At 38.7% G+C, this 66,382-nt stretch overlaps 3 protein-coding genes across 3 annotated transcripts; all 3 read left to right on the forward strand.

Annotated features, from left to right (window-relative positions):
- The first annotated feature begins 1,653 nt into the window (after window positions 1-1,653).
- NAE1 (NEDD8 activating enzyme E1 subunit 1) lies at window positions 1,654-19,143 on the forward strand. The gene is made up of 20 exons (XM_058155224.1): window positions 1,654-1,752; window positions 4,679-4,782; window positions 4,866-4,926; window positions 6,096-6,126; window positions 7,090-7,161; window positions 7,711-7,790; window positions 8,508-8,617; window positions 9,218-9,327; window positions 10,702-10,764; window positions 13,158-13,221; window positions 13,455-13,546; window positions 13,651-13,710; window positions 13,824-13,957; window positions 14,956-15,031; window positions 15,359-15,398; window positions 15,841-15,927; window positions 17,416-17,508; window positions 17,823-17,937; window positions 18,019-18,068; window positions 18,867-19,143. The coding sequence occupies exons 1-20, from the start codon at window positions 1,688-1,690 to the stop codon at window positions 18,974-18,976; spliced, it is 1,617 nt and encodes a 538-aa protein (XP_058011207.1). The 5' UTR covers window positions 1,654-1,687; the 3' UTR covers window positions 18,977-19,143.
- Window positions 19,144-19,280: 137 nt separating this feature from the next.
- On the forward strand, window positions 19,281-37,254 carry TERB1 (telomere repeat binding bouquet formation protein 1). Its single transcript, XM_058155225.1, has 19 exons — window positions 19,281-19,762; window positions 22,433-22,495; window positions 23,244-23,354; window positions 23,481-23,609; window positions 24,703-24,834; window positions 25,082-25,142; window positions 25,234-25,346; window positions 25,621-25,743; window positions 26,538-26,690; window positions 28,190-28,321; window positions 29,644-29,769; window positions 32,241-32,401; window positions 33,034-33,407; window positions 34,293-34,357; window positions 34,822-34,905; window positions 35,396-35,623; window positions 35,725-35,825; window positions 35,953-36,177; window positions 36,943-37,254. The coding sequence occupies exons 2-19, from the start codon at window positions 22,462-22,464 to the stop codon at window positions 36,976-36,978; spliced, it is 2,388 nt and encodes a 795-aa protein (XP_058011208.1). The 5' UTR covers window positions 19,281-19,762; window positions 22,433-22,461; the 3' UTR covers window positions 36,979-37,254.
- Window positions 37,255-37,857: 603 nt separating this feature from the next.
- DYNC1LI2 (dynein cytoplasmic 1 light intermediate chain 2) lies at window positions 37,858-57,774 on the forward strand. The gene is made up of 13 exons (XM_058155630.1): window positions 37,858-38,009; window positions 40,059-40,132; window positions 40,597-40,713; window positions 41,977-42,207; window positions 46,096-46,259; window positions 47,126-47,219; window positions 49,132-49,267; window positions 50,307-50,418; window positions 51,518-51,577; window positions 52,599-52,640; window positions 52,913-53,030; window positions 55,096-55,215; window positions 55,928-57,774. The coding sequence occupies exons 1-13, from the start codon at window positions 37,879-37,881 to the stop codon at window positions 56,032-56,034; spliced, it is 1,506 nt and encodes a 501-aa protein (XP_058011613.1). The 5' UTR covers window positions 37,858-37,878; the 3' UTR covers window positions 56,035-57,774.
- The last annotated feature ends 8,608 nt before the right edge of the window (window positions 57,775-66,382 follow it).

Consider the following 66,382-nt stretch of genomic DNA (forward strand, 5'->3'; position numbering starts at 1 on the left):
AAAAAAAAAATGTCCACCTGAAATTTAATGTTTATTCTGGTAACATCAAAATGCACTTCATTTTTTTCAAACAATGACCTGTTAGGTCACAGGATGATCTAGTATATATTCATTTTGTCCCAACTGTCTTCAATGCCTTTTTGTTATCTCAGGTTCCAACCTCAAAATACAGTTTGTAACTGGGTGCAGGGTTTGGGGTGAAGAAAACGTTGCAGAATCAGTTATGAGTTTGGAGGCAAAGTCACAGTAGTTTCATCACTGCCTTGTTTGCAACCATATTTTTTATCAGAAGCTTTTATTTATTTATTTATTTATTTATTTTATTTATTTATTTTGACCTTCATTTGCGGTGTTCCGTTTTGCGTTTTTCATTGTGAATACATTGGTACGCCATTGTTTCTCAACCTTGGCCATTTTTAAGACGCATTGACGGACTTTTGACTCCAAGAATTCCTCAGCCAGCCATGTCTGCAAGGATACGTTTGTAGGAATTTAGCACCCACCCCCCTCCTAGAAGAATGAAATATTTTAGAAAATATTTAAAAAGGCAGAATATATTTCCCTGGATGAGAAATGGAGAAACATGTTTTAAAGACAAAGCAGCTCCCTGCAACTTCCTGCCACCCCCCACCTTTGTCAATGGGCCATCATCTGCATCATAATATTCCATCTAGCAACTGAAACTCACCATATGGCACCTGGGAAGATTACATCAGCCAGCAAGGCTAGCTAAGACCCCCCCACCCCCTGGGAGTCTGACAGCCAATCAGGGTACTCTTCTTGTGCTCCAGAAAGTTCAAAGCTCAGAAAAAGCATAAAGCCAGGGAGCGCACAGGATCTCAGCCCTTTTCTGTTCAGGATCTCAAGCCATGTGATCCTGACCACCATTAAACTATCTTTCCAAGCAGCCTCCATGTTTCCAGGGTCTTTGTCCCCACTTGGAACTGAACCCAGATGGATATTTCTTCCAACACGTTTTAGATGCCTAAATACTCTGGTTCAGGGGTTTCCAACCTTAGTAACTTTAAGACTTATTTTATTTATTTATTTATTTATTTATTTAATTTATTTTGTCAAACACAACAGTATATATAAGCATAAGCATGAAATAACCATACGAATTGGATACAATCAAAAGGAACATTAGAACAGGAACGGTAGGCATCATTTTCTTAAATCATAACCCCAAACTATTTGAAGTTAATTATGTGCATCTCACTTCAATACTGTACCAGGTGCCTTATCCCATTCCCCTGGAGTGGGGTGGGAATGGGGATTTTGCAGTATCCTTTCCCTGGGGTGGGATGGGAATGGGGATTTTGCAGTATCCTTTCCCTGGGGTGGGGTGGGAATGGAGATTTTACAATACCCTTCCCCCAGGAGTAGGGAGGGAGTGGGGATTTTGCAGTCTCCTTCCCCTGCCACGCCCACCAGGCCACACCACGCCCACCAGGCCACGCCCACAGAATCGGCTGTAAAAAAAATTGGATTTCCGCCACTGCCCTGACCCATCTTTTGCCATTGTAAAGCGCATCTCTCCGCAGAGAGCCCATCCCCGTCGCCTTACGCACCCATAGGGAATCCCAAGCAGCGTGCGGAATTCCGCGCAGGCGCAGAAAAACCGCGTTCTCGGGCGCCCTCTCCGGCGGCGCGTGGAAGCGCGGAGGAGGCCCAGCGGAGCGGAGTCATGGCGTCGGAGCGAACGGCGGCCCGGCTCAGCCTGAAGGAGCAGCGCTACGACCGGCAGCTGAGGCGAGGAAGAGCCGGCGGGGTCGGGGCTGCGAACCACGGGGGAGGAGGGCTTCTCTAAGCCGCGGGTCGGAGGGCGGAGGGTCAGCGTGTCCTTTGGGGCGCCCGGGGTTTGCAGCCTTCCCCGCAGCTGCTTTTGGCCCCCGCTTCTCTCCTGCAAAATCCCTTCGCCTCTTCTTCTTCTTCCTCCTCCTCTTCCTCCTCTTCTTCTCCTCTTTCTCCTCCTCCTCCTCCTCTTCTCCTCCTCCTCTTCTTCCTCCTCTTCTTCTCTTCCTCTTCCTCGTCCTCCACTTCCTCCTCTTCTTCTTTTCCTCTTTCTCCTTCTCTTCCTCTTCGTCTTCCTCCTCCCCTTCTTCTCTTCCTCTTCCTCCTCCTCTTCCTCCTCCCCTTCTTCTCTTCCTCTTCCTCCTCCTCCTCCTCCTCCCTTCTTCTCTTCCTCTTCCTCCTCTCCTCCTCTTCTTCTTCTTCTCCTCTTCTTCCTCCTCCTCCTTTTCCTCCTCTTCCTCCTCCTCTTCCTTTTCTTCCCCTCCTCTTCTTCCTCTTCCTCCTCCTCTTCTTCCTCTTCTTCTTCTTCCTCCTCTTCTCTTCTTCCTCTTCTTCCTCTTCCTCCACTTCCTCTTCTTCTTTCCTCTTCTCCTCCTCCTCTCCTCCTCTTCTCTTCCTCTTCCTCCTCCTCTTCCTCCTCCCTTCTTCTCTTCCTCCTCCTCCTCCTCCTCCTCTTCTCTTCCTCCTCCTCTTCCTCCTCCTTTTCTTCTTCTTCTCTTCTTCCTCCTCCTCCTCCTTTTCCTCCTCTTCCTCCTCCTCTTCCTTTTCTTCCCCTCCTCTTCTTCCTCTTCCTCCTCCTTCTTCCTCTTCTTCTCTTCTTCTTCCTCCTCTTCTCTTCCTCTTCTTCCTCTTCCTCCACTTCCTCTTCTTCTTCTTTCTCCCTCCTCCTCTTCCTCTTCCTCCTCTTCTTCTTCCTCCTCTTCTCCCTCCTCCTCTTCCTCCTCCTCCTCCTCTTCCTCCTCCTCAACTCCTTCAGGAGGCTCCAGGCCAGGGGGGGCTAGAGCTCAGCTGCGGTTCCTCAGGTTCGCAGCTGCCCGGATCCATGGAGTGGATGGAGGATGGCCATTCATTTATCTTGCCTCTCTCTCTTGGTTTCTTATTTCCAGAATCTTTTGTTTATTTATTTCTTTATCTTTCAGTTTCCAGAGATAAGAATTTAGTATGCATCTTTTACATGTGCATATCAGCCTGTGTGTGCGTATTTTAACCGTGCCCACCTGTGCACATGTTACATAGGCACACGTCTTATAAGTATGTGCATGTCTACAGGTGTCTGTCTGGCATATAAAATATCGCTGTATGTTACTTATGTAGTACTTATGTAGTACTTAGTATTACAGTACTTATGTAGTATAATGTAGTTCATTATACTACGTATGTGGGTATATGTAGAGTATTATACATACACACGCACTCAACTGTGTGGTGTATAATAAATAGATTTCCATTTCAGTTATATTTTTGTTTGATTATTTCATTGCAGACACACAATCTATGTGTGTCTTGTCTGTCTATACATCTATCTATAAATATAATATGTGAATAATGCAGTGTGTTGTATACACAAACACACAATGAGTTGAGTTGAGTTTACTTTATTGATTAGCCCTTGGACCATGTCAAAGTGCAGAATTCCAGCCACAAATATCACAAAAGGGCCGTGGTAGCTCAGGCTGTAAGAAGCCTGTTATTAGAACACAACAGCCTGCAATTACTGCAGGTTCAAGCCCGGCCCAAGGTTGACTCAGCCTTCCATCCTTTATAAGGTAGGTAAAATGAGGACCCAGATTGTTAGGGGGGCAATAAGTTGACTTTGTAAATATACAAATAGAATGAGACTATTGCCTTATACACTGTAAGCCGCCCTGAGTCTTCGGAGAAGGGCGGGATATAAATGTAAATTTTAAAAAAAAATTATTACTAAAATCTGATAAAAACAGTTTAAAGTAGAATTGGGAAAAATACAATTTAAAAAGAAATTGGAATAAAATACGATTTAAAATGAAATTGGAATAAAATATGATTTAAAATGAAATTGGAATAAAATACAGTTTAAAATGATAGCTTTGATTAGCCTACAGGCCATATCAAAGCACAAGGTGCAAACACATATCGCCAATAAAATCTTATACAAACAATTTAAAATTAGGGTAAAATACAGTAGATAAGATACAATATAATTTAATACATAAATATATAAAATAGAATAAAATGACATAAAATTATATTTCGGTGTCATCCTTATGATCTACTCCAATCAGTCTCACGTATGCAGATCTCATTTTGTTTAACACAAACACACAATGAAATCCTCATTTCAGGAAACCTATGAGAGGACAGCAATAGATATTTTGAGCAACTGATTATGTCTGTTTTGCTTTTGGTTCATTTGTTTTATGTTTCTGTTTTACTGCCTACATACTGCCTATCAATCCATTTTTTTCTCTTACGTTTTAAAGTCAGAAATATTTTAAATTTTAAAGCAGCCATTGGTAATATATGTCTATGGAGATTCTCAGTCATTCAGGTCATGGTTGCCCCAAAGGTTGTTTTTTTCAAGCGGCAACTGGACTTTCTGGGTTTTTTTGGTTTTTTTTGAAGACGTTTCACTTCTCATGCAAGAAGCTTCCGAGCTGAAGAAGCTTCTTGGATGAGAAGTGAAATATCTTCAGAGAAAAACCAGAAAGTCCTGTTGCCTCTTGAAAAAAAACAACAACACCCTTGGGACATTGGTAATGTATCACTTTCCTATAGCTCAGGGGTCTCCAACCTTGGCAACTTTAAGACTTGTGGACTTAGTCTTAAAGTTGCCAAGGTTGGAGACCTCTGCTATAGCTTTCTCTCTAGTTGTTGGTCTTGAAAGCCATATTTCTTGATGTTGCAGGTTATGGGGTGATCATGGACAAGAGGCTTTAGAATCTGCTCACGTTTGTGTAATAACTGCAACAGCCACCGGAACAGAAATACTTAAAAACCTAGTTCTACCAGGTATAAATGACTTTTAAAAGCTGTAATTGGTCCCCAGTGAAGCTGTAGTTTAATCTGATCACTGGTTTGGTTTGTCCTTTAAGGTATTGGATCTTTTACAATCATAGATGGGAATCCAGTCACTGGGGAAGATGTTGGAAACAGGTAATGCGTTTTCTGCAAATGTTTGGTAATATTCTGGTGAATATTCCTCTTACGGTATAAACCAGGGGTCACCAACTTTTTGGATCTCGGGGACCACTAAATTCATAATTTTAAATCCCGTGGACCACTAATATGAATTTTTTAAAAAGATAAATAGTATTTAGTGCTATATAAAAAAATGCAAATAATTTTTCTGTGGACCACCAAAATTTTCTTGTGGACCACCAGTGGTCCATGGACCACCGGTTAGTGACCACTTGTATAAACAATGGCATCATACTAAAACATAATGATTTGTTTCAGTAAATAAAATGCTTAGGAACATAAAGCTCCATTTTAACGTATGATTAAAAACTACTAATGTTGAACTTTTACCAATTAATTCACTACATTCCAATGAATATTTGTGTAAAATCAACAGTACATTTGTTTTTGTTTTGAGATTAGCCAGTTGTGCCACGATATTTATGGCAAGAATTTCGTTTATTTTTTTAATAATATCCAATGGGATTTTTTTTAGTCCCATTTGCAATGGTAGATGGAAGATTTTTAAAAATCCTCGTTACTGCATGAATTACAGTTAGATTGAGTGCCATTTTTAATATTTCCATATTGTTTAACAGGAGGGAACACTGATAGACTCATAGTCTCTATGTCTCAATGTTTTACGGTTGGTAATAGCATAATTTCAGGTCAATTTTTGGTGGGAAAATGGAACAAAAATATGGAAATACTTTATTGCTGCTATAAATATAGTTTACATAGATAGGTAACCCTTGGTGCTCACTGATTTTGATCATTTCATTATATACTCGTGTTGAACCTTAGTCAATATTCACATGCCATTGTTCAATCTTATTCCTGGTGACCATTTTTATAGCATGGTAAAATCAACTGAGATATTAAGTTGTAAATCTTTCAATAAAAGAGATCTGTGTAGACTAACCCTGAAATGCCCTGATTGGAATTACTGGTTTTATTTATGTGAATTTACAAATTCACGCACAGTACTCAGATGTATTGATTTCAAGCAAATCTTTAAAATGTTGCAAGATTTTAGAGAGAAAAAATGTATTAGAGTTTTCTACGGAGTACACTGTTTACATTGTTTTATTTTAGAAATTGTGATTATGATAAAATTCTAAAGGAATATTTTTTTTCTTTTTTAGCTTCTTCCTGCAAAGAAGCAATATTGGTCAAGTAAGGAAATATTAAATGTGTTTATTTATGTGAGTGATTATGTAATGGATAGGGTCCATTCAATTAACTTTTTTTTCCCTTTCACAATAGACATACACTATTAATCTTATGTGATTAACAAGGCAATTGTATACATATCTATAGAGAAGTAGTCTCCTTATGAGAATTTATTCCTAAATAAATATATGTTGCAGCCTAAATTTATATCCTTGGGTGACCCACTTTCAATACAAATAAGTAGATTTCTTAGGTAGACGCGCATGTAATCCTTTTCAAATGATTAGTTAATTCGCTTTGAAGATCTAACCATGAGTGCTTGCAAACAAAGTGTTATTCTGAACAAAACTTAAAGCAGTTTTTTGTTCCCTTGTGTAAGTTTGTATCAGGGGTGAAATTCAGCAGGTTCTGGCTGGTTCTGGAGAATCGGTAGTGGAAATTTTGAGTAGTTCAGAGAACTGGCAAATACCACCTCTGGGTGCCCCCAAAGTGGGGTGGGAATGGAGTTTTTGCAGTATCCTTCCCCTGCCATGCCCACCAAGCCACACCACTCCCACCAAGCCACGCCCACAGAACCGGTAGTAAAAAAAGTTGGATTTCACCACTGGTTTGTATGCCCTTCTGTATCCATTGCTGGACATTTTCTGGTAGGCCCTAAATCATACACGTCTATGTTTTCATAACGAATCGCCTCAGGATTTCCCCTAACATTTTTCCATTTAATATTTATTAAAGCATCCATATTCATATCTCTCTTGAATGTTGTAATCTGTCTACAATTACATCTACCCCAAAATCCTTATTTTGGAAATTGGAACATGCAGTACAATTTTGTACCTATTTATTGAAAGGTAGGGGTAGGGTTTTTTGGGGGGGATATTTATATTCTCACTTTCAGGATACAATTTTAAATCTGTTTATGGCAGTCACAGCAATGTAACACATCTGTTTATTATTTTTAAACAGAATCGAGCACAATGTGCCACAGAACTGCTGCAAGAGTTGAATAATGACGTCTGTGGAAATTTTGTGGAAGAGGTTTGCATTAAAACATTTTTACACACGTTATACACATGTGGTGACAAGTCACAAAAGTATGTCAGTTATTACTACCATAATATAAGATCTTGCTCTTGTGTAGGCTCGTATCAAAATAGTATTCTTTTTCTCACTTTCAGGCAATAAATCCTTTTTAAGATGCATATGATTTCATACCCTAAGCAACATGAATTTATTCCTGCAACAGTCTTTTTGCAGTGATTACTATGTTGATCCAGATCCATATTAATTCTAATGTGAATTTAATAATAGCCAAGCTAGAATAGTCTTGATTGAGGAGACTTTTATCTGACCAATGTAAGTGAGGTATGCCAACAACTATGATGGACAGAACTGAATTGTCTATTGACGTACCATTCCAAAGGGGAAAATATATATACTAATATTAGATTATTGTACCGATTAAAAATAGGCTTGCAGTTGATGAAGAATTGCACTGAGCTAGAAAAGGAAGTTTTAATTCTGAATCTTTTTATATATATTGCTTTATGCTGCAATACAGATGGGTGTTTTTTATGTTTTCTCAAGAACCCAGATAAACTTCTAGACAACGATCCTTCTTTTTTCTGTCGGTTTAACGTAGTGATTGCAACTCAACTCCCAGAAAGGTAAGCTGGAATGAAATTGATATTATTGTTTTTATATACATGATATTATTGTCTTTATATACATAAAACAAATTTAGTGTTTGTTTTGTAAAAATGGAAATTGTATGTTTTTATTTTCAGGATATAATCTCCATAGCTGGTTATTTTTCTTTATCCTTTGCTTGATACAGCTCTGCCTCAGTTCCAACATGGTTTATTAATTAAGCCACAGTGTCTAAGTTCACATATTTATACTACGTCAAAACCAAACAAATAATATTTGATTTAATGTGATGTGTGGTCTCATTGTCCAGCCATCTCTTGTCATTCCCATGTACCGTTGCTTTAAAATTGTGCGAGTGTGGATCAGACAAGCTTCTTTTTGATCTTCGTGATACACAAAGGTCAAAAATCAAAGCTGTCAGATGTTCTATCAAAAAAGGCTGAATGGGAATTTTGCATGTGTTTGCTTGAACACAAGTGCAGATGTAGCATTCCTTTCAAAGAATTGCTATTTTATATGCAATATAAAATTGTAAATTGTTTTTAAAAATACCACAAGGTTGCAAGCTAAAGGATCTCAGTTACAAGATTATTGTTGCTTGCTCAAGATCTTGAAGTATGAGAGCTATCTATAGGTGCTCTGTGTACGGAATAAATATTTGTGGGTAGATTCTAGGGGCTGTGTATTTTCTGCTTATTGTTCACTGTTCATTTGCCTTATATCTTCTGTTTCAGTACGTTGCTCAGGCTAGCTGATGTCCTCTGGAATTACAACATCCCTCTGTTAATTTGTAGGACTTACGGACTAATAGGCTATATGAGAATTGTTATTAAAGAACATCCTGGTAAGATATTTAATGATTTTTTTAAAAAAAAGTTCCATTGTTAAGGAACATCCAAATAAAATAATTCGTGATTAAAAATTACCCTGTAACCATTTATTAAAATAGTAAGTGGCAAAGTTTCTATGTTTTTCCCCCCTGTATTTTTAATCTCGGATGGCTCATTTTTAGGAATTAACATCTATAATGAAAAGATGTATACCGAAATAGATTATTCTGATAAAAAATAGATTAGGTAATTCTTTAAGTCACCTTTGTAACTTGTAAGGCAGGAAATATAATCAGTTCCAAATTATAGTTTTATCATTTGAAATCTGACTTGAAATACTCCTTAGATTTTACATTGTATGTTATCACCTTTGAATGCATTATAAATAGCCAGGAAAGATCACATCATTTACAAATGTGTGCATAATCATTGAATTGTGTTTATTTAAAATATTTTAAGACCAACTTTTTAAGCAGAAGCCCTTCAAGGGCAGCTTACATAGTAACATCTCTTACAATAATGGGAGCAAAATTGTCAGAAATCCACAAACTTTAGCAATCATGTTACCTTCAGCTATGGCTTTAGAACTGAAATGTTGTTTAATCTTTCAATAGTTATAGAATCTCACCCTGATAACGCCTTGGATGATTTGAGACTGGACAATCCGTTTCCAGAGCTGAGACAACATATTCAGTCTTACGATTTAGAGCATATGGAAAAGAAGGTTGGTACAAGGCTTGGCCAACTCATCAGTATGTGCATACAAGCATTAGAGATGTTCCAAAGGTGTTTCTTTAAGAGGCAACTGAACTTTTTGATTTTTCTCTGAAGACGTTTTGTTTCTCATCCAAGAAACCTCTTTAGTTCTGAGAGCTGAAGAAGCTTCTTGGATGAGAGGTGAAATGCCTTCAAAGAAAAAACCAGAAAGTCCAGTTGCCTCTTGAAAAAGCATATTTGGGACAACCATGACCTGGATCAGTGGTTCCCAACCTTTTCTTGTTTGAGGCACAACCTTTTCTTGTTTGAGGCACCCTTGGAAAGCCTTTCAAAAGTTCCCGGCACCCTTATAAGGAAATAGATATTTAAAATCTCCGTAGCTCAAAAGTTCCCGGCACCCTCAAAAGATCTCACGGCACCCCTTAGTGCCGCGGCACACTGGTTGGGAACCACTGACCTGGATGATTGAGAATCTCCATAGACAAGCATTGGAGATGTTTCTTGAATTTATTCAGGAAACTGCATTATATGCTACCTTTATTACGTATAAAGGGCATTTATGGAGAGTCTCAATCATCCAGGTCATGATTGTCCCAAAGGTGTTTCTTTCCAAATGGCAACTGGACTTTCTGGGGTTTTTTTGCTTGAAAACGTTTTGATTCTCATCCAAGAGGCTTCTTCAGATCAGAACTGAAGAAGCTTCTTGGATGAGAAGCGAAATGTTTTCAAGCAAAAAAACAACAAGAAAATCCAATTGCCTGTCAGAAAAGCACCTTTGGGACATACAAAGGACATTCTTTTCAGAGATGAAAATGGGGCTTGATTTAGATCGGTGGATTCACCTGTTCTATGTCAAATCTGATCTTTGTTATGGTGACTGGCTCACTGAAGTTACGTAGAAATTTGTTCAGTCTGTTCGTTCTAGGAGAAAAACAAATCCAAGCATGCTTTTTGAACAAGCTCCATTATTACAGACTTGCCTTCTCTACGTGCTTTCTGTATAATTTCAAGGTGCAGCAGCCAGCCAATAAGCTTATATAATTCAAAGGTATCTAAATGCTTTGAATTTCTTTAAAGTGCGTGGCTCCATTTGGCTTGTTGAGATTTCTTACATAGGATTGTGAATATCTATTTTTAGCTGTGGGGTTTTCAGCTACATTCTATCGATCTATCGCACAAAGTGAAAAGGGTTATTCCACAATTATTTTGTGGCAACCCTTACTGAAGGCAGTTCTGTTGATTTGGCTATTTTTGTTTCATTCTGAATTGAGTTTGTACCAGCAGCCCTACTTCCCAACAACCCTGCTTTCCAACTTTAGAAGTGCACTATTTTCGTTGGTTTCTTTATTTTGCTATACTTGCTTTAATTTTGCATTTGCAGGAACACAGCCACATTCCATGGATTGTGATTGTATCCCAGTATCTAGAAAAATGGTGTAATGAGGTATGTAGATACCTTGGCGGTAGTAGTCTAACTTACTCATGCTTTCTGGCTGCAGATCCAGGGGGGGAATAATGCCTTCATCCAGAGAGGCGTATGTGCTTTTATATGCTGCAGTCTTGATCATAGGCTGTCTGCATGCTGCTGAAATCACAGGGGTGAATCAGGCAATTATGTGTGAGATTGAATTGTAGCTAGCCATTAAACTGATTGAATGCCATTCAGAGGTATTTTTGGAAGCCCTTAACTTGGGCCGGTTGCGGTTAAGTGAAGCCCCACAGACTTCAATAAATGCTTCTTGTTCCCCAATCTCTTCTTCCCATCTAACTGGCACACAGAAAACTATTTGCAGGCTGTGCATGGCAGCACTGTAGAGAAAGGGAGGTTTCGTTGTGACCCAGGCCCAAGTAGGTAGTAGGAAACTCAGTCCGTGAAAAAACAAACAAACTTTATTCGAACAGCTGAGAATTACTTCATTCCAAGCGTCGTTCAACTCAAAACAAATTCCTCCCAACACAAATTCCTCAGTCCTATCGCAAACTTTGGTCCAATTAGGCAAACTGCCAAAGGCCTTTCTTGGCAAACGTTCAGAAGTCACAAAAATAAATGCAAGACGTAGACGAAGCAGAAGACGAAGCTACCAACGTTGTTTTCTGGCAAAGCCCAAACACTGGTCTGTTTTAAGCCTTATGGGAGGGGCCAATCATCTCTTAGCCCTACTCCTGAGTTGTCCTTTTTGCTTAAACTGATTTTTCCTTTCCATTGCTGACACCATTATCTTTTTGCACATTGTTCTGGAGGTTTTCACAATGTTAGAACAGCTTTTGGAGATACTTTGCTGCAGTGGAATGGAACTGAAAAAAAACACTGCCCAGTTTTTCAGCTGAAGAGGTTGTAGAAAAAATGCTTTAAAAAAAAAAAAAAAAAAAAGTTGGCTGCGCCCACCCAGTCAAATAACCCCATCACCACCAAGCCACGTCCACATCCACAGAACTAGTAGTAACAAATTTTACATTTCACCACTGCCCTATTCTCTGCATCATGTAAGTGTTCATCCATGTGCTTAGGTTGTGTGGGTGGATTGTGCCCATGTGTACATCATGTTTAACTGTATTTATTTATTAAATTTGTAGTCTATCCATCTCACCATCAAGTGACTCTAGGCAGCTTGCAGTATTATCAAAGCAGCATAGACAATGTTAGAAATGTTAAAACATTGAGCCTTAACATCAAAAGATTTAACAATAAATTATGTAAAGGATCCATGGATAAGTGGGTTGGAGGTGGGATCCTAGGTAATCTACCAGCCATCTCCAGAATGGGACACTCCCATTTCAGCCCCAGGCTGAAATTTTTAGACCCTTACAGAAGGCCAAAGGGAGAGCAAGGGGCAAATCACATTTCTAGGAGCATGATCTTCCAAAGATTGCCTAGGTTTTAATGTAAATCCTGTTGCTAAGCTTGTTATTAGTTTTAGCGCTTTGTTTAAACTAGCCACATCGTGTATGAGAGATAATATATCCGTTCATATCTATATTATGTATGAAAGTGGAAACTTTAAAAAACACTGAGTCATGTTTGGCATAGAACGGGCCTTAGCTTATTCCACTGATAATAGATATTTACACTATAATTGATTGAATTCGGCTGTAACTCACTGGAGTAGCCCGGCTTAAACATTTGGACTTAAATATGTACAAGTAACAATTTGAAGTCCTCCACTTTATATATTCATGCTTGAACCCATCTTCCAGCAGGTGCAGCTACCTATGATTTGGTTAGCATTATTACTGTATTTTTCAGAGTATAAGACGCACCTTAGTTTTTGGGAAGGAAAATAAGAAAAAAGCTGATTGGCAGGTGGATTGGCCTCCCAGAATACCCCCAATCAGCTGTTCCCAGAGGTGAATTTTAGCAACAGGTTCCTTGGTTGTGAGCTCTGTGCCTTGCTTTTTTTTGCTTTTTTTTTTTCTGCCTCTGAAACTCCATTTCAGAAAAAACTTTTATATGTCTCTGAAAGCCTCCGAAACAAAGCTTCAGAAAAAAAGCCTCTGAAGCTCCGTTTGGGGCTTTTTTTCTGAAGCTCCATTTCTGATGCTTTTTTCAGCCTCTGAAATCTCCATTTGAGAAGCTGGGTGGGGCTATATTTGGAGTATAAGACGCACCCAGATTTTCACCCTTCTTTTGGGGGGGAAAAGATGCGTCTTATACTCCAAAAAATATGGTAGATGTAAAATGAGAATTCTGACTTGTTTCCTAATAGAGTAGAATTTTAAGACTCATTTGTTCTTAGGAAAAAAATGAGCCAGATACACTTATAGTTTGATGTTGAACTAACTGTTATTTGCCTTAATACACAGTTTAATAAAATTCAAACCTGTGATGTTTCTGTTTAGAATAATGGTCAGATACCTAAGAACTACAGAGAAAAGGAGGCCTTCCGGGAGATGATTAAACAAGGTGAGAATTTTTGGTAAATCTCTGTCTGTCTATTGTAGCATTGTTTTGGTGGGCCTTATTTAAAGACACATGTCAATAAGTCTATATCCGTGGCATGCAGTATATATCAGAAGCTCATTAGCTAAAGAATTCCCATATATTAATATGAATTCCAAAAGATAAAGGATGTCTGTTTTATCACCTATTTGCTAATTAATAAAATCTTAATTAGCCAGCTCTTCATTTCTTTCTAGGAATTTTAAAGAATGAAAATGGAATCCTGGAAGATGAGGAAAACTTTGAAGAAGCCATTAAAAATGTAAACACCGCTGTAATTGCTACAAAGGTAAAGGAAGGTTGCCAGAATTGTAAATTGCATCGTGACTGCATTCCCAATGGAAAAAATAATAATAATGTGGAAATAAATGTTTTCTTGAATTTGGCTTTTAGGTACCAGGTTGTATTGAAGACATTTTCAGTGATGATCATTGTATCAATCTCTCACAGCAGGTAGTAAATACAAAATCACTTGAATATTATAATCCAATATTCTGACTCTCTGAATAAAAGAACTTGATCAATCAATTTTGGTTTCGACTTGTTTGGTTCTTCTTTGTTCTTAGACTCCATCTTTTTGGATTCTGGCTCGAGCCGTAAAAGAATTTGTGAGCAAAGAAGGTCAAGGAAATTTACCCGTCAGGGGTACAATTCCAGATATGATTGCAGATTCGAGCAAATTTATCAGCTTGCAAAATATGTAAGTATTTTTCCACAGTTGTTTAGTTTTATATTTGTACTGAGTCCCCCTTCAAAACCAATGTTTTCTGCAAAGATTTTCATTGTGACTTTATAAGCTCCCTATTTTGGGGTGGCTGCGGCTTTAACTTTGGTATAAGGGTGCTCTCAAACTGATGGCAAAGTTTTGCAGTTGCTAGCTGTAAAAATATCACAGACTGCTTTTAATTCGTAGTAAAAATAATAAGTCATAATCACAATGGGAAAAGCTTCCTGCTCCTCTTCGTGTAGGTGTAAAAAATGCATTTAGGCAGAGGCAATATATATAGAAGTGATAATTTGTAGTTTGTTGGTTCCAGATTTCAGAGTATTCAGCAAAGGATCAGGACCATACCATAAGTTGTTCAAGCCTATACATGAGAATCCAGTCAGCTAAAGTTTAGTACTAAAGATAAGAGTCAACATAACTCAAGAGGGATTGGACTTAGTTTGTGGCAACGTAATGACTCTAAGCTGATGACATGTTTAACTCTGCCCCTCAAGCTCTACCTCCTCTTCTCCTACAGTAGCGTTCCACTCCTACAGGAAAAAGAAGTCAAAGATATGGTGTTTTTAATTCCTCTACATAACTGCCATGACTCTTAGAGATTTGGTGGTCCTTCCAGAACATCAAGGAAAAACATACTGCAGATTTGATGTGACTAAAAAGAAACGAATTTCCTCAGTTCCTTTTTTGTAACTCCATTTTACTCATTTGGGGAAAGGACAAGACATATTTTATCCGGTTCCAATTTCTTGTTCAAAGAATTAATATTCTTGGTCAGAGAATTCCAACTTAAATGTAAAATATTGAAAATTCTTACTGCTTTGCATACTCCAGTATAAATAACCCTTCATAAAGCCAATACAGTTGGTTTTGCATTCATTTCTTTCTACTAAATAAAGTATGGTTATTCTGAAGCCTGTTGATTTTGGGATTAGATTTGCTGAAGTTCATTTTTAGAACTTTATTTTTTTAAGATACCGTGATAAAGCCAAGAAAGATGCCGAAGCTGTGTCTAATTATGCTGCAAAGCTGTTGCAGTCAGTTGGCAAAGTGAGTAGTAGAAAATGCACTTTTCATTCTCTTAAAGACACTCTTAAAAAGTGAAGTAAAATGTATTTATTTATGTATGTTTTTTAAATTTATAGAACTGCCCACCGCACAAAAAAAATGAGAGGGGGATTGGTGAGGGAGCCTGAAATATTTCTTGTCATGATTGATTCCCTAAACATGGAATTGTAGAAGATAGATAAAACATTGTAATTGTGTATGTGCCCCCAGCTAAGGACCTATGATTAAATCAAATTCTATAACAGGAATCTAGAAGGCAATTGTTAGGCATTCTAATTTCATTAAAACAAATTTGCATTTTGTTCACAGGCACCAGAATCCATTTCTCAAAAAGAATTAAAATTGCTTTGTAAGTATTTTGTTTTACTTACGTCAAGTTAATAAGACTAAATTGTAAGGAATACTGTTTAGTTGCTTCCATTTGACTGCTCCTACTAATGGAATAGGCTAAACAAGGAATCAGTCATTGTTTAATAATGTACCCAAACTGAATTTCCTAAAATGCTCTTTTTCTTAATTAGCCTTAATGGTGCAGGAAGAACATTGAAAAAAGGACTTTGCTAATATATAACTGTATGCTGTACAACTAGAAGTCATAGTTGGGAACTTTATAGAAAATTTGAAATCTTGTACTTCAAATTCCATGGCAAATTTTTAAATACTGTTTTGAAATATAATTGCAAGAATGACATAACTATCTCTTGCAGGTTGTAACAGTTTTTATATTTAAAATACCTATTCTCTCCTGCCCTGTTCCCATTTTCCCACTCTCCTTGGTATTCTGTGTTTAGGCAGTAACTCAGCATTTCTTCGCATAGTACGATGTAGATGTCTTTCTGAAGAATATGGACTGAATACTTCAAACAAAGATGAGATCAGTAAGGTTATTTATTTGTGTCCTTTTGCAGTGTTTTCATGCACAGATAAATCTGTTTGATATAGAAGAGGCGTGGCCTTTTTCTGCCTTCTTCATTTTTGCTATAATGTAGAGACAAGATTTTAGTTGCAAGAAAGATCTGAGATCTTTAAAAAAAAACACCTTTGAATTTGTATATGTTGTGAATGCACTGTTATATTGATGAATCCACATGTGTAGCTTGTTTTAATTTTTCAGTAAATGCTCTTACTGTGCCTGTATAACATTTGAATCAGTCACTAGGTAAATAAATGAATAGTATTTTATTAACTGAGCTGGCTGGTAGGTATTGGCAAAATTTATAGCTGAACTAGCAAAGAACATAAAAAAAATTACAGATTATGGTGGTGTTTTATTCTCATCAATCCTGTTCAACATATGGACAGGTGAATATCAAAAGATTGTGGGAATGGTGACTCAAAATATCCGGAGCGTTTAAGTTATCTATTATGTATTACAGGAATGTTGCTTCTTAATGCAATTAGTTGGAACTGTTTTTCAAGTCACTGTGATGGTTTTGCCCTTTTTCCTTATATGTTTGGCACAGCTGGCCAGATCTTTTTATAAAGTTCCTTTGTGAGAGACATCTAAACTCTATATTAGAATCTACCATATTTTTTGGACTACAAGACGCTCCGAAGTATAAGATGCACCTAGCTTTTGGGAAGGAAAACAAAAAAAAAATATTCGGCTCTGCCTCCCAGCAATTTGCCTCCTTGCAGCAAACAACGTGGTCAGCTTCAGCACAGCCTGATTTAACGCAAGCAGCTGATTGGCGGTTGGATCTGCCTCCCGGAATACCTCTTATCAGCTGCTCCAAGCTGCAGGGATCACTGCTGCCACCTATCCCTACCACCTGGAACGGGCCGAAAATGGGGTGCACGGAGGCAGTGATAGGTGACAGCAACGATGGGCTGATCCCTGCCGTCTGGAACAGCTGATAGGCGGTATTCTGGGAGGCAGCTCCAACCGTCAATCAGCTGTTCGTGCTAAAGCAGGCTGTGCTGAAGCTGACCAGGCTGTTTGCTATTTGCTGCAAGGAGGTAAATTGCTGGAAGGCAGATGCTGAAGGGTGGGAGTGGTAGGTGGGCAGGGCTTCGGCAACATTCGCTGTATAAGATGCACAGACATTTCCACCCACTTTTTTTGTGTGTGGGGGGGGAGGGAAGTGTGTCTTATACTCCGAAAAGTACAGTAGTTTATTTATTTGCTTCCTTTTCAACACTTAAAGCACCTCATGTATTTAATTCCCAAGTGGTTTGTCTTACGTATGTGATAGAGAAGCTCTTTAGCATATAGTTAAGTCTCCTGTCGTGTAGGCTGACTATATGTTCTTACCTATAAATCTGCTACGTGAGAAATTGAGGAATAGAAAACATATTTAGTTAAGTTAATCTCAAGCCTTTAACCATTTTCTCTTGCAATTTACATTTTGTTTTGTGACTTGAAGCTTCCCATATGGATAATCCAGATAGTGAAATGGTGCTGTACCTCATGTTACGAGCTGTGGACAGATTTTTTAAACACAATGGTAGATACCCTGGTAAGGTTGTTTTCAATTTATCATATGCTTTCTGAGACAAAAATGAATACTTTCTGTAATACTGTAATTTCTGTAACTCTGTTCAAATTTATAAATGCGTCACAGATTGAAGTTTTAATATTTACTGTATATGTCATAAGTGAGTATGTTTGACAATTCTGATGTACTTTAAAGGCTTAGTAAAAGATGTTACTTTTCTGCTTAGTGTATTTTTCTATGGGATAGAGTATTCTCTTCTCTAACAAAATTATATTTCATGTACTTGCAATAAAATGTTAGTTTTGTCTATAATAATAATAATATCTTCTTTTCAGGGGTTTATAACTATCAAGTGGAGGATGACATTGGAAAACTGAAATCTTGCCTTAATAGTTTTCTTCAGGAATATGGATTGCCTGTAACAGTCAAAGATGATTATGTCCATGAATTGTAAGTGTTAACTTGCAAAAATACTATCCAAGATCTTATTATGATGCATTATAATATGGCAACTTTATTTTCCTCTTGTAGTTGTCGATACGGAGCTGCCGAGCCACACACCATAGCAGCATTTCTAGGAGGTAAAAATTTTGCTTTTTTCATCTGTCCACAAGCCAACTGACATGCAAAACAATTTAGTATGTCTTACTTTGATACTACTTTGTATTCTCATGTCCACTGTACTAATGTCTTTATGTTGATTAGCGGTAGTAACTATTCATTATACTGATATAATTCCATTTGCTCTGCTAAAAATGTCTCAGATTTAAAATTGTTTCAAAGTTTATACATGTACAATAATACTAGTTTGTACTCTATAGTTGTTCGTATATTTTGATATATACACTGAGATATTAAACAAATAAGCTCTAAACTTCAGCCAGTATTCTTTTGTGACAGATCTTAGAGCATGTAAAACTCCCCAGATTAAATTTCCCTGTTTGAATTTTAATTGGGAGGATCAGCTAAGATGAATTTGGAATCACAAATTGCTAACAAAAATAATGAAGACCCTACCATAATTTCTTAGAGAAGAAAGTTGGTAATCAAATTTTCCAATACCTATTACTCCACTTCTCTTGTTGATGATAGGTTGTATAAGAGATCTCAACTGAAAAGTTCAGATTATGGACAAATTTGTGCCAGGAAAAATTCTTGCCAGGATTTTTTAACAGTCTGCCAGAGATTTAACATGGAAAAAGTGCAATTGGCCATTGAGCTGAGTCAAATCATGAGAGTATTCATGCTTTATTTCTACTCATTGATGTGAGGTAGCATCTGATTAAAAAAAAAGTAGAACTAGAAAATATGCATTTGGATTGGAATCCATTGGCTTCTGTTACATATTTTTAATTTGTCATTCCTTGGCTCTTTTACAGGAGCTGCTGCTCAGGAAGTTGTGAAAATCGTTACCAGGCAATTTGTAATATTTAATAACACCTACATTTACAATGGGATGTCTCAGACCTCAGCAACGTTCAAACTATAAACCAACCCAACTATGTTGTTGGAATCTCTAACTGCTTTTGATTTGCATTCTGTTCCATTAAAAAGAATTGCTGAAAAGAATGTATAATGCCAGTTCCTTTCTTTGTATTATTTTTGTCTTTCTAATTTCTTTCAAATTGTAATAAAGAATGTATCTTGACACTGGAACGTGTCTTCTGGCTTCTTCAAAATATGGCCAGATTACCTACACTGATTTCCCATATTTTATATATTTATATATTTGTGAGGAGAGGTGGTTGGAAGTAATTTTGTTCTTCACAAAAAACATTGGCTGGTTTACAGGGCTCAGGAAAGTATTTTTAAACATTGTGCTAAATAAATTACTGTTTGAAGCAAATGTGCAGTGGTATTAAGTGCAATGTGTTAGATTTTCGTAAGAGACAGTTTCTTGCAATATACAGATATACTCCATGAAAAGATTGGTTCACAAAGAGGATTGGCATTCATTGAAAGCTACTGGTGAAGAAAAAGGCAGCAATTTTTAAACTGATTTTTCCTTTCCATTGCTGACACCATTATCTTTTTGCATATTGTTCTGGAGGTTTTCACAATGCTTAGAACAGCTTTTGGAGATACTTTGCTGCAGTGGAATGGAACTGACAAAAATCACTGCCCAGTTTTTCCTCTACGATACAAACTGTGGTCTAAATTCTACATCCCACTGACTATAATATGCGTGTTATTCTCAATATTGTGAATGCGTCTTTCAACCATTAAGAAAATGTAAAACATTTTGGAAAAGAATTCACGACACTGTGATATAGTGGTAAGGGTTACATACAACAAACATTTTTTTTAATTGAAAAAGTTTTACAAAATTTTAACAAATATCTCCCCTCCCTCCCCCTCCCCCAACCTCCCCCCTCCCCCCCCCTTCCCAGAGCAAAATACAGGGTATAACAAACAACTAACAATCATAAGCTAAACATATGCTAACTATCCATAAACTCTCATCCTCCCCTAGGACCTTAACTCTCCTTTTACATACAGATAAATATAAATATAATTCTTGCAGTCTGTTCACTCAAAAGTTATTTGATATTTCTAAGTCTGGTATTTATTTTGAATGTAGTCAATCCACCTTCTCCATTCCACTATGTATCTTTATACAACAAACATTTTTAATGGGTCATGCAAGTCTTATTTATATTTTGAGAAAAGCAAGCCCTGGAAACAGAACATTTCAGTACAAAATCATGGTTGATAATCTCTTATTCTGTCACTAGAACAATGCTTTGGGCCAAATGGAAGCACTCAATTTGAGACGTGTGTGTGTGTGTGTGTGTGTGTGTGTGTATTTTCACTAGATTTTTTTTCATCCAGTTAGTAGCTGCACACCTGAATTTGAAAATTGGATAATCTACCTTCGAAAGGACATTATGGGTCATTGGTAAAAGAAAATTAGGTCCCAATTGTGGTCATAAATTGAGGATTACCAGTGCAGGAGGTAAAGTTGCATCCTCACTGCGCTTATTATGTAGTGGGAACATCCCAGGTAGCTGTTTTGTGTTTCTTATAACTTGGGTAGGAAAAGGATATGCCATCATCGTTTCCCCTCCAGGAAAAAAAAAACTGCACAAATTTTACACGGGGGCAACAAGAAAGAGATGAAATATTCAGACTTGTAAAGGCCCCACACACACAGCTAATGCTGGCAGTGCAGATTCAGCCAAGACCAGAGGCAAATTTGAAAGTGATTTATCATTAGCTTCCTGGTTTGAGCTCCCTCCGAGCCAGCGGAGCAGCGGGTGCTGAGCTAAGCATGCTGGGACTTCTAGTTCCAGTTTATCTGGTGGGCACCTGGTGGGGTGGGCTGCTATGGAATGATGTAGGCAGCTTGGCGGGAGAGGGATGTTTGCACATGCAAGTGGCGGAAATGTGTTCATTTTAAAGAAATTTGGTACAAATGACCTTCAAAACAACCCACGGCATTGAAGGCCTGTGTAAAATAAGGCACTAATGGGAAGAGACATGAATAAAATTCTCCTTTGGGGTACCTACAGCAGGGCTCTCCAACTTTGGTAACTTTAAACCTGGAGGACTTCAACTCCCAGAATTCCCCAGCCAGCAAAGCTGGCTGGGGTATTCTGGGAGTTGAAGTCCTCCAGGTTTAAAGTTACCAAGGTTGGAGACCCCTGCCCTAGAGGTGTCTTTTTTGGGGAGGGGGGGGCTTGGCGCCACTTATTTATGTGACGATTTTGGAAAAGCGTCCCATTTTCCCTGAGGGAAAGTCGGGCCCTCAATTCTGATTGAAGATATTCTCAGAACTGATTCAGTCTCATCCTGTTTTTTTAACTGGATGGCATCGAACATCTCTAAATGTCGTTTTAAAAAAGTGGAAAAAGTGTATGGTTTGGACTTCAGCTATCTATTTTTATTCTTCCAAGAAACCAAGGAAGACGTTTTCCGTTAAAAAGAGGGCTGACAGACCCCCATTTACTGGATTCGCGTGCGATGCCCTAATATGGCTGCTTGATTGGAGCTTCATTCGTTTATAATCCAGTCCGGGGTGTGTGTCAAAAAAGTCAAGATGGCGGCTGCAATATTGCCCTTTGAAGTTTGAACTGTTTTTTTTTTGTTTTGTTTTTTTATGCTGCCATCTTGACTTTGTTGCCTTGAAATGCAGGCCCCCTGTATGGGATGGAATGGAGGACCCATTCTCTGAATCTGAGAGACAAAACGCTTTTTAATCTTTGCAAAGGAACTTTTTCGCCTACCTGAAAAGGCCAATCCCCGAGTAATTCAGGCAAAGTAAAAAGCATTTATTAAGGAGGAGGGTCAAGTCTTTTTATAAGGGACAGAGACAATTTATACATATATTTGGTATATGCGATACATTAGACAAACAAAGATATGGATTATATGTGAGAATTGATCAATAGAAAACATTGGTTCTAGGTAACAATCCAGAAGTGGCAACTTTATGGGTTAAACTATAAATTAAATTATTCCCTTTTCCAGCCAGGTTTGCATCTTGCAAGTGTATTTAAGGATTTCTGTTGTTGAATTGTTGAAAAGGCAAGTTCTTGCATACCAAAAGAAATGGTCTTGAATACGAAGGGAAAAAAATGCTTTTTTAAAATTAGAAAAGAGGCCTGGGCTAGCATGTTAAAAATGCTAATATTGCGTTTTTAATATGCTAATAATGAAGCATAAAATTCCAGGTACCAGATCCACCTGTTTTTTTAATACCTCCATTTTGACATTTTGGACTGCAGATCCCCAGACCAAGCCTGGGTGTTTTGTAAAGCTACTCTATCTGTCTAGAAGGGAAGTGTTGGATATTTAATTTTGTATCCTATACTGAGAATTGGGATAGAAACGATAAGAAAATTAGGTAAAGTGAATATATTTTGTATAACATTTTCCCTAATTTTTTATTTCTAATGAAGAAATTACTTGTGTTTTATTTCTCTTCCACCTTTTTTTATTATAGATAAAAGCTGAGAAAAAAATACAATCAAAATGGAAAATGGAAAAGAACAGACAATCAATTGTGGTAAGATTGGCATAGACAATAATATATTAAAGCCATGATGGCGATCCTATGGTGGCACGCGGAGCCATATCAGTAGGCATGCGAGCGTTGCCTTAGCTCAGCACCGGCATGCAAGCGCACACAAGCCAGCTGATTTTTGGGTCTTCCAAACACACTGGAAGTCGGCAAACGGGCCGTTACCGGCCTCTGGAGGGCCTCGGGGGTGGGGGGTGGGGGTGGGGAAGGCTATTTTTGCCCTCCCCAGGCTCCAAGAAAGCCTCTGGAGCCTAGGGAGGGTGAAAAATGGGCCTACTAGGCTTGCCAAAAGCAGGGGGAGTGCAGGGGAGGTTGCACACACATGCATGGGGGGGCGGGGCACATTGAATTATGGGTGTGGGCACGCACATGCACAACCCCCTGCACTCCCCCACTTTTGGCACGCGACGGCAAAAAGCTTACCCATCGCTGCATTAAAGGATGGTATTAAATCTGCTCTGTGTATTCACAACTTTGGAAAGAATTCTTTTTCTGGTATTTGTGAATGCAAACCCAAGTTCAAATTCCATGTAGATAAAGGACATGGATTAACAACAGCTGTTCCCATTTATTTTAAAAAAAGTCTACTCAATACACTAATAATTGTTTGGAATATTGTTGGCACTCTTAACATTAGTGCAATTGGCTGTTACAGGTGACAAGATTCTACCATTGACAACTTTTAAAAAAAAAGGATTCTAAATATTCTGAAATTATTGTTTTATCCTTTCAGATATGAAAACGGATCTGAATTTACTCCTTGAATGTCTTAAGTATCAAATGGACCATCCAGCTTCTCAAAAAGAAGCCTTGGTTACTATTTATTCGGTTTGTCAACAAAACAGTAAGCTACTGAGTTTTACAACTGTAGGTCTGTTGGGTTTGTTTTGTTCATTGGGATTATTAGTATGGAAATAAATGTTATTTTAAAACATTGTTCTGTTATTCACCGGATCTGTTTTTGCTACAGGTGCTGCCTGTGATTATTTTAGAGAAATAGGTGGTTTGATGTTTGTATGGAATCTTGCAAAGTCACAAGTGCACAGTTTGGTTCAAGAAGCTGCTTTATTTACATTAGGAGGTTTAGCTGAGAATAACGGTAAGGCACAATTTCATTCTCATTATATCATTTTTTCATGTATTTACAGAATCCTGTGTTTTTATTGATCCATTTTTGAAGATCAGTATAATAAACTCTGCATTTAGAAATATTTTACTGTTTATCTAAAATCTGATCACCTGAAAAATAATTTTATTAAGGAAATCTCTATGTAACAGTAGCTCAGATGGAGTGGCAGAAGATGGTGAGCCAGCTATATTTTAAACATCACCAGATGTTTAAATGTCAGCTTTTGTTTTCCATGGAAGGAAAATTAAAGAACGTAAATATTGAGCGAATGCTACGAAAATACTTCATCATTCTGGTTGATTTAATATCAATGCACCTTGAAACTCATAACTGATTTTGCAAATGTTAATAAAGAGATGCATAAATGAAATAAGCACTTGGAGTCATGGTTGCTATGAACTTTTCTTTATTCTTGATGAATGTATTTTATTCTCCTTATGTACACTGAGAGCATATACACCTAAGGCAAATTCCTTGTGTGTCCAATCTCACTTGGCCAATAAAGAATTCTATTCTATTCTATTCTATTCTATTCTATTCTATTCTATTCTATTCTATTCATTTACTTGCACTCCCATCAAAATAGGCTCCCTAAATCTCACTGAAAACACTCTTAGAATACAATCCTATTCTTATCAACTTAGAACTACTCTCAAGAGAGTGTGTATAATGTTGCACTCTGAACTTAAATGTAAAGTTCAACAAAAATTGGGTATAATTTCTGCACTTGAATAAATTAAAATATTTTATGTTCCCAAAGCTACCATTATAATGTTCTGGTAGTTCTAGCCATATTTCTGAAAAGTAAGTTCCATTAGGTAGGTGAGAACAGTGGTTATAGTTCCTATATTTGCTCAATTACAGCAATAATACTAGCACTTAGACTTATATACTGTCCCATAGTGTTTAAAAGTACTCTCTGGTGGTTTACAATGCCATAATATTTCCCCCCAACAATCTGGGTTATTGGGGGCAATTATGCATAATTATCAGGAAATTCAATTGTATTTATCAATTAATGTGATGCAATATAGTCTTATTCATTTTATATATATTTTTTTAGTGTTCTGCCAACAGATGTTATGCACAGCTGAATTATTTAAGGATCTTCGTACATTTTTAACTAATAAGGATTCAAGAATGAATTTGAAAAGAATGTCTGTATATGTCTTACTGGTGCTGGTTTCAAATAATAGTAAGATTTTTCTTCTTCTCTATGTATAAAGAAATTATTCAAACACATATAGAGGCAGTCCTCACTTAACAATATGAGGTTTACTAAGAGTAGTTCCCATCTAATTGGGACTCATTGGTATGAATCAGAAATCCTAGTTTATTTTAGGTAATACGTTGAAAATTTGTAAACACACATTAGATTTCATTATTAGTTGGTTAATATTTGTTCTATTTATTTTTTAAAAAAATGTTATTTAAAAATATAGACAGTGGACAAACACATGTGAGAGAATCTGGATGCCTTGATACTCTGCTACAGTTATTCAGGTAAATGAACCCCCCAAAAATTCAATTAAAAAGTAATTTTCATAGACCTAAATGACTTTTTTCATTATATGCCATCTATTTTCTTGAACAGAGTAATTCCTTCAGAATCTCAAATGAACCTTTTCGATCATAAAATTGATCAGTATCATCTGTGGTCCTCAGTTTGTAGTAATCTTTGTGCATGTGTCAACAATCCTCAGAATGGTAATTAGTTTATCAAGTTGTTATTGTTGTTGTTGTTGTTGTTGTTGTTGTTGTTGTTGTTGTTCTTCTTCTTCTTCTTCTTCTTCTTCTTCTTCTTCTTCTTCTTCTTCTTCTTCTTCTTCTTCTTCTTCTTCTTCTTCTTCTTCTTCTTCTTCTTCTTCTTCTTCTTCTTCTTCTTCTTCTTCTTCTTCTTCTTCTTCTTCTTCTTCTGAAAATATAGGTGGGAGGGGATGACAAATGGCTAGTGTTCAATGCACATTTTGTTCCCTTCCAGAGGAAAATCAGAAAGCCTGTAGTTTGGTTTTCCCATATGCAAAAGATTGGCTGCAAAGTAGTATGAAGGCTGAGATAATTTGTCCAATATGTTCATTCATTGGGCTCACCGTTGCAAATAATTGTAAGTATCTAAAAATACACACTATGAAAATGTTTATTCAGTGGAGCATTAAGTAGGCAGAAAAGAGATAGAATGTCCCGATGTGTGACAGAAACTCTAATGTGATTTTGAGAGGATGAAGTTTGCAATAAGCAAAGTGATGATGTGGTGTAGTCTATGCAGCAAAGCTGGCATATATTTTCCTTTCCTTTTTTTTGGTTTAATTGTATGATTTTTCTTTCTCATATTAGGTTGGTTTTAGGTTAATGCTACAGTTTCCATTTCCTTTCTAAAAATAGTGAAATCCAAAATTTGGCAGTGTCATTGAAGGGGATTAGGAATAGCAAAAAGGAGATTTAAAGGCTACAAAAGGCATGATTTGATGCGTTGTGCAAGCCAAACATGAGTTATTTGGAAAATAGTTATTTAGAAATCTAAATTTTTAAGATTTAAATCTTAAAAATTTAAGGTCATATAAGAACATCAATATTTCTTACAGTTACCCATTGTACTTGTTTTATGAATCTTTTGTGTGAAGCTATGGAATAAACTAGTTTTGTGTACATCAGTTGCACATTTTGAACTTGTTCACCTATCTCACTTATAAATGCAGTTACAACTGAGTTTATTTGAAATTCCTTTAGAGATTTTGTTTCAGGATTTTGTTTTATTTATCTGCTTTAACATAATCAAAGATCTAATTAAATATTGCTCCCCTCTCCAAATCTGTTTAACTTTATAATGTCTTAAACTTAAACATCTTTATCTTAAAGCAATCTGGTAATTGTTTATTGTTTGGGGTTTTTTTTTTCAAGCAAGAACACAGATTTTTTTTATTTCTATTGGAGGATTAGCTGTTATGGATGAGCTTCTTCTCAAACTGATACACGGTTCATTGGGGAACAATGCAAATATAAAACTTGCTGTAGTGGTGACAAAAACATTAGATGCCTGCATTGCTAATAATGGTAAGTAGTTTCTGTTCGTAAACTTACTGCATAGTGTGTTCTGTGTGTAGGTTTATATTCAATTCATTGTCTTAATAATAACAGATAATCTTATCTGTTGATCTTATTGCTAGGATCTGTTTTGCTTTCTGACTTTCTCTGAAACAATTGCAAATGTGCTTGAAAGACTTAGCTACATTAGGAATGCTGTAAGAGGCATAAGAGAGCTGAAAGTCTCCCAGATCTCCTTCAACGTACAGATAATCCTTCAACTGTTCATTTAGAGACCCGTCACAGTTACAACAGCACTGAAAAAAGTGACAACAGGTCTTCACACTTACGACCATGGTAGCATCCTCATGGTCACATGGTCTATTTTGGCACTTGGCAACCAGTATGTACCATATTTTTCAGAGTATAAGCCGCACCTTTTCACCCCCAAAAAAGAGGGTGAAAATCTGGGTGCGTCTTATACTCTGAATGTAGCCCTGCCCAGCTTCTCAGAAGGAGGTTTCAACGGCTGAAAAAAGCATCAGAAACGGAGTTTCAGGAAAAAAGCTCCAAACAGAGCTTCAGAGGCTTTTTTTCTGAAGCTCTGTTTTAGAGCTTCAAAAGCTTTCAGAGGCAGGAAAAAAGTTTTCAGGGAAAAAAAGCCAAAACAAGCAAGGCTCACAGCTCACAACCAAGGAACCTGTTGCTAAAATTCACCTCTGATTGGGGGGTATTCCGTGAGGCCAATCCACCTGCCAATCAGGTTTTTTCTTATTTTCCTCCCCAAAAACTATAACTAAACTTATACTCAGGTGCACCTTATACTCTGAAAAATACGGTATTTATGACAGTTGCAGCTTCTCAGGGTTATGTGATTGTCATTTACAACCTTCCAGCTGGCTTCTGACAAGCAATAGAAGCTGGTTTATTTAATGATCATGCATCCACTTAACAACCACATTAAGCCATTCGCTTAATGACTATGGCAACAAAAATGTCATAATGGCAGGTATAATTCACTTCTTGACCACTTTACATCACAATGGAAGTTTTGGTCTCACTATTTGGTGGTAAGTTGAGGACTATCTGTATTTTCACCTTATATGAGCCATGGTGGTGCAGTGGTTAGAGTGCAGTACTGAAGGCTGCCTGCAATTTGGTAGATCGAATTTCGCCAGGCTCAAGAATGACTCAGCTTTCCATCCTTCCTAGGTGGGTAAAAAGAGGACCAGATTGTTGGGGGCAAGAGGCTGACTCTGTAAACCACTTAGAGAGGGCTGTAAAGCTCTGTAAAGCGGTATATATAGTAAGTCTAAGTGCTATTGCTATTGCTATATCCTTGTGTTTATCATGGCTACTGTGCACAGATAGTAACATTTGCTCCAGAGAGAAAGTTTGAAAAAACTGGAAGCAATGATCCAGAAAGTTCTTCTAAATGCACAACTCTTCTAAATGTACAGCTTTGTATATGGTTTCATTCTATTGCATACCTAAAGAGGCATTTTTAAAAAACTGTTTTGCGTTTGCAGCTGCAGTTGGCATTCATTTACCAAAGTATAACATTGTGCCTAATCTACTGAAACTGCTTTCTTACAACATTTTGGACTCAGGAGAGCGATTCAGCATTATACTTACTCTTGGACATTGTACAGAAGTCTGTGGTAAGATTCTTAATTATATATTATTTACTTGAGGGTAGTGAATGCTGCTTTGAGGTGCAGACCACATTCGAATTTCAACACGTAGTTTATAACGATAAACAAGAATGACCAAGCCTGATATTGATAGACTAATCTATGTCTGATTTTTCAAGTTGCATTTGGCTTTCATCTAAATGGAAAAATCAGCCAAAATAAAACATTGGAAGTTCCTAGTGATGTGAGTCCAATAAAATATATGTATGAAGTCATTCCAACAATTTAATAGAACTTTATGCCCTAAATGGGGCAATTTTTAATTGTGCGTGCGTTTATCTGAGGGAGAAGTTCTGAGCAGACACAAATAGAATTCGATAATATCTAGAAATTGTGCTTTTTAGTTAGCTTTACAACTATGGAATCATAGGGGTCATTCTCATGTCTGATCTCTGCCAAAATATGTACTGTGTACTTTGAACCAGGGGTGGGCTTCAAAAATTTTGGCAAGGGGATCTGTGCCCGGTTGCTGGATGGACATTGCCATGGTGGGTGTGGCCTAGTTGGCCTCCTGCATCATGGCGGGGTTTGTGTGCGTTTCTGCGTTTCTCCGGGAGGGCAAAAATGGCCTCTCCAGGCTCCGGAGGCCGGAAATGGGGCCTTCCTGAACTTCCGGTAGGCCTGTTTTTCATCCTCCCCAAGCCTCCGTGCGCCCCTTGCATCCAAAACTGGCCACAAGGAGACTCCTGGGAGGGGTGGGTGGGGCGGGGCCAACCAGGAGTGGGATTTGGGGGTTCTACGAATTGCACAGAATCTTAGCTAGAGGTTCTCCCAAACCCCTGCGAACCCCAGCAGCCCACCCCTGCTTTGAACTACTACTGACTGTGTTTACACATAATAGTATGCTACAGTTAGTTTAAAATGGCATATTAAATAAATTAAAAGTAGCTAAATTTGTGCAACAGAAGCCATAAACTGCAATTTAGTGGTCCATAAAACACCTTCAATAATATATATTGGTTGATGTGTATGTAACTATCTTTTAGGATAATTTTTTGGATTAAATTTTTTTCAAAATAACTATTGTAGTTCTAAGCTAATATAAGTTCTTGAGTTTATGATATATCCTAACAATAAACTGCTGATGGCAAGTTGGCAGCGATAGCAAGATGTGACTTTAAATTTTAGACCTTACTGATAGTTTTGAGTTTTGAAGTAAATGAGATCACATGTTTCTGATTAAGCAAAGTTGTGCTGAAAAACTCAGAATCAATTGCTTTTTCTTGTAAAGATGTTTTCAGATGATCTTAATTTGAACAAATATGTTTACTGAGGCTGATTTTTTTTAGAGGAAAATCAATATGCTCTGGTTAAGAACAATGGCCTTCCACTTATGATTCAAGCACTAACTGAAACGCAGGATGATGAACTAAATAAAGCTGCCACCTTTGTGTTGCAAAACTGCAAACAGATGAGTAAGATTATCATTATTTTGATTTCTGTATTTAAAATCACTTCGACAGGCATCTACATAGTCACTTGCTTGGCTAAATTCAGAAGTAACAACTGTATCCAAGTGATCAGTATATGAACCTGTTGCAAAATCAGTTCTTTAGGTTGAAACTAATGGTATTTGTTAGATTGTCTTCCAATATATAGATTGTAAAGTATCATTTTATAATAAGTTTAATTTTGTGATTGAGAATGGGTTTTTTTGTGTGAAAGTAGTGCTATAAATTAACAAATGTTTCTAAAATTCTCCTAGTGGCATCTAATGTGATGTCCTCAGTCCTCAGTTTTATTATATGCTAAAACTATTATTTATTTATTTATTTTGTCAAGCATGTATTTTATGACAGATACAAGTGTAAACATAATTATAAATATATGTAAAGGATATGCATAAAAGAAAACATTAGGACAGGAACGGTAGGCACGCCGGTGTGGTTATGCATGCCCCTTCCAGACCTCTTAGGAATGGGGTGAGGTCTACAGCAGACAGTCTAAGGTTAAAATTTTGGGGGTTTTGGGAAGAAACCACAGAGTAAGGTAATGCATTCCAGGTGTTGACAGTTCTGTTACTGAAGTTGTATTTTCTGCAGTCTAGTTTGGATCGGTTTATCATGAGTTTCTATCTATTGTGTGCTCTTGTATTGTTTTGGTTGAAGCTGAAGTATTCATTGGCTGGTAGGACATCGTAGCAGATGATTTTATGTACTATGCTTAGGTCAGATTGAAGACGGCAAAGTTCTAAATTGTCTAAGCCCAAAATCCCGAGTCTGGTGGCATAAAATATTTTGTTGCTAGCAGAAGAGTGGAGGACTCTTCTGGTGAAATATCTCTGGACTCATTCAATTGTATTAATGTCCAATATGCAGCGTGGGTTCTAGACAGATGAGCTTTATTCAAGAATTGGTCTGGCAAAAGTTTTGTATGCCCTAGTTTGCAGTTCAATATTACTGGAGAAGAAGCTACACAAGATTAGGTTAACAACTCTTAATGCTTTTTTAGCAATGCTGTTACAGTGAGCTCTGGCACTTAGATCATTTGAGATGAGTACTCCAAGGTCTTTGACAGAGTGAGGGTTGTCTTGTTACATCATATCCGTCCAGCTTGTATTTTGTGTTCTGATTTTTTTCGCCAATGTGTAAGACATTTGTTGGTTGAGATTTGGAGTTGCCAATTGTTTGATCATTCTGACACATAGTCAAGGTCTTTTTGTAGAGTAGCAGCATTGTCAGTAGTGTTGAATAGTTTTACATCATCAGTGAAGAGAATACAGTTGCTTATAATATGATCACAAAGGTTATTTATATAAAGTATAAAGAGTGTGGGTGATCTGTCCCCCTTCGCAGTCCGGGAGACACTAGCAATGACATAATTAGCCGGCAACTATCAGCTCTGGCAGCAAACTAGTGAGCGTATGCCAAGTGGCTCAGACTGGTAAGGGCCTCTGGTGGCTCAGACTGGTAAGACAGTCTGTTATTAACAGCAGCTGCTTGCAATTACTGCAGGTTCAAGTCCCACCAGGCCCAAGGTTGACTCAGCCTTCCATCCTTTATAAGGTAGGTAAAATGAGGACTCAGATTGTTGGGGGCAATAAGTTGACTTTGTATATAATATACAAATGGATGAAGACTATTGCTTGACATAGTGTAAGCCGCTCTGAGTCTTCGGAGAAGGGCGGGATATAAATGCAAATTTTAAAAAAAAGTGTTTCTGTTATCTCTCTTGATGCCGATGAGTCAACCAGGAAACCAGGAACAAACAGGACTTCAGCTCTAATTCTCCCTCTAAGCAGTTGATTTGCTTCCTACAAAGTGGTATAGCAGCCCTTGCTGCCTTTATATCCTGTGGGGTGTGGCTCCATGACTCAGCACTTCCTAGGCCTGCCCCACCCTTGCTTCTGTTGTTCCCGCCTCTCCTGCCTACGAAACCTAGGGTCCAGCCAGGCCTGATTGCCATCAGCTGGGTCTGGAGGCACGGCCTTGGGGGGGGAAAGAGTCAGGGGACGGAGGCCTCGTTATCTCCTCCAACTGGCCTGTCTCTGGCTCCTGGAGCTGAGCCAGGGAAGCCGGTGCTCCAGAGGTAAGTCCTGATGATCCTTCCCCCTCACTTTCTGAGTCACTTTCTGGCAGGGGGCCCGGCTCAGGGGGCGCAGACACAACAGTGGGTCCTAAAACTCTGCCTTGGGGGACACCACTGTTAACAGGTGATTGGAGAAGATGATTTCATCCTGAGATGCTCGGATCAAGAAACTGCTAGTAAACAACCCATTTTGGTCATTTAGGCAGTTTCTTGTGTGAATTAAATATTTTATTTGATACAAATCAAACCTTAAATATGTTGAGATGAGATGGTGATGGATGTAATGTATTAAGTCTTTAATATTTAAAATATAGATCTTTATTTCTGTGAAACAATTGTTTCTATTCTTTTTCACAAGCTGAAAAATTGTCGGCGAAGATGAATCAGCATTTGTTCCAAGAGGATGAAAGAAGAATATTGGAAGTAGATTGGCAGAACAAAGAAAGGATTCTTGAAGATTATTGGAATGAAGCAAAGCAAATTTTATACAGAATCACAGGGCTTGAAAATGAACAAGAGGTTTGGTTTTTTCCCCCTTTCTCTTTCTTTCTTTCTTTCTTTCTTTCTTTCTTTCTTTCTTTCTTTCTTTCTTTCTTTCTTTCTTTCTTTCTTTCCTTCCTTCCTTCCTTCCTTCCTTCCTTCCTTCCTTCCTTCCTTCCTTCCTTCCTTCCTTCCTTCCTTCCTTTCTCTCTCTCTCTCTCTTAGTAATTAAGGAAATCTATCAAAATCAGAAAGCCTCTCCTGACATTCTCAGTAGAATCTAATTGTATTATTTTATTCCAGTCTTTCAATTCTTGGAATTAATAATTTTAAAAATAAATGGAATGAAATTCCATTCCCCTGTTAGTCAGTCCTTGATGGCCCCTTCTAGCTATTTTGGGTATTCTTTTACATATAGGTTTGATTTCTTGAAAGTAGTTACTGCTGAGATAAATATTCAGTCATGGTACTAAATTAATGGATTACTGTATATCCATATGAGCTTTTTTGAAAGCAGTTTTTCAGTGGCTTTCCTGTTGTTCTTATAGTCAAACAGAAGGTGTAATGTTTGCTTAGTTCTGTTTAACGTCTACAGTCATGTTGGGCCTGTCCCTATCCTGCAGCTTTGTTTTTTGTCTATGCATTTGTTTCCCTACTGTTTTTAAACATAGGAAAGTATCAGAAGAGAAATGTTAATTGATGAGGATACCCCTCAAGAAAAGTTTCTGCAGGCTATGACCCAACTTCGTCGAACAAATTCCAGCAAGCACCCTTCAGAGAACAGCAAAATATATTCAGAAATGAAATGCCCACTACAAAATACTATTTCTAAAGTGCGGAATACTTCTAAAATTGAAAAGATTTGTTCTAGTAAAGAACAACTGAAGCCTGCCATTTGGAATTCAACTGATGCTTCACTCGCTCAAAATGATCACAATAATCTTCTTTATGCAGCTGAAAAAACGACAACACCCAGCATAAATAAAGCTTATATTACAAATAAAAACAGTTTTCATGATTTTAGGAAAGGTGATGCCCAAGCAAGGTACTGTACCTAGGATCTTCTATCTAAAGCTGGCTTGTTAGTTTGTTCTTAATAATAAATCAGATTTTCAGATGGAAATTCCATATTGGGTTGCTTCCAGATTTAGTTTTGCTTAGGATAGACCAGTTATTTTACGTTTTATCTTATACTACGTAATTCCATTTTAAGTTTTGGGATGAATCCTGACCAGCCTAGAATTTTACCCTAAATTGTATGGGAAACTTTGTTATCTAAATGTTTCTCTCAAAGATAGAAATCAATTTGTATCGTTCATAATAATTCATGACTTGACGAAAAGCTTTGGATGTGGTTATTTGGATTGGACTTTACCTTGTGATTGACCCGGGAAGCCGGGGGTGGGGGAGGGAGGGGGATGTTTTGTTTTTTGTTTTTTTTTGGGAGGGAGGGGGAAAAAAGGGGGAAAATGTTTTTGTTTTTTTTTAAAACTCTTTCAATAAAAAAAAAAAAAAAAAAAATAATTCATGACTTCTAGATAATGCTACATACAGGAATAATGTGTGCTATTCTGTGAATTTTTCCTCACAGATCAATAATAAATTAATTATAGGGTGGGAGAATTTTCCAAATTTGAGTTTGAATTTAAAACCTCAAATTGATCAGAGTGACAAAGCAATACTGTGTTGTCACAATGTAAGTCCTGCCCACTTTGTGCATGTGTGTCATGGTGTTATATTGGTGTACAAATGAGATGGAGTTTGTGGCACAAAAGTACAACATTGGTTTTACCGTTTGACAGACTCGGCTGTGGATACCCATGAATTAAAACTGTACGTTCCTTAGTTAGTGGTGCGATAGTGGTACTTTTGAGGCATCTGTCAAATCTCTAAACTAAAATTCTCAATAATACTCTTTTAATCTTTTCAGTGAATTTGTTTTTAAGAAACCAGATTTTGTAGTAAAAAGCCCAATGCAAAAGATTCAACATTCAGGTAGATATAATGTATCAAAATAATTTAATTTGAGTTTGATTTTTGGAAATTATATTTTTTTTGTAAGGATACAAAAGATACACAGTTACATTCTGTGATTTGCTACTCAAAAGAGTTAAGTATGTATAGAATATTATTACAACAATAATAAGTTTGCTTTATATTGAAAATATGATTCTAATTTTTTTAAACAATCTTTTGAAGAATCAATATGTAAACTAAATATTAACAATGTAAGCCCTGTGTTGCTGCATCATACACAGGAAACTAGTATAACCGAGTTAATGATTAAATTGATAGATCAAAAATTTAATCTGGAAATGTTAATTGGCAATTAGTTTTTATATATGTTGGCATGTATTACAGCATTTCAGTTTAATTCTTTTTAAATACAGTGCTAATATATAAAAGTAAATACATCCATTGATTAATGTATTTCATATTAGATATTTTATTTTTCAAAGAGCTACAATATCCAAAGAACCCAAGCAGAGGAATGGGCCATATTCAGACTGTTCCCCCTAAAATAAGAGATCTCAGATGTTCAGGTAATTAAAAAAAATATTTAAATATGCTCATAGATTTTTCTGTTCAAAAGGAAGTCCCACTGAATTAAACAGTAGTGATACCCCAAATACCATTTCAGCCAGCCAGTTAGCCAGCCTATCCAAAGTCATGAAAATTGTTAGGAGGGCTAGCCATGTTAACATGGGTATAGTAAGATAGCATGAATAATCAGTACAATTTTCTGGGACTGCCGTCCCTTTGGCTATGTACCAATATTATCCTTTTGTTTGGGATGGAGTGGGTTTGCTACTATATAACTTGGCTCCTTCCTTGCCTAGCAGAAAAGTCCTCCTTTGAGCTTTTTTATGAGGATATAATTTACTTGTAGGGCAATGTATCGGTAGATTGATTGATTTTTCTAGATTTAGCGATGCATTTATCACAATGTGGTTCAAGCATAAAATAAGAACTATTAAATAATTTAATGTCTTGCACCTGTAACATTTTATTCATATAATATTATATTCTCAGGTTGTAGAATAGGAAGACTTTCCTTAAACAGCCGAAACTTTAGCAAGACTCTACAATCTTGTCAATATCTGTGCGAACAACACAAAATTATTCTTGAATCTGAGATGGAATATAAAAGGAAATTGAGAAGATCCATTATGGTTAACAAGAATACTTCTGCATATAATTGTAATTACGATCACCGGAGATTCAGCTGCAAGAGAAGCTCAACAAGTATGAAAGAGTTAGGTGTGTTAAGGAATCTTTATCCCTGGTAGTACTATCTACTTTAGCCCCATTCTGCGGTAATTTTCAGAAACTCTGAATAAACAATGTTTTGTTTCAAACAGCAAATTTTCAATGTGATGCACATTCTAAGAACCAAACAATGGAACAGAATTATAGCCTTCAAAACCAGCACCTGAGTGAAAATCATCCACTTGAAGAGGAGGTAATGGACACCTAATATCAACGTTTTGTATATTAATATCTGGGTATCAATTCTAACACGATAGGGTTCTTTGTTGAAAGGGCTTATACTTAAAACTCTTGGTGTGCTGTTTTGATTACTGTTGCAGAATACTGAATACTGCAGTATACAGAATACTGAAACTCTATCGAATAGGTCTACAACAACTTTAAAGAAAAGGAGAATCAGGAAAGATTTTACTTCAGAAGAAATAGGCTATCTTTTGGAAGGTGTAAGGAAAATGGGGCATCATTGGAATTCAATTTTATGGGCCTACCCATTTCAGAAAGGACGGACAAATGTTGATCTTGCTAAGAAATACTGCAAGTTACAGGTATTATTATTATTATTTTGTTTTATAGCTTTGTTCTACATGGATTGAGAGTAGCAGACCCCTTAAAGTTAATAACTAGTGTTGGAAGAAATGTCCTTCTGGGTTCAGTTCCAAGTGGGGAAGAAAGACACTGGAAACATGGTGGTGGCTTGGAAAGATGATTTTAATGATGGACAAGATCACATGCCTTCAAGATCTTGGGTGAAGAGAAAAAAAAGGGAAGAGATGCAGAGAGTACTTGAGTTTTTTATACCCTCTCTGGGCTTTTGAATTTGAGCTTGTATTCTGATTGGTTGTCAGACTTCCATAGGGCCATGCAAGGGCAATTCTGTAGGCTGTCCTAAGTCCCAAGCTTGGTTGAGCCTTGCTGGGTGATGATGCAATGAAAGGGCTTTGGGATTCCTACTATGGCTCTGCCTGAAGGAGGTAGATCTTTTTTATGTAGAATAGACTGGCCCATTGACAAAGGTGGTGGTGGTGGGGCTGAGTTTCTGCCTCCCTTTTAGGGTAAATATTCTGCCCTTTTAATATTTCCTAAAATATCTCGTTTTTCTAGGAGAGGGGTGGGTGCTAACTTCCTACACTACTTAGATAAATCAGCTTAGAAGGACTTAAGAAATGTGATCTTAGACGGTGATGGAGGAACCAATAATAAAAGCTAGTCATACACCTTTCCTGATTACTTTACAGCCATATTAGAGGCAACGAGTAATTGATACAAGATTAATATGCTTAGCTTTGTGTCATTTTTTTCCTCTTTTACAGAAGAATGTAAAGAGCAGAAATACCCAACCTCGGTGAAAATGGCCTATATAAGCAAAGCTGAATGTGTGTCGTTTACAATGTATGACTTCGGCGGCTCCTTTGCAGAATACTTGCTTTGTTGTATCTGGAGATTTACACAATCTGGCTCTTTTCCACCGACAGACTTAAATTTGAAGATAACGTTATTTGCCCTAGTGCAATTATGTTGCCTATCGATACTGCTGCGTACATTAAAAGGACCGCATGGTCTTTTAAGGAAGCGCATCATACGATACCATCTGTAAAAAAAAATTAAAAAAAATAAATTTGAAAAGAAAGACTAAGAAGCAAATACGAGTCCAACGTTTATTAAATTGAATTATGCCCTCGTTTCTCTGCTTTTGCGTTCCTTCAAACCGTGTTGGGCTTTTCACGCTCTCGGTATTGGAATCCAGTCTCGCAACTGATGCTGCTACAAAACGGTGCCACTCCGTTTATGCCCCTTGCAGGCTCCGCATCCTCTTAGTGTAGTAGTAAAGGGGGGGAGGGGGGGGGCTAAACCGAATTATTATCGTATTGTGCCTGTATCGAAACCTTCGGGCGTAACCAAAAAGCCTGCCGTGCTCCTCGCCGCCACTAGGGGTCCCTATTTGGCGCAAACTGGGCGGCGGCCCCGAAAACATTGAACTCATCGTCCAGGCGAAAAACCCGCTGCCGTGGGTGTCCTCAGAACTGCCTGATCAAAAGGAGGGGGCGGCTCAAAGCCTTCCGTGAGACCAAAGCTTCCCCAAAACCACGCCGCGCATAGCAAAAGGCACCGATGAAGCCACGAACGCATTTCCAAGAGGGGGCCAAAAAAAAAGACAGAAAGAAAAAGGACAGGCACCCGTCGGGACAGTCGGGGTCCTTAGCCGAGAGTGTGGGAAAGCCGGGGTCCTGTCGGCGGAGCCTGGGCGGATGAGGTCACTCTTTGTGGCGGCTGCCGTTGGCAAGATGGCGCCGGTGTTGGCAGAGAAGAAGCTGCTGGAGCCGGACGGGCCTTTGGCTGCAGACCTCCCCAGCGAGGAGGAGGAAGGCCAGAGCCTCTGGTGAGCAGCCGGGCCGGGCCTTCAGGAGGCGGCGTGGCTGGTGGGGAAGAGGCGGGGCGGGGCGGGGCCGGCATTGCATCCTTTCCCTCTCGCAGGTGGGATTCGGCTTTGCAGGGCCGGTTGAGGGGCCGCCGCCGCCTCAGCCAAGGGAGCCCCGGGAGGCCTCTTGCCCCTCCCCACTTAAAGCCCGTTTTTCCCGGCGAGATGGCTGAGCTCCGCCGCCCTTGGAAGGGGCGCCTCCTGCAGCTTGAGCCGCCGGGGTGGGAGGGGGAGCTTGCCCTGCCCGGAGGGTGGAGGTGTGTGTGTGTGTGTGTGTGTGAGGGGGCTGCTGCTTCCCTGCAAAGCCGACGGTGGGCGGCAGCTTTTCCCAGGCCTGGTGCTACTAACTTTAGGGGCATGAGAGAACAACTACCACACCCATCCTCCCCTCTCGCCATCCCGCCTGGAGGTTGTTGCGAGGTGAGGGGATAGGTGGATGAGAGCCTTTGGGGGAAGCCTCTGCCCGAAATGGGGCTCCTGGCGCTGCATCTTCCCTGCCTTCCTTCCTTTGAGGGATGCAGAATGCTCTCTCCTTTCTTTCTTTTTTTCCCCTGCACCCCAAAGAGTTGCTGGAGGGTTTAAAATGCCTGCCAGCCTCTGCTTCGGCTGCCTTTTAAGTAGGATGCCTCTAAAATGTTATCCTTAATACTCTTTAGCTTTAATCCTATGCCAAGTAAGCGGCCTCTCCTCCAGCTTTGACATGGCAGTTTTGCATCTCACTATGGCTTTCTTTTTTCTTTTTTTATCACTAGCATTCCCACCCGCCCCCATGTCTCAATACAAGTTGTGTTCGTTCCCTAGCTAGCCTGATTTGTTAGGATGCTTGGCTGGCATTGTTTTCTATACTGGTTTCCCTGATTTTTACCCTGTGCTTATTTGTACCCTGTGACTATCATTAAGTGTTCTATCATTAAGTGTTAAATTTGTACCTTATGACTTATCATTTAAGTGTTGTACCTTATGATTCTTGACGAATGTATCTTTTCTTTTATGTACACTGAGAGCATATGCACCAAGACAAATTCCTTGTGTGTCCAATAAAAAATTCTATTCTATTCTAAACCGCCTTATGGCGTTTCCCGATTTTATCAGTGGGCTGCTTTTATTTTCATTGATAGTTTCCTTTGTGATAAATTCTCTGTGTAATGAATGCATGCTTAACCATGGCTTAAGGAATGCGTGTAATTCTGAACTCTTTTGAGTTGCCATGTATTTTATTTAGAAGGAGCGACTCTTACCTCTGGCTTGTTTTGGGTTTTGTGACTCACTACTATAATCTGTTGTGAAAGAATGCTGTAAAATATGTCAGACGGTGAGAATAAACCCTTCTTGGTCTGCGTACTAGATTTAGAATGTTTCTAAACAGTTAACAAATGCCCAGGAATTTTTTTGTTTATTACAGTTACAATCGTTTCTCTATAATTGAAATATTGCAGAGTCAAATTCTTTAACAAGAGAATAGGTGATTTTCTGCAAAAGGTAAGAGTCAGGCCTTTGACTCCTGGTACCCAAGTCTTGTGGGGAGCAACTTTCCATAATATATGGAATACATAACCTTTAGTTCCTTATTTATTAAATTTGTACAGCTGTCCATCTCATGTTGTGTCATGTTTATAATAATGGCTGATCTCAGAAAACAGTAATATTGCACTGTTGGTTCATACTCAAAATCCTAGTTCAACAGTAATTCGTAAAAGGTAGGCTTTCCCTCAATTTGTCTAAATAAATTTATGGTTGTAGTTTGATATTACAAGGCCTAACATGATTGAATATAAACGTAAAATATAAAAAAACTTTCTGACCCAAGGGTTTAAATATTTATTTAATGTTTGGAAAAGACATTTGGACATATAAAAACCGTAGAAAGCAAAAAAAAAAAAAAAGCTGATTCATTTTTCATAGGATGGACCTTCACTTCTAGGTTTGTTGGGTTTTTTGGGGGGTCATTCATCCTGTTCTTCTGATTTGTATCTTTCATCCTTGACTAAAAAGAATGTTACTTCAATGCAGGTTATCAATATTGAGTGAAGTCTCCACCCGCTCAAGGTCTAAATTACCATCAGGCAAAAATATTCTTGTCTTTGGTGAGTATCAGTGAATAGCTATGGGACGCTATTGGTTCTCCAGGAAGGTTAACTGAGGAAAGAAAAAACCCATTTAATTTGGACGAAAGCGTTTGCTGAGATTACTACATTAGTCAGGTTTCACATGGTCTTGTGAAGACCATGCATTTTGTGACATAAGGCCTCTAGTGCTTCTTACAGACTTAATGGGGTTTTTCCCCCCAGATTTTCTTTTCGAGAAATAATGTTTCCTTTTTGAAGAAGAAAATGAAAGGTCATTGATATTTAACAAGTTAGAAAGTGGAAGAAGCGTGCAGCAGACTGGCACCATAAAGAGGCCTGGCTTTGTTTAGCTGTTCTGTAAAATGAAATGTTCCTTCAGCTGCTGTCAAGGTACATACAACTTGTCAATTCAAAGGCATGACGTGTTTTTCTGTTAAAGATTATCTTCCTATTTCTTCTCTTCCTTGCAAACATACTGGCAGGTGATGATGGCTCTGGTAAAACAACCCTGCTGACTAAAATCCAAGGAGTAGAGCATGGCAAGAAAGGAAGAGGGCTGGAATATCTATACCTAAATGTCCATGATGAAGATAGAGATGGTAAAGTCCTTGTTTTACCTGCCTTTCTTTTGCCTAAACTTCAAGGCCAGCTTACCTCAAAGATGTTATTGTCAGAAGTTTAAATGTCTTTATTCTTTTCACTTTCTTTTATGTCTGGTTCATTCTCTCTTTCCTTTGATGCCTACATTCAGGCAATTAGCAAGACATGCTACTCCCACCACAAAATATGGCCCTTAATTATTTGTTATCACATTTAGTACATTCTGCCTCATTATCTCTGCTAGCATTTTTTTTGTGTGTGTGTATGGAACCTACCCCCTCCCCTTTTCATTTAAGTCTGGTTTCTGTCCATTTCTCTATCCTGTATACATTTTTCAGAATCCCCCACAGCCATTCTCCTGACCCTCTTGTTGCTCCGTTCGTACAACCTGAAAGCTTCCTTTTTGACATTCACTCATCTAGTTTCACTGCTTTCAGAATTACTCGATCCTTTTGTCCTTTCTGCCCTGTGCATTTAAAATTGCTCGTCAGAATGTTTCAGCTGCCCTACTTTTTCTAAGCTTGTCCTCAGAATTCACCTTTGAAAAAAGCTGAGTACTGCAGCATTTCCAAATCTGGTACACTCTGGATCATCCTTGTCTTCTGTGACCACAATAAACACAAGCGGATCTAATTTAATTTCCCAAAATATTAAAAATTAAAACATAATTATGCATAAATAGTTGTGGTTTTGTGAATTTTGTGATGCAGTTCTCTAGTCATAAACCATGTAAAAATGAGGGAGATGTCTGCCTCTAAATATATATGCTATTCAAGTAAAAGGCACAACATTTAAGAAGCATTTCTTGCAAAAGTCATGAATTAGGAAAAAAAAACAGGCACTGGTGAAATGCTCATGGAACTTCTGAACATTAGTGTGGAGCTGAGCTTGTATACAGAGTGAGGCAAATAGTAGCAATAAACTAAGAAAGACAAAGCAACTGAAACCAGAAGATTTAGCCATCTATTTATCCAGATTTATCCTTGACAATTTGGAAAGACCATCCTAATATTTTTAGGTAAGAGTGTCTGAAATAGCTGCACATTCTCATACTTAGTCAGCCCCTGCTTCTCTCCTCTTTCTCTACCTCTCTGATGCTGGATTCTTGTTTGTAGTCTCCCTTGCAAGCAGAGTTGTGCTATATTTAGTGCTGGCTGTGTACTTGGTGCTTTAGAAGTTGTCAGTGCCAAGTATGTTAATGGAGGCTATATCTTTTCATGTGAGAAGAATTTCCTACTTAAGAGGGATTGTCTCCTTTGCAGATCAGACCCGCTGTAATGTCTGGATTCTTGATGGCGATTTGTATCACAAAGGTCTTTTGAAGTTTGCCGTGACAGCAGAATCGTTGCAGGAGACTCTCGTAATCTTTGTGGCAGATATGTCTAGGCCATGGACTATTCTGGAATCCTTACAGAAATGGGCAAGTGTCTTGCGGGAACATATTGATAAACTGAAAATCCCCCCGGAAGAAATGAGAAACATGGAACAACAATGTAAGTTACGTGAGGCTGACATTTCTTTAATGTCCGTGCACTTTATTTAGAAGAATGAACTATACTGAGCCAGGGCAAAAGTCCATTAACTAAGCACTGTCTACCTAACTTGTCTGCCTGCAGTTTGTGTTTGAGTCTCTTTGCTTCAAACAGCATTGCTAATTCTGTGGCTTTTGCAACAAGACCGTGTAATTTGTACTTGTTCATCTAATGAAGAATTGGTCACCCTGGGAAAGTAGGCTTGTAAATAAGTAATATCCCTGTTCCTTTTACATTAAAATTAAATAAATGTTGGAATGACATAGGTAGGGTGGCTTTCATGAGTAACATTGCAGAGGTTTACACTGTGAATGAGGGCATAATGGGTTAGATCTAAATTTGATAGTGCCTGGAGTAGAACATTTGACAGTGATGGTTCTTGAGTTAGTCATTACAGAGTTGATGAAATGGATTTGTTCTAAGCAGGACTGTGTCTCAAAAGTTCAGTGGCTTGTAAGACAAAAAAATATATGGATATAGCAATAGCACTTAGACTTGTATATCACTTCATAGTGCTTTACAGCCCTCTGTAACCAGTTTACAGAGACAGCGTATTACCCCCAACAATCTGGGTTCTCATTTTACTGACCAGGATGGAGGCTGACCTTGAGCTGGCGAGGATTGAACTCCTAGCAGTGAGCTGAATTAGCCTGCAATGCTGCATTTTAACCACCACGCCACCATGGCTCTTAAGATCTAAATATCTGAAGCGAGAGCAGGCTTTCAAATTGCTACTTCCCAAAGGAATATTTGAGGGGGAAAAGCGACCATACTGCTTTAGGAAGTGACTGCTTCCCAAAGCTGCTTTTGTTGATACTGAAGGGAAATCGTTTTCCCAAGTTGTGACAGAGGGAAGTCATACAAAGCTGGTGCCAAGACTTCATGCATTTGCCCTGATTTTCCAGGAAGTCATCTTCCACTATCAATAGTCAAGTGTGATTTGATGTTTGCCTAATACTAAATTTAGACCTCATTTTCCCTTCCCTGTTTGCAATGCTGGGCTTCTTGCTTTAATTTGTGCAAAATCTGTTTCTGCAGACATTGATTCGTTCCAGTATGGATTCTTGGCAGCTCTTGTGCAAAGCCCAATTAAAGTATTTTCAGATTGCTGTGTCTTTGTACAGGTAGTCCCGACTAACAGATCACAATTGAGAGCCCAAAGTATTTGTTGCTAAATGAAACGTTTGTTAAGTTTTGCCTCGTTTTATGATTTTTCATGCCACAGTCGTTAAGTGAATCTTTGCAGTTGTTAAGCTAGTAACATGGTTGTTAAATGAATCTGGCTTTCCTATTGTCTTTGCCTGTCAGAAGCAGAGACAGTCTGGAAGTTGGGTCATGGCAACTGAACTTTTTTTCTTTTTTGGTTTGAAAAGGTTCTCTGCTTAGTCAAGTAGCTTCTACAGTTTGACCGAAGAAGCTACTTGGATAAGCAGCAAAACATTTCAAATGAAAGAAGAAAAGTCAAGTTGCCATGACTCAACTTTCAGACAATTCTACCTGCATGATTGAGTATCTTCATTGACAAGCAGAGACAATGGAAAAGCTTGTATTATGGTTGCAAGTCTCAGTCGCCTGATGTCTTGCTTACCAGCCACCTTGCTTAGTAACAGTTGTGGGTCCCAACTGTGGACAGTTAGTGAAGACTACTATAATTCCTGCAGAATGAATTGATTGTTAACGTGGACCTGGTGAACTCGATTGGTTTATTTACAACAACAATTTTTTAAAATTGTTGAAGAATTTTAACACAAGAATACCCAGAGTTTCAACTTACTGGTTGATATATCTTCTAAATCAGGGATCTTCAACCTTGGCAACTATAAGACTTGTGGACTTCAACTTCCAGAATCCCTTAGCCAGCTTTACTGGCTGAGGAATTCTGGGAGTTGAAGTCCACAAGTCTTAAAGTTGCCGAGGTTGAAGACCCCTGTTCTAAATTGTGTTTCTGAGAATTATTTCAAAAGCATAATGATGAATTTTCAGTCCTCAAAGCTCTCTCCTTACAAGGGGCATTGAATGGTGCTTGCACTGAACTTTAGGAGCTTCAGGGACGAAAATCTTGTGCATGGCATTGACTTAATAGAAAGCCATTGTCCAAAATCAAATAGCAGCAGAGTTTTCAAATAACCAGTTTCTTTATTTATGACACACATGTATGCGGTGCAGTGGTGAGCATGATAATGGTTGATTTATTAAAAAAGCAGTTGGAGCTATGGAATTGTGGAGGTCCATCAGGGAGGAAATTCAGTCAAGAGAATCATTTAAAAACATTTTTTTAAGATACCAGTTCTAGTTACAAAAACAATGTGTCATCAGAATTTCTATTCCAAACATTTGGGCACCGTCATCTTTTTCACGAAGTGTATTCTGGCAAGCACCTTCCACTACTTGACACAAACACCTCTTGGCCTCAATGTGACACTGCGCTCATATTATGCTGGTGGTGGAAAAAAAAAATCCTTAAGGTTTTCCGAAGCCGTGTCATGTGAGTTCATCAAACCCATAAATAATTTCAAATGCAGTGGGTCAAAGAATCCCTTTCCTCTGCCAAGAGGTTACAGTATGTGCTGTGGATTGTATCATTCCACATTTATACGGAAACTTAAATGAGCATGTCCGTTACAGCAGAAAAACGCCTGTGTTTGGAATTTTGCAAAACACACAAGTCATTTCTGTGTATTCCCTGGATGTAGTAATGATTGTTGTGGACCTGTGCCCGAAGTGAAAGTTTCCAAAGCTATTGGAAAAATGCAAGAAGATGAACGGTACTGTGGGGTTTTTTTCCCCACCATAGAAGGCAGGAGTTGTTATCTTAGCTAAGGAAGCAATCGCATAAAACAACTTGGGCAAGACTTTCCATAAGTGACAGCTGCTCAGAGTTGTATGCGGGTGACCTACAAATTTAATAAACAAATGCAGTTGTGCACAGGTGCTTCTTTTTAAAATATCATTTCCTTCAATGTTGAGCAGTTTAGAGATGAAGCACTTGGCATGCTGCAGATGTTTGAGTTTCCTGGCTCTTGGTAAAGCAAAATTTGACTTGGCCCCAAGAGCCTTCAAGAATAGATTGAGCTAAAACTCCATACAAATGGATTTCAGTGATTTAAGAAGATGCTTCATTTGTGCTGTTGGAGTTGCTAATAAATTTGCACCCTCATTTGATGATGTTACTCACTATTTGGGTCATTTATCTTCTAAGGCATGATATTCTTAATCTTTTATTATGTAGATGATCTCATTAAATAGAAAGGATGGCATTTTTGGGAAGGGTAGTCGTGTTCAGCAACCTTGAAATTATCTGCAACCATTGGGATATTAAGTGCAAAAGCTACTGTAGGAGTACAGTTTCTGAAAGCCTATTAAAAGAAGCCTTGCTTTCGGCACTTCAGGTCTTCTGAATTTTTAATACGTTGAATTCTTGTAGGGTTTCCGCTTCCAGAAAACTAGGCACAGATACAGCTTTTTTCTTCTTCTTTAGCTGTCTGTAGTAGTTTACTGAAAAAGCTTTAAAATAATGAAGCCTTGAAGTTTCAGAATGAGCTACCCAAATCCATTTTTGAAAAACATTTTTGTTTTGAAAAAAAAACTGTTTTTACATTGTGAAGGGTTCTTGGAGACCTGGAAGATGAAGTGGGATAACTGGTAAACATATTAAAACTATTCTGAGGAGAAAAAATAATCGATGGTGTTTCTTCCCCACCCCTTTTTTTACAAGCAGGTGCTTTGTCCTAATTTTTGCTCTTTAATTTCAAATAATACCTGTTTTTTTATAAAGAGCATTTGAAACAGTAGCTGTAGCTTTTAACATAAAAGACACTGTTTAAAATCTAAGTATATGTTTTGTTGTAGTTGTGAAGATTTTTCAAGAATATGTAGAACCGGAAGGAGGTTATCAGGGCTCCCCACAAAGAAGAGGTCCATCAGGGCAAGATGAGGAGAATATTGCTCTCCCTCTCGGAGAGAATGTGCTGACTCACAATCTTGGGATTCCTGTGGTGGTAGTTTGCACAAAGGTAAGCTTGAAATCCCACTCAGTGCCAAACCCGCCCCGCCCCCCATTTATACAATGGAATTGAATCTTGTTACTTCAAAGAATGAAATCTGATTTGTGGGGAAGATGGTTTTTCCCTCCCTCCCTTCCTCATATCTTCCTCCCTCCCTCCCTCTTCTCTCATATCATCTCCTTCTTCCCTCTTCTCTCATATTATCTTCCTTCCTCCCTCCCTCATACCTTTGTTCATCTCCCACCCTCATATCTCTCTCCTCCCTCCCTCCCTCTTCTCTCATATCTCCTTTCCCTCTCTCCCTCCCTTCCTGTTTCTTTAACATTAACATCGGTAATGATACCTTGAGCACTTTTGCATATTCTTTTTGATTTCAATATCTCTCACATTTCCCATTCTCTACAGTCCAGGAAGAACATTGAATTCTGCCTGCTTCCTTTTTCTTCAAGCTTCCCTTTTGTATATGCTAATTTTAGACTATTCTGCCAAATATTTGAAATCACAGGAGATCTCTGTTCTAAATTTACACACCATGCAGCTGAAGTGTGATTAAATAGCAAATCAGGTCTAAGGAGTTGCACGTTTTTGTATTGGACAAAGCTGCCATGGGCGCAACATTTTCAAACAGAAAAATATTGGAGAATGTTATTGGTTTTTTTTGGTGTGTGTGTACATTGCCTTGAATCATATGTTGATTGGGTTGGTTGCTATACAAATGGACTAAATGAATAAATACAATTGAAACTTTCCCTTTCATAGCTTGAAAGTTTGCTCTAAATATTGATTTACGCAAAAGTCTGCCTTCCACACTCATTTTATTGCGTGGCAGACTTTCAGAACTCTTTGAGATTCCTTTGCTGTTGTTGTTTTTCCAGTGTGACGCAATGAGTGTGTTAGAAAAAGAGCACGACTACAGGGAAGAACACTTTGATTTCATTCAGTCGCACATTCGTAGGTTCTGCTTGCAGTGTATCCTTTTTCTTAAGCTGAAGTGGTATATTAAAGAAGTACTTTATAAACGTGAAACAATGTTTAACACAAATCCAACTCCGTTCTTTGTTTTGTTTCCACCATTGAAAACAGTCACATCTATGTTTCATTTGCCTTTCATGAGCACCTATTCAAATTTAAAACCATAAAGGCCAGCTGTCAGGGTTCCAAGTAATAACTCCAAAGCAATCAAAACTCTGAGGCCTGGAGTTTCCTCAATATATTTATTTGGGATGTCATATTAGCATGGCTGGTGAAAAGCCGACTCTGAAGGGCCCAGAGTTCCCTGCTCAAAGTCCAAAGTCCCCACCCTCCAGGTCATATGTCCATCACATGGTCCAATCAGGTCGTAGTCCCAACTCCAGCCTGGCTTTGGTTCACGCCTTTCCAACATCTGGTAGAACGTCCTTGGCTCCCATGAGAAAGAATGTTATTTTGGCTACACATCCCTCTCCCCGCTATCTCTACCTCCCCAGTTAAGTTCCCACAGCTCTACCCAGCATTGCTGTGGCAGCCCTGAAGATTGTTCTCATCTAGGCTTCCTTAGAAAGCATGAAAAAGTCTTAATTCCGGCCAAACCTCTTTTATTTACACGACTGTGGATTACTTTCATTCACAGTGAACAAGGCTTTGGCAAACAATCTTTCAGAGGAATGTTTATCAACACCCACCGTATCTTAGTTGGAACGCTGCCAGTGAACCAATTTCCAAATGCAGGGCAAGGCCAAACTTGGCACACAGACTATTAGAGTCACGAACAGAACTTTCCAACCTTGAAACGACCAAATGAACCAATTGTTTCCTGCAAAAGCCCACGTCCCGTTCACTCCTCTTTTATGTCCTATGGGAAGGGCCAATTATCTCCAAGGTGTGGCCTTATGCCCAAGTCACCCCTGCTTTCTTAATTGTTCTTGTCTCCTGGCAGCTCTGTGCATGCACACACTGGGAACAGGTTCCAGCTGTTCCTCTGCCTTGCTGCTGTCTAGCTCCCTCTCTGCCTCCAAGGCAGGGCCCTTGTCTCAAGCTTTCCCCAGCCCCCAGGACTTGCCCAGGTTCCTCCCCAACCTCCTCATTGTCCTGCTCTGCTGCCAGCTCTGTTGGCTGCCGGTGGCCCACAACAAAAATGTCCCCAAAATCGCTTCAGGGCCGACACTAGCATATTCCATTTTCTTGGTTATGGTGAGAGGTTTTGTATTTCCAGTAATGGCTGGTAAATGAACACCAATTTTAGATGTTCTGTGTCTAGCGGTGAACAGTACAATCCCAAAAATGTTGACTGCGAGAAATCTTGCCGGTCTATTGGATCTTACCTGCCAGATCAGCCTGCTACTATCTGCCCTTAAGTAGGTCTTTCCTGGAGTCACATTTATAGGATTGCGCTGCAAGTACAATCAGTTAATTGGTGAATTATATTTAAATGAATACATTAATTTTGCTAGGAAACAATATGGCTCCTTTAGGAAGGGTTGTATTTCTTTAAACAGCTTTAGGCTTCTTGTAATATTTTTTTTTGAGTTTGAAAACTTTTAACATGTTCATTTCTGTATTGTTTTTCATTTCTGTATTGTATTCTACTCTCCTTTTCCTTGGGCTTAAAATTGGACTGCTTCAAACCATTGTCATCAATATCCAGTAAATAAACATATGGTGTGGAAATAAAGTGTTAGACAGGTGACCAATGCTTAGCTGTTATGTTGGTCTCTCATAAGGCTTCTCTGAGGTAAAGGAGAAAGCAACAACATACACTGTCTTCAATTTCTGAGATAAAGGCAGGATATAAAATTAGCAACTAAATATATCATTTAGAAACAGGTACTTACTTTTGAGAGACTCAAATGTATACATTTAGCACTTACTCTGCTTGGAATTTTCCTTAATACGAAATGAATAGATGGTGCGGCCTTGATCTATACATCCGTTAAGGAGGAGAAGAACCTCGACTTGTTATATAAGTACATTGTACATAAAAAATACGGCTTTCACTTTGCAACCCCTGCCTTAGTGGTAGAAAAGGACGCGGTTTTTATGTAAGTTGAAGGGGCAAAAGAAGACGCATCAAAAGGCTACTGTAACTGACACACAATATTTTTCTGTCTTTGGTGGGGCAAGGGAGATGAAACCTACCTAAAAGATGCAAATGCCTGTCTCAACTCTTAGTAGAAATCCGTCTTGAGTAATATTGTCTAGATGGAATTCATCCTATAGCCGTGATGGCTAAACTATGGCACGTGTTCCCGAAGTGGCAAGCGGAGTCATGTCGCCTGGCATGCGCGGCTCAGCCGTTTCTCCTCCGGATTTCTGGTGCGCATGTGCGGGTGACGATCAGCTGGCTTTTTGCATGCGTCAGTGCCGGAAACTAGAAGAGCTGATCTTCCGTTTTCCTGCATGACCATACGCGCTGGCCAGCTGATCGTCAGGTGCGCATGCACGCCAGAAACCCTGAAGAATAGCTGGCTGAAACCGGAAGTCCATTTTCAGGTGCGCGCATGTGCCCTGGGCAGCTTCTCTTCCGGGTTGCGGCCCAGATGCACGCATGCTCCCAAAAAGATTCGCCATCACTGTCCTATAGTAATCCTATAATAATTTGAAGAGCACTAGTTTGAGAAAGATACATAGTTTTCATGCTCTGTGTAGACTTAAGTAACTTCTTGGGATTGGTCTTTTCTGGTTAGCATTTCATCTTCGTTCCTTTGGCTCTTTTTTTGAGAAATGTACCTATATTCTCTGAATTCTCTCTGTACCTTCCAGAATTCCCTCTGAAAATTGTTGAATTTCAAAGGAGGGTGGTGCGACACCCCCCCCCAAATGGTGATAAGCACTGAAATTAGTTTCATTCATTTTAATCATAAAGTAAAACTTCCTAGTTCCCAAAACCTGTGAATGAAATTATTTACATGTGTGTACTAATTTCATTCACTGCAGCCCTCCTCTCCTCCCTGCCCATCAAATTTACAAGTGTCTCTTTTCAAAGGGAATAAAAGACAGGCAAAATCACACCTTTACGTTCAAAACGTATGACTGAAAAAAAAAAGGATGTGCTTGCATGAATGGTAATTCTTTCTCTAGACCTGCCGGCTGGGACAATGAAAAGAAAATTGCAATCCTGCATGAGAATTTCACAACAGTGAAACCAGAAGATGCATACGAAGACTTCATCGTGAAACCACCTGTAAGAAAGGTACAGCAGCTTTGAACTCTGCTCCATTATCCTTCATGTGAAGCTAGCTACTGGTCATTGACACCGAAGTTCATATTTTAAATTACAGTAACCTTCTGTTTGGCATCAGTTAAAGTGGAGTAGTGGATCTTCTAACTATTCACTTATGAAACACTTGGAGAAGTGCTTCTTGGGACTCGTTGACTGACAAAGAGCACTTATAAAAAACAGAATGCTACTTTTCACTCCAGGCAAGGAGTTGTAGTTTGGTATGGAAAAGACCAGAATAAAATGGCTTGGATCCAACTAACCATGAGTGGAAGAGTGTTCTGAGACATAGAAGCCTTCTGAGGAGGCCTTTGATGTACGTCTCCCCTGCCTCAGGCACAGAATTCTGCAGGAGGAGCCGAGAAGATATTTCCTTCTTAACTGCCTAAGTTTATCAGCCTGGCAGGCTGTGGTTGCTTGTGCCTATACAGTCTAAAAAATGCTTGTCCAGAAATGGGAGTTAGTCCCTACAGTTCCTACACTCTGGCAGCAGGTCAAGGAAGCTGATATACTCCTTAGCTGCATCTGAGAAAGTCACTCTCTCCATGAAGTAGGAGAAGCCATTGGCTTCTTTTGCATATGGAGAAAAGGGGCTTTCCCAGAACGGAGCTGCGTTCCATCCTTTTCCATGCACAGAGTTCTCCTTGCAATGTCCACGGGCCATCTCCAGGCCTTCTTATCTGTGTTGATCTCAGGCCAGAGTGACTGTTCAGCAGGGCTTCTAACCCTAAAGCACCATGCTAAGAAAGGAAGTGGAAGGGAAAGTGCTATCATTGCCAGACATTTGCTTGTGACTCCCCTCTTTTCTGCAGTTTCCACACTTTACATCCCAGGCTGGGGTTGGGAGGGACAGCCTTGTGTATTGTTTCTTTCCTTGTGTGTGGTTGTGTTTTCTAATGATCCAAACAGGTGTGTGCACATCCACACTTCTTGCATTTATTACACCAGATGTCAAGGCATATCATAATCTCCCTCCGCCGCCCCGCCCCCCCGGCTGCTCTTAATGGAGATAATTTCAGATAACTGAACATCTGTTTGTGAGAAAACTCTTTTTTTTTATTTCCCTTGTCAGTTAGTTCATGATAAAGAGTTTGCGGCAGAAGATGAGCAGGTCTTTCTGATGAAGCAGCAGGTAAGAGGGGGGAAAAAAGCGCCGTTTTCTGTTTTTGCTTGTCTCTGGGTGCTTAGGGTATTTTAAAATAGCATCTATGCATCGTGAGGCTTTGGATCTCAATGCAGCCCCCTAAATCTCCCTTTTTGTAGCCTTTGCATCCCTTTTTGATCACAGTTGCAGAAACCATCTTCATGGTTTGCTGGCAGGAAAATCTCAAAACATTTAAGCCTATACCTAAAAATAATCTTTCTCAAATTAGAAGAACATCATCTTGGTCTTCTCCACATATCATTGACTACTTACCGTGTTTCCCCGAAAATAAGACCCTGTCTTATATTTTTTTTGAACCCTGAAATAAGCGCTTGACCTTATTGCCATGCGCTCAAACGCCCGATTGGGCTTATTATCAGGGAGTGTCTTTATTTTGGGGGGAAACAGGGTAGCATTGTTATCCTACCACTACAGACCTGAATCTTCCTCTTTTTTCCCTGTGATAGTAAGTCTTCAATGAATCCCCAGTAAGCAGAATCCTTGCCAGAAGGACCAGGGTGTAAAGCTCCAAGGGAGAAAAAAAATTCCCAGAACTTACACGCAGAGCAAAAGCTCTGTTTTGCATGGTGACTTTCTCTCAAAACAATTCTTGGAATTGTAGTTGTCTGATGTAGTGAAAGAGGTGACTGTGGTCTGGTCACATGGGGCTTCTCTAGTTTGTGGATGAGCTGTTTCCTTAGTTTTGAATAGTTTTGAATTTTAATTTAGTAATACTGTTCTTTTTTTCATTGAAACTAGCGATTCTGATTCATTCTTATCAGACATATATAGCATGGGTGCACAATATATATAGTCACCCTGATGTTGTTGAACAGATCTATCGCTGTCCTTCATTGTTAACTATGCTAGATGGATTTGTGTTCACAAACATCTGGAGCGCTGTACATTGTGCACCCATGAGTGAGTGAGTTTGTTTGATTTCTAAAATACAATGGTGTATTGCAGTTCTTTGGATAATCCATTGACAGGCCTGTAACTTTTCTTTCAGTCATTCCTCGCCAAGCAGCCGGCCACCCCTACCAGAGCTTCTGTAAGTATCCATAGTTAAAATTGGGTACATTCCATAAGGCAGCATAATCAGATAAGAGAGAAGAATATTAAGAGTAATCCACCAGTGAACGTTTTAGGAATGCGAAATTGTTTGACAGATGATGGCGCTGCACCAAGGGAAATTTGTACTTTATTAATGGCTTCAATTCATTGTTGTACACAGCTTTCAAAAATAATAAGGGGAGGTAGGTGATATTTTACAAAAAGATAGCATCAGTAAACCACATCCTGTTGCTTTTTCTTATTGTCCAGGAATCTCCTGCTCGTGGCCCTTCTGGGTCACCCCGACCGCAAGGCAGGACAGGCCCTGCCGCCGTTCCTAGCGCCTCGCCAATAGCATCCGTCAAGAAGCCAGATCCGGCTATTAAAAGTATGCAGTTCACCTTAGCAATGTTTGTTTTGTTTTGAACTTTGTCTGGGTGGAACCTTTTATGGTCTGTTGGTTCAAAGGCTGTGGGGATATTTGGAAAGCTTTTTGTGAACTGCTACATTGATCATTAGCATAATGAAACTTGCCATTGTGAAAAAAGTTTAATCTCTTAAATGTAATTTAAAAAAAAGAAAAAACTTTTTCAGTTACACCATTCAAAAAAATCCTAAATCTCACCTCTGCTTTAATCCTTCATTGGATACGGGATGTAATAATTAGAGGTGTATCTTCATAATAAATCCATGCCCAAGCAAGAAGATAAAAAGGTTTTAGAAAAGCTAAGATGTTTTGGGAACGATAGTGGATCTATAGCTAGAAAAGGCAGCAGACCCCTCTCCCCCTCAAATATCTAAGCTTATGTTACTCAAATACAGATATACCATATTTTTCAGACTATAAAACGCACCTTAGTTTTTGGGGAGGAAAATAATGAAAAAAGCTGATTGGCAGGTGGATTGGCTTTCCGGAATACCGCCAATCAGCTGTTCCCAGAGGTGAATTTTAGCAACTGGTTCCTTGGTTGTGAGATCTGTGCCTTGCTTTTTTTTTTTTTTTTTTGCTTTTTTTCTGCCTCTGAAAGTCTCCAAAACAACTTCAGAAAAAAGCCTCTAAAGCTCTGTTTGAGAGCTTCTTTTCTGAAGCTCTATTTGGGGGCTTTTTTTCTGAAGCTTCTTTCAGCCTCTGAAACCTCCGTTTGAGAAGCTGCGTGGGCTACATTCGGAGTATAAGACGCACTCAGATTTTCACCCTCTTTTTTGGGGGGGAAAAAGGTGCATCTTATATTCCAAAAAATACGGTAGTTAACTACTGAAGCTATAGTAAAATAGTATGTTTTGATGAAGATAATTATGGTTTTATTTGAAAGCCAGTGTAGTCTACTGGTCAAAGTACAGGACTAGAGATTAGAGGAACCAGGTTCTGGATCTCCCTTAGGCTTGGAAGCCATCTGGGTGATCTTGGACTAGTTATGCCCTTCTTAGCCCCAATCAGCATTGGAGCATTGTGACAATAACCCTCTTGTTGCATCATGCACTTTTCTGCAAGAAGTCGCCCTCATGCAAAAAGAAAAAGATGTTGCAACGAAATGGGAAAATGGGTAACAAGATCATTGTCTGTTGAACACACAGATACACAATTTTGCGGGATCCAATCTGGATCCCACCAGGACCAGAGGTTTTAGTCTTCCAAGCTTTCGGAGCACATCCTCAGGGAACTTCACTCTAGCAGAATGTAACATTCTGGTCCCGGTGACCGACCCAGATTGGGTCCTGCTGTAACATCATTCTGGCATACGTCTTATTTGCCTTCACACAAAATTTTTCATATAATAATAGAATTTTAGAATAGGGGTTGTTTTTTTTTTTTTTTGGCCAAGTGTGATTGGACACACAAGGAATTTGTCTTGGTGCATATGCTCTCAGTGTACATAAAAGAAAAAGATACATTCATCAAGAACCATAAGGTTACTGATAGTCATAGGGTACAAATAAGCAATCAGGAAACAATATTAATACAAATTGTAAGGATACAAGCAACAAGGTTACAGTCATACAGTCATAAGTGGGAGGAGATGGGTGATAGGAACGATGAGATTAATAGTAATGCAGACTTAGTAACTAGTTTGACAGTGTTGAGGGAATTGTTTAGCAGAGTGATGGCATTCAGGGAAAAAACTGTTCTTGCATCTAGTTGTTTTGATGTGCAGTGCTTTATAGTGTCGTTTTGAGGGTAGGCATTGAAACAGTTTATGTCCAGGATGTGTGGGGTCTGTAAATATTTTCACAGCCCTCTTTTTGACTCGTGCAGTATACAGGTCCTCAATGGAAGAGAGGTTGGTAGCCATTGTTTTTTCTGCAGTTCTAATTATCCCCTGAAGTCTGTGTCTGACATCAGAAATATACCAGTGTCATGGTTTTCTTCTTTTATTTCTCTTTTGAAAGTCAATTTCTTTGAAGGGTCAGCATCCACTTTTGCCCATTTTCAGCGTTTGCCTCTTCCTCCTTAGACAATGCTGCAAGCGAAGGAGTTCTAGCCAGTTTCTTCAACAGCCTCTTGAGTAAAAAGACAGGTTCTCCCGGGAGTCCTGGTGCAGGAGGAAGCGTGCAAAGCACCGGCAAAAAATCAGGTACTGTCCAAAAGAAGCCGTTAATCTAATCGGGCCCATTTACATGCAGTACTTTGTGATCTGTGGTTTTCATCAGGGTGGATTTGATTTAAATCAAGTCGATTTAAATCATAATTTTTAAAGAGCAACTGTCATCTCTGTCCACCCTCCTCTGACCTGCTGTTGACTCACCGACAGTCCTATTCACTTTAAGGGGACAGCTGGTGATGCGGCAGGGACCCAACAAGGTGAGGGGTGTGGCGGGCAGCAGGTGAGCATCGGATGCCCACTAACAGGCGCTGCTGCCATGATGGATCTGGAGTGACAGGTGCTCTTTAAATGTAAGGACTCATTCTTGCTGGTAGTTAGAATCTTTAATACTATTACTTGCAAACAAAGTGAAGGTTTCCCATTTAACTTGCAGAGTTTGGGTTCATTGAATGAGTTTACCAAAAATGTAAAAGCCTCATGCTACATAACTAAGCAACGGTTTTATGCCGAATAAAATAATTAAGAATAAATCATTCTGAAATAGAAAATTATCTTTAGATAGATTTTTTACTCCAAAAGCATTTTATTAAAATAAATTTGATTAAAAAAATTCCGATTTAAATTTTTTAAAAATCCGATTTTTTAAAAAAAAAAATTCTAAAAAAAATAATACCGATTTTTATCCACCCCTGGTTTGAATTGATTTTCTGCATACGTGTCCTGTGCCTTCCTTTTTTTATAGGGCAGAAACCTGTTTTGACGAATGTCCAAGAGGAGCTGGATAGAATGACTCGCAAGCCAGACTCGGTAGTAACAACCAACTCCTCCCTGACAGAGAACGAAGCTTGAGAATCCTTGAACCTCCATATGTAAATGACCAAATAGTGATGTACATTGACCTGATAACACCAGGAGCTTCCTGCTGTGGCAGATGCGATCAGTTTTTTCTTGGGGAAATGAAATTTAACCTTCATTGGCTTGTCCCAGTGTCAAGTGCACATTCAGGAAGTTTTGCGTCTAAATTTCCTCTGTTTTACGATAACCATTTTAGAGTTTAAATAGGGCATTTCTCTTAATTTGGTTGCAAGCAATAGGGAGAAGCGCACAGAAGCAAGAGGTGGAGTTCCTGCTGAAAAGCCACGAGCTGCTGCTGGCACCGAGGAAGCGCCAAGTCCTCTCTCTCTCTCTCTCTCTCTCTCTTTTTTTCCAAGTTAACTGGAGCTGGCCATGAAAATGCGTACTTGTGTTTGTAGAGGGTGCAGTGTAGCAAGAATGTTGGTTGGATGATAAGCGTGTACAAAATGCAGTGTTTTGGAAGGGTAAAAAGCAAGACCTGATCAATAGAAGCGAAAAAAGCACGTTGGATGTAAATCAGATAATCATGTCGGGAAAAATAAAAATAAAATAAAATGCCTTTGCAATTGGGAAACAGAAAAATACGAGCATCATGGAAACTATTCCAATGGCATTTTTTTTTTCCAGTTCTAACAAGAAGATACATAAAATATGGTGGGTGCTCTTTTTGTCATAACTGACAACTGGGAGAAACCTGTTCAGACCAAGTGCCTGGCACAGTGTGAGACGTGTCTTCTCGAAGGTGCTTGAACCTCTTGTGCACTATTGTACAAACAGTGTCTGTTTAATTTTTTTTTTAACTTTATTTTAACCCGGTAACTTTGATAGCTGGGTTGAGATTTTGCATCCTTTTTTTTTTTTGTCCCCCTGATAACTTTTTCTTTCTTTCTTTCTTTCTTTTTTTTCTTTTTCTTTTTAAATATCAACCATCTGGCCTGTGAAGAGGAATGAGGGACATGTCATTTCTCTGTAACGAAATGGAAACGCAAATCTTTTCTTTCGTATCCGAGAGCTAATTGCAAAGGTCAACACTGATTTTTTTCTGCCTTAAGGCTTTAAAAAAAACAAAAAACCCCTATGGTGAGTTTGGGGTAGCCTCCAAAATTCTCGTTCCGGATTGGATTAAACAAAAGGGTTGTAGGTTAACAGAAAAATGAAGGTTAACAGAAGAAAAAAAATGCAGACTTAACGTGACTTCATTACATTTGTGCTTTACCCCTTCGGTGTTGCCTTTCAAGGGTGGAAATGATTTTGACGGTTGGCCCCTGTTGCTGCTCAGATGAGTTCCCGTAGCCACTTGGAGTAAGACTCCCACAGTTAACCGAAATGGCACTTTTTGAGTTTCTGTACAATTTATTTGACAGAGAAACACTAACTTATTTGTACCAAACTTGTTTGTAAGCAACACATTGGAGGGATATACCACCATGGATTATGCAGAGTTTACTTTGTATTGATGAAAAGGGTTTTTTTTGTTTTTTTTTGGTGTTACGTTGAAATCTTGTTTCCGAATAGAACAACCCTAATATTTATATACCTATATCTATATATATTGTTATATATACAAAATAAATTGACCACTAACACATTACTGGATGTAATTGCAACCCACGTGTTGTTAGAGAGAGGCCATTTCTCTTTTGTTTTTGTAAGTCTGTCTAATGCTAGCTAGAAAACTAAGAGTATTTACTTGCATTAACAAAAAGTATGTTTACTTATGTTGGTTACATTTTTTTTTAAAAAAAACACCAATACATGTTCAATTACATTATAAAACTCAGTTTTGTCCAATGTTACCTGGCTCTTAAACTGAGAAGTTGTGATCAGGGAATTTGGTGTGTGTTTTGGCTGCCATTACAAGCCGGCGTAGGCTTTGCTACATCGGGGGTCTCCAACCTTGGCAGCTTTAAGACTTGTGGACTTCAACCCCCAGAATTCCTCTGGGGGTTGAAGCTTTGCTGGCTGAGGAATTCTGGGGGTTGAAGTCCACAAGTCTTAAAGTTGCCAAGGTTGGAGACCCCTGTGCTATATTGTGAAATTAGCCTCGTGCCATCCCAATAGTAGTAACTCAATCTGTCCATACGGCAGCGCCTTTAAGTATCCTATATACCCTATTCAGTAACTACAGTTTTGGTGCCATTCATACACATAGAACCAGTGAGTGTATTGAGATGATTGAATTTATGCTTGGGTCTAAAAAGATGGGAGTGTAACAGCTATGGGGTTGTATTTGATGAGTTGGCCATTCCGAAGATGATTATGGCAGCTGGATGATTTCATGGAATTCTGGAGAATAAAACCTTAAAATCAAACTGGGTTTGGGAAAAACACGACAAATTATTTGCTGCTGTTCTAAGAGCGCTAGTTAGGTCTCAAGGCCCAGCTGGTCTTATTAAAATTTTTGTCATGCACCAAGATAATTTACTTTTTTTTTTTTTGAAAGCTGTAGACAACAGGATTTTTTTAAAAAAATAGCATAAAATGAACGTTGGATTTGCAAAACGAAAAAGCAATAGCATATGACTTTTCAGTTCTACAAAAGATCATTGGGACTCAAACAGAATTTGGAATTCCCCCACCCTTCCACTTTGCAAGTGAATGCTCCTAGTTTTTTCAAAAGGAGGAAACTGTTAAGTGATGTGATGTTTGTCAGTTGCCAAAGTCTAGCAACTTTGGAAAGCTGCACCATTGTCTTTTCTGGTGTTCTCAAGCATTAGAACCAAAGGCCAAATGCAAAACAGCCTTTATGTTTAAAACTACCATTACGATTTTTTCCAGGATTCACTTTTATGGAAGACTGTTAGAATTACTATCTGGCTCTATTTATATTGCATATAATAATTGCATCTGCTGTTCACGTTTAAAGTAAAGTAATAATATATTGGACTTGAAGATAAGGCAAATATAAATCAGTTAAGGATTGGCCCGCCATCCAAAATTTTTGTTTTATGCTGCTTGATTTTTAAGTTTGCACTTCTATTGGCATTTTAAAACTCGTTTAAACAGAACTTGTACGTACGTATTTAATTTAACACATTGAAAGTGACTGAATTTAACCATACCCATGCTGTAAATGAAAGTTCTGTCTCCTGTATTCAGTTTATTGATGTTTTTAACTTTTCAATGGAGACTGCAGATGTATCCAGCACAACCCTTAGTCCAGTTGTATGGCTTTAACCAGGTGCAGTCCTGTGGAACCTTGCTTTCTAGTGCTGGCGAAAATGAGGACATGTCTTTAACGGCTTCAAATAAACACCAACCAAGACGACTTACCTGTGTGGAGTCACCTTTTCTTTTTGCTTTTGGCGAGGTGGGCCATTTTGAAGAATGATAAATTGAAGCAAATGAAGTTTTGAACTCTGAATGTAGAGATCATCAGCTTTTTTCTTAGGGCAGGTAAATTTTCTTACCTGTTTGCTGAAAACGTAGAAAGGACTGTAGCTAAGCAGCCGAACGACTGAGAAAATACTGTCTGAAATCCTAGAGCGGCAGGATTGTTCAGCATACCAGGGAGGGGCAGTATGCAGTTGACATGAACCGCCATCACTGAAATTCTTTAGTCAGATGAGTGCCTAGTTTTCAGCCATGGGATTCACCCTTCCTAACTAAGGATACTAAAGGTGTCCTCTCTTAAAATCTCCCCCTCCCCAAAAGTGTACAACTATTGTTACTAGTTTTCAAGTGCATTAATTCATGTCTTGGAGGGTTTGAAAATGAGACTGGTAACTCTATTCCTACAATCTCCCCGATCCCGTTTCCAACTTTTAAAATAGACCCAAAAAATAAGGGACAGTCATGCAGGTTTCTTGACAAATTGAAAGCTGCAGGCCTATAATGGGCTGAACATCTCTTGGTAAGTGATAGCTTCATATTCTTCTAAAATGTAGACAAATCCTGTACTTTCTTTGATGGGCATCAGTGACTATTTTGGGATGTTTTCCCAAGTAAAATGAATGCAATGCATCGCTGTATTGCATGGATCTTAAGGGGCCCTTAGAATGTTATCTTCTAGATGTCCGTTTTCCAGATCCATTCCAACAGAGTGGTTCTAATAGGGATAAGATATTTCAGATGCCCTCTGAAAGACAGTGGAGGCTCAGACAGGGATAACTTTCTCAGTAGTAGCCCTCTGCCTCCGCATTTAGCTGCACCGGGTGGGTTTTTTGTAAAATGATAAAAATATAGTCCTAAGAGAGCATTTGAATTTAACTTACAGACCTATGAGTTTGTAGCCTCATTATTTGTTGGTGTAATGGATGTATTTTATGGCTCTATTAATGTTTTACTCAAATGCTGTGAGCTGCCAGAATTTGAAGAGTAGGCAGCATATACGGTACATTTTGGTAAAGATCCATCACTACGCTCCCTAAAATAGCTCTGAAGTCTTTAAACCTCCTTAGAAAATAAGAATAAGTATCTGTAACCTGGTCCTTTTTTGACAGATTATCATCCAAATAATTCCTGTTTTGTCACTAGCCGCCACTCAGGGGAGCCATTCTAAGTAGTCATATTTTCTTCCCCCGTTTGAGGGGCCATTCATAATATATGGTCAATATTCCAGGTACACTTATCAATTGCAAGTAGCTCCTCCTGTTCTCTGCAGGGTATTTTAAAGCAAGCTGTGGGGGGGAGAATCTGTTCAAAGAAGCTGTGCGTTTAAAGAGATGATGATTTATTCTAATCAAGATGTAACGAGAAGCAAGCCATCACATTCATTAGCGTAAACCCATCTGTTTTACAGAGCAGCATTTCAACGTCATTGCGCTGCAGTGTTAACGAATTTTTTTTCAAAAATAAAACTGAATTTAAATTGATAAAAACATACAGCTCCCTAGAATAGAAAGTCCAAGCCCAAACAAAGAAAGGTAAAAATGGTTTTAAAACACTTTTGTTTTTTTAAAAAAATGCTTTTTAAAGTTTAGGTTTATTAGTAACTATTTTCTTTTGTTATTTGAGTCACATGGGTTTGGGCGGCTGTATAAATCAAATTATTAAAACCACAACAAACCTGACCTGCTTTATTTGCCAAATTGAGGACGTCTGTCTCTATACTTTTAACTTGTTCTGTACATTTGGAGAAGATTGATACAATACTGGCCCAATATTGTCAGGCCACTGAGCAATACTTGAAACATCCCTTCACGTACAATTGGTTAAAGTCCACGCATCTTAAAAGTTGCCAAGTTTGAGAAACGCTGTCGCGTGATTAGACAGTGCTACCCTATCCTCCCTCGTCCCAGTCTCGTAAGACTGTTATGGATGGAGCTCCTTTGTGCTACTTCGGGCCACAACTTTGTAAGGTAGCTGTGATTTAAACCGAAAGCAAAAGGTAACAAAATCCCCAGCGTCCGGTTTCTAAGGTAGATCACAAAATCTAACATGGGAATTGACGCTGAACGGGTGCACCTGCTAAAATGCACTTTTGGTAAGAAGAGTTGAATTGCAAATTGAGTCAAAAGGCTGACTTAAAAAAATAATAATTAACCATTATCACGGAAAGGCATTAAGAAAGAAACTAATCCAATTCTCAGGGTGTGTGTGTGTGTCACGTGAGCTGCTTCTTGGGAAGGGACCAACCAGTTGGCTTTCAAACCGCACTGAGATAAGCGGTGAAAACAGTTCCTCAAATAACCAGTTTCACCTTGACTTTCTGTGCATGTTTACTGTATTCGGAACTGATCACACTAGGTTGAATGAACTGATTGTATTATAGCTTTATCTTCCTTTTAGCGGCTATAAGTAACTTGTCATTTCTCTTTGTGGTGATTTTACCTGGAAGACCGGAATGCTTAGAAAGAGCTTCATAAGATGCCTCCCGTCTTCTGAATACAATCCCATTTCTCATAAATTTTGTGCCCAGCATGCACAATGAATAGATCCATTCATTTTCATTGATGCAAAACCAAACACCACCCCCTTGCAAAAAAAATACCCTGGCTCGTAACCTCGTTTCAAAAACACAAAAGAAGTTTGTTTGATTTTTTTGGGAGGGTCATTTTTCAATTATTTTGTTGCCCCCTTTTCCCTTTTAATGTTAGTTTGCATTTTAATGTTTGTCAATGAAATATAAAAATATACGAAGCTTTTTTGCAATACTTTTATTAAGGATATTAAACAAGTAAATATTATTTAAAAATATAATACAGAAAAATATCGAGGAATAAATGTATATATATATATGTGTGTGTGTATATATATATATATATGTTTTCTGAGGTTTTCGTGGGTGTTTGTATGTAGGTCTTTGGTTATTCGGGTTTTCTCCCGCGTAAAATTGGAAGTGTCTTGGCGACGTTTCGACGAAGTCTCATTCGTCATCTTCAGGTCACGTCATCGTCATAAAAGGCACCACAGACAGAATCAGCAAGATCCTCCGCAAACATAACATCAAGACAGCATTCTGCACAAACCAAAAAATATCCACCATCCTAAGAAACCCCAAAGACAAAATTGAGTTAGAAAATCAAAGAGTATATGAAATCCCATGCACCGCCTGCCCCACCACATACATCGGACAAACCAACAGAAAAATAGGTGCACACATTGAAGAACACAAGAACTCAGTCAAAAAAGAGGAACCAACTTCTTCCCTGGTCCAACACCTTAAAGCCACAGGACACGATATTGACTTTTAAAAGACCAGAACTATCGCCCAAACTGAACACTTTAACAACAGAATAATCAGAGAAGCCATCGAGATAGAAAAACGCCCACACAGATGAACAAACGAGATGATACCTCCCGCCTACCAGCCATTTGGAAATCCGCCCTTATTGACAAACGAGTCCTTAACACAAGGAATGACACCAGATCCACACTCACGAGGTCCACACAGGATGTCACCACCACACATCCACCCAGAAAGCAGACCCAAACCCACACTGATCAGGAAGCATGACCAAGGACCAGAAGCCAGACCGCAGCTGCAACATTAGCCATTTCAAACCCCTCCAATCCATACATACAGCAGACACACCCACTATGAAGATGTAGCACGACCACGAAGCCAAACAGCAGCAGTGCAGCTCACCAGCTCAAATCCCCCTGCAACTCAGACTAATCTGAGCACAACCAAGCCCCCACCCAAACAGGACACACCCCCATCCAATCAGAGCACAAAAAACCCCCATCCAATCAGAGCACAGCCAAGCTCCCACCCAATCAGTTCAAACCCCCACTAGCAGTTAAAAAGGAAGAAACAGCTGCAATCACACATTGCTCCCAGAAGCACGAAGCTGAAGCCTGAAGATGACGAATGAGACTTTGTCGAAACGTCGCCAAGACACTTCCAATTTTACGTGGGAGAAAACCCAAATAACCAAAGACCTACATATATATATATGTATATGTATATGTATATGTATGTGTATGTGTGTGTCTATATATATATAGATAGGTCTTGGCATATTCGGGTCTTTTCCCATGTAAGGTTGAGAGTATCTTGGCGATGTTCACAGAAGCACGAAGCCGAAAGCACCAGCCTGAAGATGATGAGTGAGACCTCGTCGAAACGTTACCAAGATACTCTCAACCTTACACGGGAAAAGACCCGAATATGCCAAGACCTACATACCTATACCTGTGAAAACCTACGAAAACAAATATGTATGTATGTATGTATGGCAGTGAAATGTACTTACCTTTGCTACCGGTTCAGAAATGTGAGCACACGTGCCCCTTCTGTGCATGCGCAGAGGGTCAAAAACGGGATATAATGACGTCCCGTGAGTGGGCGGAGTATCCCGCCACCCGCCCTACCGATTCATTAGAGCCAGATTTCACTGCTGGTTTGAGGCCTTTTCCGATATTGTTTCTAATGTTTTGTCTTCCTTTTTTTCTTTGAAAGCCCTTTAAGTGGTTAACATAATTAAAAGCAGAATTATGGCCATTAAAAGTGAGCAGTGAAATTTCTTCTGCAATTTAATACAAATGGCCTTAATGAACATTGAAGGACCAGAGAAAAGAGCTAAGAAGTTCTTTAAATTGTGCCTTTCTTACAATCCCTGTGAAGTGATAGCTTTTTTTTTTAACCTTAGCCTCGCATCACTTACTTGCTTTCATCTCCTTTCAACATCCAGCTGCAAGAGTTATTTTTGTAGATTTTCTTACTGCCTTGTTGCAACATTATTATGTATGGATTTTGAAACCTACATTTGAAAGTACCTTGACCTAATACTCTGCTCTAATAAACTTAATTTATTCCTTTGTTTTAAAAAAATGGATATAACTTCTTTCCCCTCAAAATAACGAAGATGTAAATAGGCTCTTGATTTAAACAGAGGGAATTGGAAAGCTTGGCTGGCCAAAAATGCCTTGCTTTAAAGGAAAAACAAAGTTATTTTACTAGCAGCCCATAGCTCTTATATTCTTATCTAAACTTTTGCGGGAGGGAAAAAAAGGGAAATATATCTAAGACCAGAACAATGAATGTGACATCAATCATAGTAGTTGACAAGGAGAATAAGTTGGGAGTTTCCAACCTTGGCAGCTTTAAGACTTGTGGACTTCCAACTCCCAGAATTTCCCAGCATGACTGGCTGAGGAATTCTGGAAGTTGAAGTCCACAAGACCGCTGGAATAGGTTGCTAAGAGGCAAGAACTTGACACACAATTTATTATAGAATAGAATAGAATAGAATAGAATAGAATTTTTATTGGCCAAGTGTGATTGGACACACAAGGAATTTGTCTTGGTGCATATGCTCTCAGTGTACATAAAAGAAAAGAAAAGAAAAGATACGTTCATCAAGGTACAACATTTACAACACAATTGATGGTCAATATATCAATATAAATCATAAGGATTGCCAGCAACAAGTTATAGTCATACAGTCATAAATGGAAAGAGATTGGTGATGGGAACTATGAGAAGATTAATAATAGTGCAGATTCAGTAAATAGTTTGACAGTGTTGATGGAATTATTTGTTTAGCAGAGTGATGGCCTTCGGGAAAAAACTGTTCTTGTGTCTAGTTGTTCTGGTGTGCAGTGCTCTATAGCTTTTTTATTACTACTAGTTCACAACAATTTGAAGTTACAGCTGCCAGGTTTTGTTTTAAACTGATAACAGGCCTTCAAATGCATCAAGTTCTTCCCAAGATGTCATATTGGAGTAGTATATATATATGCAAATTCAAGCAGTGTGGCCTTTTGCAATTGACAGGAGGAAATGTTGTCAATTCCCTGATTTTCTAAGTAATGCCCAAAATGTTTCAATATGGCTCCCAGTGTGTGGCCATAATCACTGGCAGAATTTGTGCCATAATCTTTCAACTTCTATATTCAAAGCTGGATACTTTTTGATCTCCTGCAGTTTTTTGTCCTCTGTCGTCCTATCCCATGATATTGCCACATCAATTAACCATACTTCCTTCTTTTCAACCACAATTATATCTGGTATGTTATGAGCCAAGCCTTGTTTCAGTTTGTATTTGGAAATCCCACAATATTTTAACTTGCTCATATTAGGCCATAATGGCACAATTTTGAAACACAGTGTACTTTTTGTCTGTGGTTGTTCTTCCAGTAACCCTACATGGTTAGGGTTTTTCCATCATCTTTCCCTAGTAGCGGGGCTGATAGATACAAGGAGTTCTTAACTTACAATTATTTATTTAGTGAACATTCAAAGTTACAAAAACACTAAGGTACAACAGTTACAGCAGCCCCATCGTCACATGATCAACATGGCAAACACCATGTATTTAAGATGGTTGCAAGCTGGTCGCCATTTGCAACCTTCTTAGCCGGCTTATGACAAGCCGAGTCCATGGGGGAAAGTGGATTCACTTAACAACCAAAACAATCCATTTCCACTTCAGTCATTTACTTAATTGTGGCAAAAAGGGTAGCCAAATTGGGGGACAACTTATTTAACTGCCTTGTTCAACAATGGAATTTGTGCTCGGCGTAAGTCGAGTGATCCTTCTGGGAAAATATAGGAATGAATAAACAAAAGTTCATTTAGTGACCATTCAAAATTACGACAGCACCAAAAAATGGGACTTATGACCGTTTTCCATAGTTACCACCTTTTCACAGCATCGCGATTTACATTCAGATGCTTGACAGTTGACTCGCATTTATGACGATTGCAGTGTCCAGGGGTCACATGATCTCCTTTTGCAACCTTCTGACAAGCAAAGTCAATGGAGAAGTCAGATTCAGTTAACCAGGTAACTACCAAAGAATGTTCTTTCTGCGGCAACTCAGGAAGCTCAAACTGCCCAAGGAGCTGCTGATCCAGTTCTACAGAGGAATTATTGAGTCTGTCATCTGCACCTCTATAACTGTCTGGTTTGGTTCTGCAACCCAACAAGACAGACACAGACTTCAGAGGATT

Source organism: Ahaetulla prasina, chromosome 12 (assembly GCF_028640845.1).
Source record: "Ahaetulla prasina isolate Xishuangbanna chromosome 12, ASM2864084v1, whole genome shotgun sequence".
Lineage (NCBI taxonomy): Eukaryota > Metazoa > Chordata > Lepidosauria > Squamata > Colubridae > Ahaetulla > Ahaetulla prasina.

Excerpts from the sequence above, each read along its gene's own strand:
- DYNC1LI2 (XM_058155630.1), top strand. The coding sequence starts at position 37,879 with ATGAGGTCACTCTTTGTGGCGGCTGCCGTTGGCAAGATGGCGCCGGTG. Across the intron at positions 47,220-49,131 it reads TCGTAGGTTCTGCTTGCAGT|ATGGTGCGGCCTTGATCTAT; the intron begins GTATCCTTTTTC and ends CGAAATGAATAG. Across the intron at positions 55,216-55,927 it reads AAGCACCGGCAAAAAATCAG|GGCAGAAACCTGTTTTGACG; the intron begins GTACTGTCCAAA and ends CTTTTTTTATAG.
- NAE1 (XM_058155224.1), top strand. The coding sequence starts at position 1,688 with ATGGCGTCGGAGCGAACGGCGGCCCGGCTCAGCCTGAAGGAGCAGCGC. Across the intron at positions 4,783-4,865 it reads TAAAAACCTAGTTCTACCAG|GTATTGGATCTTTTACAATC; the intron begins GTATAAATGACT and ends TTGTCCTTTAAG. Across the intron at positions 13,222-13,454 it reads CCGGGAGATGATTAAACAAG|GAATTTTAAAGAATGAAAAT; the intron begins GTGAGAATTTTT and ends ATTTCTTTCTAG.
- TERB1 (XM_058155225.1), top strand. The coding sequence starts at position 22,462 with ATGGAAAATGGAAAAGAACAGACAATCAATTGTG. Across the intron at positions 23,610-24,702 it reads AGGTTTAGCTGAGAATAACG|TGTTCTGCCAACAGATGTTA; the intron begins GTAAGGCACAAT and ends ATATTTTTTTAG. Across the intron at positions 25,744-26,537 it reads GCTCACCGTTGCAAATAATT|CAAGAACACAGATTTTTTTT; the intron begins GTAAGTATCTAA and ends TTTTTTTTCAAG.